This window comes from Sardina pilchardus, chromosome 14, assembly GCF_963854185.1.
Source record: "Sardina pilchardus chromosome 14, fSarPil1.1, whole genome shotgun sequence".
Lineage (NCBI taxonomy): Eukaryota > Metazoa > Chordata > Actinopteri > Clupeiformes > Clupeidae > Sardina > Sardina pilchardus.
The window spans coordinates 15,336,217-15,408,025 of NC_085007.1; the positions used below are offsets into that span (position 1 = coordinate 15,336,217).

Consider the following 71,809-nt stretch of genomic DNA (forward strand, 5'->3'; position numbering starts at 1 on the left):
GCACACAACAGTTTTTGTTCTTTTTTTATACGTTTTTTTTTTCTTTTTGAGTTCTCGATATGTACTTTTTAAGGGATTACTTCAAAAATGTTACGTGGCTGTTTGTGAAGCAGGTATTTGGAGTTTCATTTGGACCGTTTAGACCTACAGGTTGAAAACTCGGGAGGAGATCAACACGGCAACATGGCTGCCAGAAAGAGCAAGAGGAGGGGTGGAGTGTCGTTTTCATCAAAAGCTGTGCGCAGTTTTATTGTAGTATTCTAAATTAACATTAAAAAAGAAAGTCTGCCCAGGTCCTGGAACCATTATGAAAGTTAAACGCACAAATTCAATATACATCTCATTGTATTTTACATAGAGGAAAAGCGTATAGGCATGGAGGTGGCATGATTCAAATCACAAGGCTTAAAAAGAATCAAGAGTGAGACCAAAAAAGAAAAGAAACAAAATAATAACCAAATGAAAACTAAAAAAAAAAGAGAGAAAAATTCTGAATAAATAGAAGGTGCTATCTTTAGCAGAGTAAATTAGATCATTTCTTCTCAACGTGGGAGGGGGGAAAATAAAGATTATAGGCCAGCAATGTGGATAGTCTCAAACGCTCCTTCATCACCGACAAGAGACTTGGAGGCAGGTAGAAAAGAAGGGAAAAGTGGCTGAGCCGACAGACGTTGGGGCCTTGCGTACTAGAGATGAGAGGAGAGCTATGAGAATGAAGAACTGTTGCTGTACAGGTGCATATGTTAAACAGACTACATCTGGTGTTTCCTCAAACACAGCTTGTCACTAAAACATCGACATAACTAGGAGAAAAGAATGACAAGAGGTGTAATCTTTCTTTTTTCTTTTTTTTTTTTTGCTGATTCAAGTTTATAAGGTGTCTTCTTTAAGTCCTCAGGCAAGTAGAAAGACAGCCCCTCTACATTGCTAGCTTGATTTCGAAAGAAAATCACCTTAGTTGTTGTGATAAGGTTTACTTTTTTTTTTTGTCTTTTTTAGTTTTTGTTTTTGCTGAACTGGTTATATATTGAACAATGAGAGTAGTCATGCCCCTGTTACAAGACCACTCAAAAGATGGCGCCACAACGGGAGGGACAGATCTGGAGCTGGGAAACGAACACATTGCATCATTTTCTTATGAGAAGCTACTGCAGATTCCAATTGAACTTTTGTGTCCTTTATAAAAGCAAACCAAAAAAAAAAAAAAAAAAAAACTCCAAACAAAAAAACAAAGAAAAAATCAACAAACTAAAAAAAAAAAAAAAAAGTATTTCTCTTTAAAAATCTACATTATTTAACTCAAATTCTGTTCAAGTAACCCTTCAAAATGTTAAAGAAAGCTTTGGGATATTTTGTCCTTTTTCTTAATGACTACGTCATTAAAAAAAATCATGCACGCTGCAAAGAACATCATGCAGTAAGTTATGGTAAACCATCCAAGCACTTTTTATTCATTAATAGTCATAAATACACACAGCAGCTTCATAAGAGAAGGTCTCTGGTTTTTTTTTTCCTCTTCAGTTTTTGAATGTGAGATATTTATAAGGAGAGCCTTTTTGCATGGACACAGGAAGCCAAGGTCTGCCACAGCTACCTACGCTCACCTGCTAAAGGAAAAAAATTAGTTATGTGGAATTGATTATCAACTTATTATTATATATATATTTATATATATATATTTATTTATTTTCATCTCGTCTCTCGCGCTCGCTTTCATTCTGCAGCTTTTTCTCTTTCGCTCTCGTTCGCACGCACGCTTGTTCTCGCTTGCTTTGTTTGTATTTTTTTCCTTTTTCTGTTGTTGTATTTTCATCCCCCCCTCCCAGCACGCACACACACACGCACACACACTCACGCTCTCCATTATGGATTTATACAATGTAACAAAGGTGACAGACCTGAAATTACAATCACCGAAAAAAGAAAAGAAAAAACAAAAACAAACCCGAGAAGAAAAACAACGGAAAAAAAAACAAAACAAAAAAAGAAAAAATTAAAAAGCAAACAAAACAAGGGAGGGGGGGAGGGGGGCTGTTTTGTTGTTGTCATTTCTCTTTTTTGTTGTTGTTGTTGTTGTTGTTTATGTTGATGTCGTTGTCGTCGTCATTGTTGTTGTAGTATGCCGCCACCATCGTCATCATTGGCAGTTACAGCACAGAGGACATAGTCTGCGATGTGGTTGCTGTTGTTGCGGTGGTGGTGGGGCGTCATCAAAGAGGAGGGGGCGGAGGCTCCTTGCCCGCGGAGCTCCCGCTCTTCAGGTTGAGGCTCTCCAGAGCCACGTCCAGCGGCATGATGTCCACGCAGCCCATGGCCCCGAAGTCGGCGAAGTCTCGGCGCTCGTCCTCGTCCGAGGAGGAGCTCTCGTCCCGCATGAGCGTGGACAGCAGCAGCTCCTGCACAAACAGGCTGCGGTCGGCTCGCTCGCCCTCCAGCGCCTGCCGCTCCGCCTCGGTCATCTTGGGCTCGTTCAACCTGGAGGGGGGGGGAAGGGAGGGGAGGGGAGAGGGATGTGCACATGGGGGAGGAGGACAGTGTATAAGTGTATGGATAACCTTAACAAACAAAGCAAAACATACGCCACAGAATACAAAAAAAATTTGTGTGTGTGTGTGTGTGTGTGTGTGTGTGTGTGTGTGTGTGTGTGTGTGTGTGTGTGTGTGTGTGTGTGTGTGTGTGTGTGTGTGTGTGTGTGTGTGTGTGTGTGTGTGTGTGTTTCCTGATGAGGATAGGTTACAGGTATGTAACTGGGTGTTGGCTTTTGTGGATAACCATGCGCACTTGGGGTGAGGGTGTGTGCCTGTATTTGTCAGAATATCAAGAGACCTGTGTGTATGGGTGTGGTTAAGCCAGGGGAGGAGGGTTGGTGTTTACAGGAGTGTGTGTGTGTGTTGCAACTGTGTGGACTAAGTGAGCCAAATGCAAAAAGATAATCAAAGTACTGCCCCATTTCTGCCATAATAGGCAGTGTGTCCATTTGGAGATGATGATGTCATGTCTACCCATAACCTCCAGTGCAGAAAGAATGAATAGCACAAAGCATTGATCAGACCTGTCTAAACCACCAATGTGGGGATCTGTGATTCTTCCAGTGTTAAAGGGATATTCCGCCATTTTTGGAAATACGCTCATTTTCCACCTCCCCTCGAGCAAAACAATCGATATTTACCTTGTTCCCGTTCATCCAGCCATTCTGTGAGTCTGGCGATACAACTTTTAGCTTCAGCCTAGCATAGATCATTGAATCGGATTAGACCATTAGCTTCTCGCCTGCTAGCTTCATGTTTAAAAGTGACTAAGATTTCTGGTAATTTTCCCATTTAAAACGTGTCTACTCTCAAGTTAGAAAGTGCAATAAGACCAACTGAAAATGAAACCTGGCGTTTTTCTAGGCTGATTTGACATGGAACTACACTCTCATCTGGCGTAATAATCAAGGCAACTTGCAAACGTACCATAGGCGCAGTGATATCGTACGCAGCATCTGAAAATAGTCCCCATAGACAACAAGCAGTAGTAGTGCCAGTAGCTGCAAGTTGCCTTGATTATTACGCCAGATGAGAGTGTAGTTCCATGTCAAATCAGCCTAGGAAAATGCTAGGTTTCATTTTCAGTTGGTCTTATTGCACTTTCTAACTTGAGAGGAGACACGTTTTAAATGGGAAAATTACCAGAAATCTTAGTCACTTTTAAACATGAAGCTAGCAGGCAAGAAGCTAATGGTCTAATCCGATTCAATGATCTATGCTAGGCTGAAGCTAAAAGTTGTATCCCCAGACTCACAGAATGGCTGGATGAACGGGAACAAGGTAAATATCGATTGTTTTGCTCGAGGGAAGGTGGAAAATGAGCGTATTTCCAAAAATGGCGGAATATCCCTTTAAGATCCAAACAAAAGCATTAAAGTGTGTGTGTGTGTGTGTGTATAACTAGCTAAATACTGTTTTGTGTTCGCCATCATTGGGAGCCTTTATATCTGGAAATTATTATTTATACCCCTAATATCCCTTTCTACAACTGCAAAATGAGTGAGTGTTTTTGTGTAGCAGCACAGGCTCTCAACTGGTATAGAGAGATGCTAGGGTACTATAATCAGCATGAGCCTACAGGAATAAAGGGACGAGGGAAGATGAAACACTCAATACATCACGTGCATTTCCCTGTGTGTGTGTGTGTGTGTGTGTGTGTGTACTGTGGGGTGTGGATGGATGGATGGATAGATTAGGAGCGTGTGTGTGTGTGTGTGTGTGTGTGTGTGTGTGTGTGTGTGTGTGTGTACACTTGAACACAAGCCAGACTCGCTGTGTGAGCAGGAACTAGGAGGAAGGTTAGAGGGCTGCTCTCGAGTGGGCGTGTCTATTTTTACTCATGTGAGTGAGCGTGTAGGTGTGTGTGTGTGTGTGTGTGTGTGTGTGTTTCTGCTCTTGTAGTAGGTGTGTATGAGCTTAAGCGGAACAGGAAGATTTGCTGGGCATATAAAAGTGTGTCAAGTCTGTGTGTGTGTGTGTGTGTGGTGTACGCACTTGCGTGTATGCTTGTGTGCATGTACACTTGTGTAAACACACTGTGTGAACCGGAACTGGGAGCGATTCCTAAACTGCATGTGAGTGAGTGTGTGTGTATGTGTGTGTGTGCCACAGAAACCATACCTCACGTGATTTCAAACATGTGCTGTGGTCATGTGATATGTATGTGCTAACGAATGCAAATGACCTTGCGTTTTAAACTGTGTGTGTATTTTCATTGTCTGAGAGGATCTCTACACATGGTGTCTTGATATTCCCAAGACTCAAGATTTTGTGTGTGTGTGTGTGTGTGTGTGTGTGTATACTCGGCATGTGAGAAGAAAGTGAGTGCAGAGCTTGGTCACTGCAGGTGCAGTGTGTGGGCGTGGGAGTGTGTGTGTGGGCGTGGACACCCAGTGTGGGCTACTGTGAATGTGTGTATGTGCACATGCACTCAGGACTGGATAACTGTGTGTGTGTGTGTGTGGAAATACAAACTTACCATTGGACAATGTTCATGTGCATTTATACACACTTGAAATGAATGAATGAATCAGTGTGTGTGTGTGTGTGTGTGCGTGTGTGTGTGTATACACACATACATTCATGCATTAATAACTTGGTGTGTGTGTCTTGGTGTGTGTGCTAGCGTGACTACATGTAGACTCATGAATGAATGAGTGTGTGTGTGTGTGTGTGTAAGTGTGAGAGTGTGTGTGTGTGTGTGTGTGTGAGTGGCCTCCACTCACCGTGTGAGCAGGAACTGGGAGGTGTGCTGGGCCAGCGCGTTGCTCTCGGGCAGGCTGGCCGGGTTGTTGGCCGCGTTGGACGAGGGCGGGATGGCCGCGGCTCCGCTCCCGCCTCCCCCTCCCCCTCCTCCCCCTCCGCCGCTGATGTTGCCGGGGTTGCCGCGCCGCGTGGCGTTGCGCGCCGTCTCCAGCTGCTGCCGCGCCGCCTGCGCCTGCTGGCGCTCCAGCTGGAGCTGCATCTGCAGCTGCTGCAGCTGCGAGGCCGACGGGCCCGACGAGTTGAGCTGGCCGCCCGCCGAGCGCCGCACGCCCGACAGCTGGGACAACAACTCTGAGAGACGGAGAGAGGGAGAGAGAGAAAGGGAGAAAGGTGAGGGACGGAGAGAGAGAGAGAGAGGGGGAGAGAGAAAGGTGAGGGACGGAGAGAGAGAGAGGGGGGGAGAGAGAGAGGTGAGGGACGGAGAGAAAGAGAGAGAGAGAGAGAGAAAGGTGAGGGACGGAGAGAAAGAGAGAGAGAGAGAGAAAGGTGAGGGACGGAGAGAAAGAGAGAGAGAGAGAAAGGTGAGGGATGGAGAGAAAGAGAGAGAGAGAGAGAGAGAAAGGTGAGGGACAGAGAGAGAGGGACAAAAGAAGGTGAGAGATAGTGAGAGGGACAGAGAAGGTGAAAGACAAAGAGAGATTGATGAGGGGTAAAGAGAGGAAGAGACAAGAAGAGGTAGAGAGAGGGGGGTTGAGATAGGTGAGTGGAGTACAGGGAGAGAGAGAGAGAGAGAGAGAGAGAGAGAGAAGTGAGGGACCGAAAGAGAGGGACAAAAAGAAGGTGAGAGACAGAGAGAGGGGACAGAGAGAGAGATTGGTGAGGGGTAAAGAGAGGAAGAGACAAGAAGAGGTAGAGAGAGGGGGGCGAGTGGAGTAGAGAGAGAAAAGATAAAAAGACAGAGCGAGAGAAAGAAAGAGAGAGCGAATGAAAGAGGGCGGAAGAAAGAAAGCAATGGATAAGATCAAGATATGATGGAAAGTCAAGTGGGGGGAAAAAATGAAGGGCGAGACGTGACAAGAGCATGACAGACAAAAAGAAAACAAAAACAAAGAGACAAACAGGGAATGACAATAAGAGGGGGATGGGCAATAAGGAAAAGGACAAACAATACAGGGAATGGGTGAGAAACGGACAGACAAGTAAACAAGGGACATTAAGAGAAGGAGAGAGCAAGAGAAAAAAGGTAGATGGAGACAACGTGCAACAAGGCCGAGGGAGAAGGCAGTGTAGGGACAGTGAAAGAGGATAAGAAAAAAGGGTGAGTGAGAGATGGAGGGGAGGAGACACATTAATGCCACCCAGATGGGTCGAGGATGGCTTTGTTTTCCTTCCATCACCAGTTCAAACACCGCGCCCGTTGCCAAAACTACCAGGTGGGGATTTTAATGGCCAGGGGAAACTTCATGCCCGGTTCCACATGCCTCTCCATTGTCTGACGCCCGTGCCAGGGCGGAAATGGGCCCAGCAGAACGCGCCGGCTCTTGGCTGCGCTCTCGTTTCGCCAAAGGGGAAGCCATAGTGTGTGTTTGTGTGTGTGTGTGTGTGTGTTTATGCACACACAGGCAACAGCCACCAGGCTAATGCAATTCACTTGCATTAACACACACACACACACACACATTTGTTGGCTGTCTCTTTATTTAACCACGCTAACAGAACCTCAAGCCTTTTGGTCACGTGACGCCACTAAACAAACTACATGAGCGCTCTCTCTCTCTCTCTCTAAAAATACACCAATATGAAATTGATGGTTGCCAACAGCAACGCACGCAACAAAACGGGGACAATTAATTCCCGTCGCAAAAAGTAGCGGACAGAGAGACAATGAGGCTTTAATGAGCCTGGGTGGTCTGGGGGACGCCAGCGCCCATTCTCGGCGGGTACTGTAGTGGAAATGTTTCACTGGGCACACAAGCGCGGCGCCGTCGGCAGGGTTGAGCGAGAGGATTTAGTGAAAGCTGTTTCTGGACACGCTCTGAGCGCAGTCCATCAAATTCAACGAGGCAACTGATCCAATAGTTCAGAGACGAGAGGAAAAGAGGAGAAACTAAAAATATGTATATTAAAAATGTATATGAAAAGTTATCAGGTCAGGTTATCACTACAGGAGTTCATACAGAAGCATAAATACTGTACGTTAATCTGAACCTTCAAAAACATCAAATCGCACACCTCAACTACAGCACACCTACGCCATCCCAAGGTGATCTTTAAAATTCTTAGACTGTGAATTAAAATAAAGAAGATGCCACTCCAGGTTTTATTTAGTCTGGCCCAGAAAGAGAGCTGGGACAGTCTGGTCAGATAATACACACCTTCCTGCTTCCCTGAGAGCTGATCTGCTGGCAGATCTCTAGCCCTGAACTCCATTAACACTAAGCTTTAGTCAGCAGCACCCCAGGGGAGGGACCCAGGAGCCTCAGATGTTTGGACTGGAGCGAGAGCGAAGACACCTGGGACCTTCACTATGAAGCAAGCTCAACCCACCGAGCTCACCTTTTTAGATTACCTCTGCCAAGGATGCCATTTTTTCAATCGGGTTTGCTTGTTTAAATGTTTGTTTGTCTGTTTGTTCGCAAGATAACTCAACAAGTTATGGATGGATTTCGATGAAATTTTCAAGGAAGGTCTTAAATGACCCACGGAAGAAACAATTAGATTTTGGGAGTGATCCGTATCACCATCTGGATCCAGGAGGTGGTTATGTTTTCACTTGGCAGAGGAGTGGAGTGCTTGGAGTGCTTTTCTAGAAAGTTTTGCTACCAAAAAAACAGCAGCTACGCATAAGCACAAAGATGTCATTACTGTGATGACTTGTGAAGTCAATTCAGGTTTCAAAATCAAGCTAAGAGCACGTTCACATGCTCAGGGTGGTATTGACATTGTTGGCACCAATCCGACATATGGAGATTTAATTAGGAGAAACAAACTATTTATTTCAATTAAGAGATACGATAACGATATTAGCTTCATGTGATCCCCTGCACCGCTGTTAAATTCGTCCACAGTACCAAGCATTTTTAGATAGGCACCACCAGAGCCCACATTTAAGCTAAAACACCAGAGGGGTGTTCATATCAAGCAGGTAGCTCTCGAACAGGTGCACAGAGTGAGTGTAAGCCCAGATGAACTCCTAGAACAAAACAGCCAACTAGTAGCCTATAAACTCTGACCGACTTCTTGTGAAGCATTCACTGTTTAAGTCTTGTCTGAACAACTGACAATCTATCAGGAAGATTCGGTTTCTGAGCACTGCTGTAATTTTTTTGTATCAAGTCGCTCATCTGGTTCCTTGACTTGGCATGCTACTGTCAACTACTTAAGGCAAGGACGAATACACAATATCTGGTTGTCATGGACACTGCTGACAAACCTGCTCAATCTGAAACTATTTACTATACTACTTCACGACAAAAATCTCAAGTAAGGTCACATGGTTTTGAGGATACCACATCCCCCTCCCCCATTTCAGTCATGTTTTAAGAGAGCAGTTTTCTTTTCAAATGGCTGCTGGATAAATACAAAAAAAAAAAAAAGATCTGTACTTGTTGACTGGTCTCCTTGGCAACAGATCCAGCTGAGGTTTCTCTCTCCGAGCCTCAAACAATCAACACAAGAGACAGGGGCTTGGGTGGGGTGAGGCGAAGAGATACAGTAGCAATGGAGGAAATCATTCACAGAGTCGGACAGTGTCACACCCAATCAGACGGACCGGACACCAACGGACCCAAACAAGCCACTCAGATGAGCCCAGGTTTAGGGCAGATACATGGTCATAGAAATGTGCTGTTGATGTGTTGCTTTGTGTTATTAAACTGTACAATCTGGCATAGGTATGTTGTCGCTAATGATCAGCGTTATCAGTGCTGTTCATGTGTTGTTTTGTGTTATTAAACTGTACAATCTGGCATAGTTATGTTGTCGCTAATGATCAGCGTTATCAGTGCTGTTCATGTGTTGTTTTGTGTTATTAAACTGTACAATCTGGCATAGTGATGTTGTCGCTAATTATCAGCGTTATCAGTGCTATAACAAAGTTCACTAGCATGAATGAGGAGATATCGTAATATAGGTCCAGCAAGCTGTAGCATGTTCTCACACTCTGACTCATCAAAAGATTTAATCGGGTCGAGTGATCGGTCATGAATGTAATCAGAGACCAGATAAGTCGTCCTGCCATGCCGAGTAAGTCTGGCCTCTCATCAGAAATTCACTGGAGAGCGGAGTACGCCAAATCAACAACACTTTAGACATCTCCACAGAGGATCTAGATGCTCTCCCAAACTGCTTTCCTTAAGAGGCATTAAAAGTCTCCACATGTGAGGAAAGAAGAAGTCATCACTCACTATGTGTTTTTTTGGGGTGTGATGTGGCCAATGTATAAATCAAGGAGAGAAACCAGGATGGCAAAAAAAAAAATATAATAAAAAAAACTTGTGTGAAGCAGAGAGCAAAAGGGGGGGGGGGGAGAGTCACTGACAGAGAGAGACAGATGCAGAAAGAGGGGGAGCCAGGGAGTAAGATAACACTTGACAGCATGGGAGAAACAAGGAGATGAGGGAAGACACGAGGAGACGAGTGGGCAAAACAAGGAGACGAGAAAGACACACTCCTCCCTACACATAGACAAGTTAAGACAGATAGAGACAGATACAGGGATGAAGGGGGAGAGAGACATCAGCAGAGGAAAGACGACGAGAAGTAAAAAAAAAAAAAACTGCCTGACCCAGACAGAGAAAGATGGAGAGTGAAGAGTGAGAGAATGAGAGAGTGATGGAGAGACACAGAAACACAGACAGAAAAAGAAAGACATCCAGGGAGAGGGAAAGAGGGGGGGGGGGGGGGGGGGGGGGGGAGTGTCACAGACAGGGACAATCAGCTGTGTGCACATACCTGCTATGGGGTCCATGGCTTCCCTATTGCTTGGAGAGTAGGAGGAGCTCTGTGAGGAGGAGAGCCCCCCGGTGGAGCTGCTGGTAAAGTGCATGTTGGTCCGGCGGGCCCGCGGACCCCCCAGCCCACGGCCGGGGTGGAACATCCGGCGCACGTGCCGCACGCCGCTGGTCTCATCGTGGGGGTGAACATTAAGGAACACGCAGAACACAACACGCATAGCGCACAGGAACATTCAGGACACAAACATACGCACAGCGCACAGACAGCACAGGGGTCAGTCATATGCATCCATGCATACCTACACACACACACACACACACACACGGAATAATACATGCCCGAATACACACTAGCAATACCAACGCATCCAATTCATATATAGTTAGATCGACATCCAAACCATCTAGGGGTGAGCGCCTTAAAGCAACTCTGCAAACGCCATTAAGACAAATGATGTACACACTCCTAATTGCCAAGTAATAAATTATTTCTCATGGTGGACTGCACGCATTAGGCACACAAAGATGCAATCTCTACAGTTAGAAGTGAAAATTATTCCTGATTCAGAGCAAGCCTGAGCACAAATACAAAATCAGAATAATGTTGCATTATATTTGGAAATATGAAGATATATGATAGAAATGTTCTGACACACCCCCATGACGCGCACACACGCAGTCTTGTTCTGGTGGTGCTACTCACACCTGACCTTCCTGACAGGTCCTGGTGCTGGCCAGACCCGCTCTTCATCTAGTCAATTTTTTTGCCACACACACACACACACACACACACACACGAAGAACATATCTACACGTACGTGGCGGGGTGCATTAAGCTGGACACAGATATGGAGCACACCCAGTACAGAGTTCACTGCACACTCTGCCATCGCTGAACTGGTGAATGAACAGAGAGCACAGCAGAGCTACAGTAGTAAAACCTAGTACCAACATCTCTCTCTCTCTCTCAAACACACACACACAGGACAAAGGTCAACTCACACCTCAAGCACAGAAAGCTTGCCAAGTAAGACAGTCAAGACACACACACACACACACAGACACACACACACACACACACACACACACACACACACACACACACACACCTTCTTGCTCACTCAACTCACCCACACAAAGCAAACGGAGGTCAGCTTGCCAAACTGAAATGCAAAACTAGTGCAATTCAAACCCATGCAAATACACACCAATACACACATACACCAACAGAAACAAAAACACACACACACACACACACACACACACACACACAGGCGTGAGCTACGTCATGAACACCAAAGCCATTAAGAACCAATGGACAGAGCGCCGTCTGTAGGGGGTGGGCAATAGTTGAGCAACTGGCCAGTGAAAGGATATTAAATCTCTAGGTGCTCTGTGTTCAAGTGTGAGGTGAGCGGCAAAGTCGTCGGTCACATGATTGGGGTCGCCTCCGGGCAAGGCAGCGCAGATGGGGCAGATCTGAAAGAGACAAGGGCAGGTTGGGGGGGTAAGAGAAGTGAGCAGGGAAAACTAAGGCCTTTTTTTTTTTTTTACCCCTCCTGAATAAAGAGACCACCTCCTCTGCTCCCAAGCTAGAGAGGACCTCCTGATATCAGATCAGATGTGTCGTCCTTATCATTTCATTATGTTGTTATTTGTCCTGACAAGAAACTTGAGGTATCCAATATTTCTGTGTGTATGTCAAAAGTAAAAGAATGACTGGCCGCAGCTTAATCTCCCTTATAATCTTAAAATATAATTTAGATTGTTGGGTTACAAATACAATCCTCAAGAACTCCTGCAAGACTGCATGAAGAATATAAACAGATCATCAGTGTATAACCCTCCTCCTGAGGAGCCCATTAACATTATTGCCGAGAGCCTGACTGCATCTGATCATGTTTTGCACCGGCACCTGCAAAATGACCAGATGCCAACATAAAACAAACTTTTTTGAGGCTTATCGTAGCCTGATCTGTTGAGAAGGGTGGGCTGAGGAAACCAAGGCCATGAGGTCATATCCTCAGATCAAAGGGATTCTGAAGAAAATTGTTTTGGATGGTCAAGGGGAGAGGACGAAAATTCTACAGGGGGACAAAGAACTTGTGAGGGGGGAATTGAGGAGGAGGAAGAGGAGAAGGAGGAGGAGGAGGAGGAGGAGGAGGAGGTTGGCTGAGGTACTCACCACCTCTGTGGAGGTCTCGGCGTGCTCCGAGGTAACGTGCTCCTGCAGGGAGGTCTCTGTGTAGCCCATCTTGCCACAGTAGGGACACGTGAACGACTGGGGCTGTTCTACTGAAAAGGCCTCCCCGCCATAGTACAGATCTGCCGGAGGGACAAAAAGCACCAACATTCAGAAGCAGGGCAATTCAGTGATCACCCAAAGCTCATCTCATCACATGAAAGGCTCATCTCCCAGCGCCTTCATGCTGGTCTAAGAGGGTCCTTGATATGAGGGACATTTCTTAAAAAGAATGTTAGATCTCTGAATTAAAATTGAAGGGAGAACAGCGAGAGTGAACATGGACACGTTTGCCACAACTTTCAACTGGATTTCCCTTACACATTCCATTGGTGCATTGTCATAGGCCAAGGCCAACCAAGCATTCCCTTAAGGGCCAATTCAAAGGGAGAAAAAAAGCATCTCAACTACTACTTCGTGTCCATTGAAATACCAGATATGTACTTGAGCCAATTACACCCAACTGAATGTGTCTGGACAGTGACACATAGAAAGAAGTCTTTTAGTATTGAGAGAAAGTGCATGTGTGTGTGTGTGTGTGTGTGTGTGTGCCTGTGCGAGAGAGTGAGTGAGTATGCATGAGTGAGTGAGTATGCATGTGTGTGTGTGTGTGTGTGTGCCTGCCTGTAGATACTCCGATCAACTACCCTGTTCTAGGTGGTGAGAGAAGTAAGCATGTTAGGTAGCATTCTCTGTGTCTGTGAGTGTGTGTGTGTGTGTGTGTGTACTTACCAAAGTCTACCCTGGTTAGTATGCACTGCATGGGATGTTCCGTGGTGTGTCTGGTGGTGGTGGCCCCCGTCTCGTAGCACGAGGCGCACAGGTCGTAGTCGTAGCAGATTAAACACTTGTAGCGGCGCCCTCTGAAGTTCCCTTTTAAACACGCGTCACAGCTCACACCTACCGACACAGGAAAGAGGAAAGAGAGAGAGGGGAGATATAGAGGGGGAAGAAGAGAGAGAGAGAGAGAGAGAGAGAGAGAGAGAGATGGTGATGCCAACATTCACACCTGGGTACGCTGTCCACTCATGGGAACGGAAAGACGACATTGGGGGCTGCCATGCCAACTCTAACAGGACTGACTGGAGTGAGTGAGTGAGTGAGTGAGTGTGTGTGTGTGTGTGTGGTGGGGGGGTACAACAGAGCCTCCATTGAGTGTCTTTGTGCAGAGGTGGGGGTTGTCACATTCCAAGCCTGGCCACCATTTGGCCGTGGGTATTGGGTATTAGGTGGGCCTCTGCATTTGCTGTTAGCTGACACTGGCACGGCTCTGCTAGAGGTTAAGGGCCACCAGGACATGACGGGGCAGTCTAGCCATCAGCAGATACAGAGGAGGCTTCCGCTTCTCCCAGCGTGGAGGCTCGGATGAGGTCCAACACATACGACTGATGGACCATGAGGGGCGCAGCAGCGGTGACGTCACACAACTTACTGACAATCTGTCAACAACCGTACAATTCCCACCCGTTACAAGTCTAAGACATTTTGGAAAAGAACAGCAAATATCAACTCTGAATGTAAATTCTGTGAAATCTCTGAATGCCAACCTAAACTGAGGACACATAGAAGTTTGCACATTGACAACTAAAATACACAAGCTCACTTGAAATATAGGCTAGAACGGTATTATTATTGGATAGGACTACTTCAAATCTTTTTTTTTATTATTCATTTTTTAGAGGTTACCCTTTCACTTAACTTCTGAGATTCAAGCATTTAAAAACAATGAGTCAAGTCACAGCGAGGAAGTGCGCTTAGCGGACAAACGCCACTGGGGGACTAACAAGTGGTCATTCTGCAATCTGCTCATTAGCTTTGAAGAAAACTTCCCAAATTAGAAATTCAAGAAGAGTTTCGAAGTCTTTGCGGTGACATTTGAAATGTGCCACTCTGCCAACACAAAACGGGGCTTCCTCAGTAGCTTGGTAGCACAGTGCACACTTGATATCATTCCAGACCTCACACACTGAACATACCACACACACACACACACACACATACACACATACACTATCCTATATCACATTATGAAATCGCCTGTCTTCACAGACACAAAAAGCAATGGCAAATAAAGTTTCAGGTTGGATTTCTGATTTAATTTTAGATTAAAACAGGAAAACTAAATGATAAAAAAAAATAATGTGAGGATGGAAAAAATACTGAACGGGTGAAAAAAGTGACCCAGAGAAGACACTTCCACAACAGTTATCTCTTGGACACTATGTTCCTTAATAAATGCAATACATGGAAAATGCATGTTCCCTGGCTCTACCAGTGGAGGTCCAAGCAATCAGATGATAAGACAGAGGGGTAATCTGTGTGTGCTCATGTATCATGTATGTGTGGTGTGTGTGTGTGTGTGTGTGTGAGAGAGAGAGAGAGAGTGGGTACCCAATCACATTAAAACTTCTCCCAACATTAAGAAGGATGGAAAGGAAGCTTTGCTAGGCAAACCGATGGACCCTGAATGTGCTGGCCTTGCACGAAAACAATGAGGGTAGCCTCAGAGGAGCGAAAGAGAACAACAACAAAAAGGAGCACCACTCAAGCCACTAATCAATAGTTCTAGCTCACAAATGAGAGTTCAGAGTCTTATCTTTGGTTTGGTTTGACATAGTTACCTAGCTACTGTAACCTAGTGATGGCTTAATTGGCAGGGTTAACCAACTGATTATCCTTGTTTTAATAATGGCAGTGACGGACGTGTATGACTGGACATATATCTGCACTGCTCATGACCTCTGCGTAATTCTGACAGGGTAGGGAACTCCCCAACATCTGGCCAAGACCCAGAGGGATAGTTGTATTGTAAGGAGTATGACCACAAACATTCAACAGGACAGGCATTCTGAATAACTGTGGCCCCTTGCCATCACCTTCACCTTGATTATGCGGTAGGTGACCTGTCAACAGCTGTGCAGATGAACTGCAGATGAAGGAGGGGCACTTGTTGAGAGATCTGATACCATTGGATCTGCTGCAAAGTCTTGTAGATAAATGTAATCACATGCAACTAGTTTGAAGTATTTTAAGGTTTCTAAAGTCAACTAATGTAAGCAAGTATGCCACCACATTACTGGAAAGAACTCAACTCAAACTTCCTAAAGACACCCAAAAGATTCCTGCATAAACAACGGACAAGATCATGTCATTTTGAAATCAAACAAATGCAAAATTCTGGAGAATGATGACTGCCTTTAGACTTGCAACTTAAATAGCTTGAATAACAAAATGTCTTCCATGAAATATTACTATTATCGCTAATATACATAGGGCACTGCTCCAAGTGAACTACAACGTCCACCTTACGCACCTTATACATCCACCTTGACACGCCGGTAATATTCAAGATTTCTAACATTAGACTGCATGTTTTGATTGGCTTCACCTGATAGTGTACCTTTGCTAACGTAAATACTGTCAGAGAACTCTTTCTATTGAAATATAGTGTTTAGTAGTCTGCAATATCATAACACTAACTGTACAGACAACTATATATATTTAGTTCATGGCCATTACATATCATTTGTGGTACATAATAATCGATCTCAAAATAATGATTGACCAAAACAGGCTATTCGCCTTAACTAGCGAACCAACACAGCTAGCCAAGTTAGCCAACTACATAGCTACCTCGGTAATCAATCGAGCTTGCGAAGTTAGCTAGCAAACTGACTAGCTTCTTATCTACTCACATTGGACATAATCTTGATAGTTTGTCAAAATAGTAAACCAGATATCATCATCTGGTATGCACTGTGAGATAAGTGACATGTTTGTGTAACGCTATTGCAAGGCATAGTGACCATTACAGTTGAACGTTAGCTAATTAGCCCGTGAGACAAGTCGTGCAAGTCATTCGCTTTTGGTAGGCAGCTAGCGGTATGTACAACATAGCTGCATCATGACTCAAGCACAAAGCTAGCGGGCTAGGTGGCTACATTATTAGCTCGTTTATGCAGAAGAGAGTGCACAGAGCAGGCTAACTAGCCAAGTTGGCTAACTATATGAGAATCAATCAAACCAGCAAGCTAACGTTAGTTTGAGACAGCAATTTCGGCGATAGCTTGTTCAATTGAAGTAGGCCCGACAAGGCCTTGACCTATCAATAGCTACCTCCATGACAGTGCATTCACCCCTCAACACGTCGGGGGACTGATACGGCACAGAATAGTTAAAAAAAAATTCAATCCCGTGGCAAGTACTCTATTCGCCCTTTGCTACAGGCCAACGCATAGGGTGCTTGCTAGCCAGCTAGCCAACTAGCTTACCGACGTCCTATCAACCCGGCCGCGAGTACAAAACAGATAATCGACATAACTTCAGTTGAAAGCCGACTACATGTCCTACGGCAGATTTTGTTTATTACGGACATCAGTTCTCGTATTTGAATAGACGAGCTAATAAGAAACAGGGGAGGTTGGAGAAAGGTTGCAAAATTCATGGCGGCCGCCATCATGAGTCTTTTCCAATGCATTTCAATACAAAACATGGCAACCCACGGCTCAAGACTAGCCAGTATAGAATTCTCACCCAACGACGCACTAGATCGAGTAATTTTCACCTACCTTCATGTCGGGACATCCTACAGACAGTGACACAGCCCCCTCCTCGGGCTCCCTAACACGGATCACACGGAAAGATGCCGCTAAAAAGAAGTAAAACTGGGACGCGGTCTCTCTTTCCAATTTTCTCTTGAAGATGGATCCGGGGCTTACAGTTCTTCGCTTCCCCCTCCCCGTCTGTCATGAAGCAGTTGTGATAGAGCATTTGCGGACTATGGAGAAAACGCTAGGGGGCGTACTTGTCAATTTATGTCTTCTTCTTTGGTGGTATGACGGCGGCAAATTCTCAAGCCTCTCAAGTTATGAAGAGTATGACTATATATCGCCACCTACTGAATATAAGATTACGAGTCAGTACAACATGTTTAGAAAAAGGCGTGTCCCATATGGACCCATGCAAGGATTTGACCTCCGTTGCTCAAATATGCCATCCTGCCCTGCCCACAGTTAGGCTGTCAAAATTGAACTGAATGCAACAAAAAACACTTTGCAGATCTATGGAATTTTACACGATTTATTTCTGTGACTAATTTCATGATTTAACAGATTCTTCAGAATGACATAGAAACAAGCAGTTTTAACAAATTGTGACACAATAGTGTCAACATGTCTCAAGTCCTAACATCCTATCATAAAACATAGAATACATGTTATTTGTCAGTAAAATACAGTGCATTTTCAAAGACAATTGCAGCACTTAAGTTCAACATTCCTACATGCAAAACAAGAACCCTTGTTGAACAACACATTCCTCGGGTGTCTTTTATCAACTATACTTTTGATCAACAGCATTCCCTGATACTGTAAGTTAAAGCATGCTATGAGTACATTTCAAAAGGTAAAAACATTGCAGGTGGCAATTTTCTTTCTTTGATAGGCCTACATGCCATTAGAGTCCATACGCTCCTGCTTTATGATGGTGGCACACCACAGTTCTGAAAATCAACAAAACTAAAGATTTTGCTGATTGCAGTGACAATCCATATGGCAGAGATGGAGAAAAACTAATTAGGCAACCCATAGAGTGGGATGTCATTTTTTTTTAAAATCTTTTTTGGCACTGACTTGGATTGTTTGAATGATGCTTACAGTGTGTACTCCCAAGGCTACAGAATCAGAAAAAGCATTTTGTATTTGACATACTTAAAAATAACAAGAAGACCCTGACCCTCTTCTCTGTCTGTTCTACCCCATATGAAAACCGTTTTTTCTTCCAGCTCGGTTTCTCAAAACCTAATAAGTTAAGAAATACTTGTCACGACTTATGTGTAAAAACTAGTTAATATAAGATAAGGCATTCTCCTTCGACATTACAGTATAACATTTAACAATCACTCAGACATTGTAATATCTGAGTCTTAAAACAATTGAGTATTGCATATAAATCTAATCAAGTTCTGTAAATTTTAAAAAACACATTTTTTTTCTTACCAAAGCAGCAAAATACTAATTAACAATACAACTGAGGAAAAAGAGTGCTTAAAAGCACTTTAGCCTCTGACCATTGGTCACCAAAGGATGGTGCGAACCTTTGTGAACTCACATATAGGTCTCACATTGTACCTTTTTGGCTGCATAACATTCACAACTGCTTTAAGCTGCCCACTTTGGGCCATGACATGGATATTCACAGCCAAAGGAAAACAATGGACAAACAACCAAAAAGAGATAAAGAGAAAATCTCATTTGTAAGTCAAATACTTGTTGTTAATTTATGGCCATGTGCCCAGTTACACACTATTTTGATACATGAAACAGTCACATGCATTGAATCCAACCGAAGACTTCCTCCATATTTTCCGAACTTTGTGTGTTTGTGTGTGTGTGTGTGTGTGGGGGGGGGGGGGGTGGCTAAGGAAGTCTTTTGTTGGGTCAGCAACACGTTGCTCTCAGCCTCTCATGATGATGCCTTTTCTATGTTTAATTTGTAGTAGGGAAGGAAAAGAGATCCATGTGTAGGGGCTTACGAGCCCTCCTCCTGAATTGGGGTGTCTTTCTTCTGTGTGTCGCTCTCTCCCGCCCCCTCCTGACTGGACGAGTGATTGCAGTTGTTCTTGCTGCCGTCGTTGCTGTGGCTGCTGGCGCTGCCCAGTCGAGAAGACGCCACCACAGCTTTGACAGCCGCCTGTGAAATGAAAATGGAGCACAAATTAGCCGTCATCAAACAGCTATTTTTACTTCATCAGTGCTCAAAATATTAAATTAAAATGATGGGAAAAAAGAGCTGAAAAGTACATCATTCTGACATTTGTGACATTCATTTGGACAATCTTTGACTGTATACATTTAAACAATATTCACAGTAGATTTGGAGATGAATTTGTATGTACTACGTAGCATCCCCAAGCGGAATCTCTGAATCAGTAAATACTGTAAAACTACAGTAACTAGACCAGCATGTCTTTGCCATCCCTTGGCTGGCCTCCCCTGCCTACCTTGAGCTTGCGGCGTGCGTTGAACTCCTGGAGTTTCTTCTGAGCCGTGTCCATATGGGCGAAGTTAACTGCCTTCCCGGTCACCCAGGGGTGCTGCAATGCCTGCAGAGTGGTGAGGCGTTTCTTTGGATCCTGGACAATCAGCTTCTTCACCTGCCAGCCAACAACAATAACCACAATAATAATAATAATCGCCACCGTGTAACTGGGTCAGCCAGCAATGAATGAATTGCCCATCTCAGACCAATATCAATTACAGATAAAGTCAGGCCAGTGTGCGGTTTCAGACTGATAGAGTCATAGTACAAACTGTCCAGCGTTTTTGACAGATTCAGCTCCAGGCAATAATAAAAAGGGAGATACCAGATGGCCACTTCAGATATTATTTCTGAAGACCACGAGCCCCCCCTCCCCCCTACCCCCACCCCCACACACACCTTGCAAAAAATAAATAAAGGCAAGAGATTGAAACTGCACTGGGCTCTCATTAAAAAACCATGAGTGCTGGCCACCAAATCTTGACAGCATCCAGTCTCTGCTGACTAAGATGACTGCTTGGATGTCAGGATAGATAGACTTGATTAGTGTGCACTCTTGGTGTAACCAGAAGCCCAATCTGGTTACTGCAGAGAGACAAAAAAGGGCCTTACATGGCACAACTCCTATCGGTCCTTTGAGACACAGAAACACGCGCGCACACACACACACACACACACACACACACACACACACACACACACACACACACACACACACACACACACACACACACACACACACAAAGGCCTGCTATTGCAGACACTACAACACACACACACACACACACACACACACAAAGGCCTGCTATTGCAGACACTACAACACACACACACACACACACACACACACACACACACACACACACACACACACACGCACACACACACACACGCACACACACACACACGCACACACACACACACGCACACACACACACACACACACACACACACACACAGAAAAACACCCAGGCTGATCTTCTGATGCGTTTTCATTTCCCATTCCAAAATGAATACTCCTCTAATTTGCTTTATCACTGCCCATAGCACTCCTTATTTTTAATACAGTATCTTTAAATCAATATAGATGACCTTTTTGTGCTTTCAATCTAGAACACATTCCTGCTTTGTTAAGGTCAGGATCTTTCTGCACATCCCACTTTCAGAAACTCCTCTCGCCTTCTACTTCAACTACTACCCCGAGCTGTGGGTAAAACACAATCTGTTCTCAGCATATCCATGCAGATAGCACAGTCATCTTTTTTCTTGTTTGCTTTGTTTGTTGCGTGTTTGTTTTCAGTGATTACTCACAAGGTCCTTGGCGTTGAGTGACACATTGTCCCACCAGGGGGAGACAAACTCATATTCACAGTTGAGAATGCGCTTGAACATGTACTGGTCGCCTCTGTCGTCAAAGAACGGTTCAAAGCCACACAGCCTGCCACAGACGAGATGACCACAAGAGCCAAATAAATCAATAACTGGATGTGGTAAACAAATATTAGTCCTCGGAGAAGACAATATTCATCTATTACTCATTGTGAAATGTTTGGGGCAAATAATACCACACACACATTCTGCTTGAAAATGGTAACTCGGTGATGCTTGATATGACATTTACCAGAGGAGTTGGTAAATGTTAATATTAACTGTAAGTCAATGGCTTGTCATGTGTGAGGAACTACTTTTTTAATGTCAGGGCAAGGAAGGGCATGGCATGATGTAATCCTCCTGGTCGAAATAGAGTTTTTATAACATCTGATCTATGCTTTAAATGGCAACATTTATAATCAAACGTTGTTTATCATTAAGTCAAGAATGGCGAGAACACAATATACACTCCGTCAGTGGGTTGTGACCTTTCCACACTCCTGCAGGCAAGTGCTTTCTGTTTGCTCAATGAATTTAAAAGGTAGCTTAAAAATGTAACATATATCCATATAAATGTTTTCTTGAATAAGATCTGTCATCAGTAGGGACAATGGGGTGGAGGCTGTCCTCAGAACTCACAGGATGTATGTGATAACTCCCACAGACCACATGTCAACTTCAGGCCCATACGCACATCCCCGCAGTATCTCTGGAGCTGGACAAGACAAAGAGATTGAGAGAGAGAGAGAGAGAGAGAGAGAGAGAGAGAGAGAGAGAGAGATGGAGGGAAAGGAAGATGAGAAATAGCAAAGAGGGGCAGAGGCAGAGAGAGATAAAAACAAAAGGCTGTTTCAGACATGGGTACTCACACATCCTCAGTATATCCTGCAGAGACAACTAAAGCCATTTCTTCTTACTGTTTCAAATTGAAAGAGAAACCAAAACTGTGGGTTGAAAAACAAAAAAAGAATGACTGACACATACCACAATACCCAGGCGTCCCACACACAGTCTTCATTGTGACCTGATCGTCCACAATTTTTGACAGGCCAAAATCAGCTGGGAAAGGAAACAGGATGTCACTCTAAATGTCTTCTAAACTATCCCGCAGTCATATCTTCAAAGGAGACTTTAAGAACAAAGGCATAAACAAAATACAACAAAACAAAACTTGCATTTGTATTGTCAAACAAACAACTGGGCTGCCTGTGAACTATTGCTTTGCAGATAGCTGGATATCTTCAGTAAAGCTGGAGTAAATTAGCATGTACTGTATCATTCCAATTCACAACTGTCATTACAATGCTATTCACAATCCAGTTTGAAAGGAGGAGCCATCTAGCTGTTATAAGTATTGTATTAAACTATTAGTCTTTTTCCCAATAGGTGTCCCTGTAAACTGACAACTGTGTTCTCTTCATTAATTGCAAACCTACAAAATAGGCGTAGTAGAACAACAACAACAACATCTTGGGATTTCCATGTTTGAACAGGGAAGGGCAGGGGGCCCCAGAACAGAGCTTATACCGCCAAAATGTATTATGCAATAGTATAAAACTATTCTCTAGAGACTAAGTGGTCCTGGCTGAATTGAGAGTTGTGTATAGCATTAATGGGATGAGGTATGTTTGTATGTATGGTATGGTAGGACATGTTACATACTCTCTAGCTGATCAGGCATTACTAGTCGATCCCTGATCTCTGTGCCCAGGGTGGGCGAGTTCAGTTGAGTAACTCACCTATCTTGAGAGGGGCATCTGGGGCTGAGGTGGCATATAAGAGGTTCTCGGGTTTCAGGTCTCGGTGAACCACGCCGTTCTCATGGAGGTACTGTAGAGACAGGGGAGACAATCGCTCAGATCTTTTATTCATCTCTTGTTGAGGACCCTGGACCACTTGGATGTGATTTTATTTTTACAACAAAGGCTGAGTAGAGCTACTTTCAAAAGCACAGAGTAAGACTACTGTGGTAGATCTGATCTAGAAAACAAAGAATGTTTAAGGTGTTGTTCTGTCTGTCTCAAGCGCAATAAACCCAGTTGGAAATATAAATCAACAAAGTCGTAACAGGACAAGTGACCTGTGACCATTAGATGAATATGTACAGGCAGGCCAAGTAGGAGGACCCAAGTCTGATGGGCAAAACAGCTACCTGCTCACCACAGAACAAAAGCAAGTGAACGTGCTTCGTGTTTCTTTCCATGTCACATATCTTGGCTGACAAGGCTATGATTACATGTGTGAATCCTGCCAAGTGTGATGTTTTTTTTTTACAGAAGCATGGTGTGTAGAGTGGAGAATTCATGGTGCAGTTTTTCAATTGTAAAACACACATGCACACATGCACTTACATGCACGCACGCACGCACGCACGCACGCACACACGCACACACGCACACACACACACACGCACACACACACAATATCAAACTAGGATCTTCACACCCAGCATCTGCTGAAAGTGTAGTATAACGAGAGGGCTTGTGTTACCAAGCCCTCCTAACCCGCCCTACCTTACTGTAACAACACCCAGCATCATCTCCTCAAAATTAGACCAGAAGAATATCAACAGTATGTCACTGTAATCCCCTTTTGAGCACTTTGCTGTTTTTTCATCTACATTAGGAATAAGACAACTGTAAAACAAGTAAACCAACAGCTGAAATAAAGATCATGCCCCATTTTGGGTGGGTCACCTGGGACCCCCAGCCTTCACAGTCTCCTGTATTGGGTTATGTTTACTTGATTTATCTTTACTCAATCAAAGCAAAACAACTGCATTCTTATTGATTTTTTTTAAATACACAATTAAACAACATAACTTTTTAATGTTTAAGAAAATACATTTATAGCGTTTTGGAAAAGAGCTCTTCATATCTCTCCTGAGCTTTAATTGCATCATGTACCTTTTATTTTGACAGACAGCTCCAACGGGCCAGCTGATATGTCCTTTACAGGGGGACTCATTAAGGTGACGGACGCGGCTACTGTAGTTAAGGCAGGGCCCCTCTGCCAGAGCTGTTGCCTCACCTCTCAGTGGTGAACAAGATCCACACTCTCACTCTTTAATCAAATGGCAACTGTCTTAACCCCCTCAACACCTTCATTTCCTTTTACATGGTCGTGGTGATATTAATCTAGAGAAGGGCTAGAGAGAGAGAGTGGGTCGGGGGCAGGCAGTGAGTGTGTGTGTGTGTGTGTGTGTGTGTGTGTGTGTGTGTGTGTGTGTGTGTGTGTGTGTGTGTGTGTGTGTGTGTGTGTGTGTGTGTGTGTGTGTGTGTGTGTGTGTGTGTGTTTAACGGACTGACACACTTCCCACATTTCATCCACATACTCGCCCACAGCCCCCTAGCCTCCTATAGCACCCAGTGTTTCTCATCTGCTCCCTCTGTATAACATGTTTGATCATGGCCCACCCTCGTCATTGATTTAATGTCTTGGAGAATACTGCGCAGCTTGGAAACATCAAAGCAAAAGAAGCACATGTTGTTTTCCCCTTGTTGCCAAGTGTACGCTTTCACCCAGACCCACCCACATGAAATCAAAGTAGACACAAGCCTACTCGGTAGCCTACTGCCTCTAATGCATGGCGTTGTCCATTTATAATCAATTCCGACCTGCTAAATTAATATCCCTTTCAGGACAAAACAATGCCATCATTGGCTACTTCACAGGCATTAGTAGTGCAATGGATTCACAGGGACAAAGGAGATTGCGGAGAGATTAGCTTTATACAAACCAGTTGTGTTAGTCGTTAATCACGTGTTCCCATCTTTTTTATTATGAGCAGGTGCCTTGGTGGTAAGGTTACCATGGTAACTCCTTAAACAGAGCACTGTAAGCCATACAAGTCTGCCTGGTTACCGGGGGGAGTTGCAGAGTCACCTTTATCAAGACAGTTAATTTACGAGAGAGAAAGAAAGAGAGAGAGAGAGAGAGAGAGAGAGAGAGAGAGAGAGAAAGAGAGAGAGAGGGAGAGAGAGAGAGAGAGACAGACAGAAACCTAAGCAACCTCAGCTCAGATTCTTGATGGTAATGTCAGCCATTGGTTGAGATGAACATCACGTCCAAGCAGACCTTGTGAATTGTAGTTGTCTGTTTTGAAAATAGCATCAGTGGAGAATGCCTAAGCCTTGGACAACTCTCTTTTCAGACCTCCTGAATGCCATAAAGATAGCAGGACAGGATCACGCCATGTTTTCTCAACGAATATTGTAACCTGGTGAATCCTTTTTTATTTGTTTTGGTACATAACACTACAACTACATAGAGCTTGTACATCTGTTTTCCGGTGACACAACTCTCTAAGTGACCAGTCCAACTGTACACCAGCGGAAAGAAAACATGCCCTTGTTGGGGTTTTCAATAATTCAGTAGCACCATCAGCTGTTCCATTTGACACCCATAAATAAAAGTCTTAAAACACTGCTTCAAGTTTCCGTGCACGGCACTGCCAACCCCATGGTGGAATAAACCTCAGCCTGTGTTACATTCTTATAACAAAATATATACCTAAGCAGCAGGTCGTTTAGGTTAAAAGCTACTCCCTGGAGATGGCTCAATGTAAAATGCATGAGTACACCAAGACACCACGGGACGAGAGGAGACATTCGTTCGGGATCGGGAGAATGCGTTGACAAGAGCACACGGCAAATGGAGACGGATAACGGATGTTGGGTCGTTCGGAAATGCACACAGAGTGCAGGCGAACACCCGGCACATCCGCATCAGACTTTTGTCACTCAGTCACTCTGAGCACTGTGGGGATGGTGCGGTAGAAGAACATCTATTCCTTCCTTCTCCCGTTAATCTGAAGAGGAGAACAACACGTCCAGGCGACACCAGACAACATAACGCAACGCTGACCTCAATCCAAGATAGACAAAGTGGTTTACAGTGATGGGAAGTAGAATCCCGGGATAAATAATTGATACATGGAATACGGAATAATGCATATACATACACACACACACACACACACACACACACCATTCCACCCACATTCATAAATAGTACATTGCATAACTCCATTCAGGTGAGAATTACACAATGTGGAGCTTGCTCAAAACAACCAAGCAGGTCGTGTCCCCCGGGCAGTTCTGCTGGGAATATATCCTGGCCCGGAGTGCCTCTCACGGATCCGCGGGTCAACACACATACGCCTGCGGCGGCTGTGGCCGTGGCCGTCTCGCTGTCAGTATTTTCTTTTTTCTGTCGGGAGGTTTAAATGAGTCCCTGCTCTCTGCATCATGCTCTCCTCATCAATTACTGTGAGGGGGCCACCAGTCGTATCTTCCTCACCCGGGTCCTGAGGGGATTTCTCCCTTTCTGTATAAAGCTCGGTGGACCTGACACACATAAGGTGTCCTCTCCCACTCTCTCTCTCTCTCTCTCTCTCTCTCTCTCTCTCTCTCTCTCTCTCTCTCTCTCTCTCACTCTCCCTTTCTCCTCTCTCTTTTTCTGTCTAAACAAACGTAGGGGGGCTGCACTGTCAAACGTGGGTTGTGTGAAATCTACACGGACAAATAGGTTATGTTCAGTCACCTCCTGACCTGAATCTACTCACACAAATTCACTGTAGAGATGAAACATAACCTGCCAACCCCATTCAAGATCATTCAGTTGTACAGGCATCAAAACATTGTATTGCAAAATCCAGGAATTAGTAGAATGAACATCAGCAGCCCATTTTACATATGCTAATTATTTAGAAACGGCAAGTGATCCTTGAATGCCATTATTAAATAGAATCCCAAATGTCTCCTGAATTCTTTAGTAAACAATCTTGCGTCAATGTTGCGTCTGAGGAGGATGCTTTCTCCACACGGCACACGAAATGAGAAAGAATGACAAGAGAAAGAGAGAGGGGAAAAGAAATAACTTTGAAAAAAAAAACGTAACACTCTCTCTGCATGCCTACAGTGACTCAGACATCAAAGGGGCGTCCCGAAAACCCCGAGTGTGTTCGTTGCGCGCCAAGCCGCGTCGCGAGCGCGTCAAGCAGCGCCACGACCGCGCCGGCGATACGGATGGATGCGCGGCACCCACAGGGGCTCTTGGAAGAGTGGAGGCCGCCTCAGACGAGCTCTGGTGTTAAGGTGTGGGGGGCGAAGAGAGCCTGCCTCGCCTGCTCAGGGAGGAAGAGGCATGGCGCTCCAAGTCGTGCTGAGAGCGAAGACCACTCAGACACAAAGAAAAAGTCCACACAAAAAAAGAAAAAAGAAAAAAACCCAACATCTGAGCCGTCGACAAGAAAAAAAAGATTATGGTGTTTTTTTGAAAGCCTGTCTTTCCTTCTTTCTCCTTCTCTTTCTCTCTCTCTCTCTTTTCTCTGTTCGCCTCGACCCTGGTGGGAATAGAAGACCACGTTACATCACTAAGGACCGCCAACTCCAAGCTTCGTTCCATGCATGAAAAGTTGTCTTCGTCCTCCCCTTCGTCTTGATATCTTATCTCCTTGGCAACAGCAATCTTTGCAAAGCCAGGGGAGCTCTCGTTACAAAGGAAGACAAGCAAGGAAAAGGTAGACAAAGCACCTGTGAAAAAAGTTACCTCTCTGATTCAAAGCGAGACGCCTGCAAAAAAAAAAAAAAAAATGGGGGAGTTCCCCCATCACAAGATGCCAACTGTCACAACTCTCTTCTTACGAGTATGTGAAACTGAGAGTGTGTGCTTGCTTTTCAGTCGAAGCCAGAGGAGGGGAAAGTGAGAAAAAGAAGACTGATTAGCAAGATAGTGAATGAGTTTCCACTAGTCAACCTTCTCTAGCTGTGGTGAAGATGAGATCTGTGTGTGTGTGTGTGTGTGTGTTTGTGTGTGAGCAAATATGTAGGACAAACACTGGAGAAGAATTAGAGAAAGGAAGTAGAGAAAAAGAGACAGAGCAAGAGACAGAGCAAGAGAGAGAGAGAGAGAGAGAGACTGAGAGAGTGAAGACAGAGGGAGATAGGAGAAGGGGGGCCCCAAATAACATACTGTACAACCAGAGATGTACAGTTGTGCTTAAGTTGACTAAACTGAGGAAAAAAAGAAAAATCTTTTGGAATGTGATCTTAATGCCTGAATGAGGAAAAATCCAACCTTTAACTTAAGGACCACCAATTTTATTTTGTGTATGAATAATGTATCGTAAATAAATACATTTTCTTCCTTAAAATACAGGGAGCATAAGCACCCCAATGTTAAATTCCCATAGAGGCAGGCAGATTTTCATTTTCAAAGGCCAGTTACTTCATGAACCCAGGGCACTACGCATCCTGATACATCCCCTTGGCCTTTGGAATTCAAATAGCCCCACATCATCACATTACCCTTCACCGCATAGAGATTGGCATGGTTTTATTTCAGTAAGCCTAATAGCTGGTTCAATTTGCATTGAGAGGTGATCTTATGGAAAGTACCCCATTCCAATCTAGGTATGGTGAAAGAAAATAAAAGACCTGCTGGCTCTATCTGTGTGCTTGGCACAGGCGATGTCACTAACCAGCTGATCTACCTGGCTTACAGTAAGAGTTGTGCTAATTAAAATCAGCTGATTAAGTGAATGGTTGGAGCAAAAAATGTGGCCGGACTTTTACTTTCTCAAGCCAGACATCTACATCTCTGGATACGACAATGCTTTAGTTTGACACAGAGCTAAACCTGAGAGATACAGTAGTCTAAAATGCCCTTTACACGGAATACAAAGTGATGGCATTCACCGACATCATCACATGGTCAAGGGGCTGTGGGGTCCTGAATCAGATAGCTGAGATATCACCTATGGTGCCTCTCATTTGGTCTTCTATACCCTCTCCCTTCCTTCCTCGATCCTCGTCTTCACTGATCTAGATAAGGAATGATGGGGCCGCAACGATGGGATAGTCTATCCAGTGTTAGTTATAGATCAGTGGGAACGTACGGCCCTCGAGGATCGAGGAGAGATGTTGAGAGGCGGCCCTAGTAACAGGCTCAGCTCCATGCTCATGGACAGGAGGAGTGCTGAGGTGGACTCACCGCCACGGCCTCCAGGACCTGCTTGACCGCGTCCGCTGCATCCCGCTCGCTATAGTAACCCTTTTCCACCACCCTGCGGAACGCACGCACGCACACACATACACACACACACACACAAACAGACAGGAAGGGGCCACATTTCAGTATACCAAACTACGTGGCATCAGTTAATTCACTTTCTAATTTACGCTTCCTCATCACTCACAGCTGATTTAGTGTGAGATGAGAGGCAGCATATGAAGGGGTGTGTGTGTGTGTGTGGGTGTGTGTGTGTGTGTGTGTGCGTGCGTGCATGTGTGTGTGTGCGTAAGGGGGGGGGGGGGGGGGGGGGGGAAGAGCAGCAGCGGCAGCACTCGGCTTAAATGACTCATAACTAAGGCCACACACTGAGCACAGATTCATTCCGATAATAACACAGCTTTTCTGCCATGGCTTCGCTTCACTCAGATCTCAGATGGATCCCCCAGTCTAGGCTGGCAACTGTCTTTATCTCACATGAGCTTTGCCTTTGTCTTTCGTCCTATACTGTATCTGCTACACACCTGATAATGTACAATCTTGCACGTGCCAAATAAATCTGAATCTTAAATCTACGATAAAACAATCCTATTGTGTCGTGTGTAATGTCATGCCCATCTCCGATAAGGGAATGTATTGGGAATGCATTTGCTATGGCAGATGCAGGAGGATGTCTAATTATATAGGTGACACAAGAGTCAACAGAAACAGGAACAGGAACAGTCAAATTAATTCCTGTTTACCTGTTAAAATGCTAATAAATGTTATTTCTAAATGTGTTACAAAGACAGCCTCTGACATCGTATGTGTTATTTCTTCACTTTGTTCATTGGAGACACCGAATGAGTACTAATTTACCATGTGTGTCTACTGTTGCAGATAAAAGCTTGGTGACATTTAACTTGTATTCTGTGAAGTGTCACCCTCTACAAGAGCCTCTGTGTGTATTTGTGTGTGTGTGTGTGTGTGTGTGTGTGTGTGTGTGTGTGTGTGTGTGTGCGTTCGTGTGTGTGTATGTGTGAGAGAGTGTGTGTGTGTGTGTGTGTGTGTGTGTGTGCGTTCGTGTGTGTGTGTCACAACTCCATTGCGGGTTGAGGTGTAAACAAACCTGTCGAACAGCTCCCCACCAGTGACAAGTTCAAGAACTAGACTGATCTCTGCCGGGGTCTCAAAGATCTCTTTCAGCTTGATCTGCGAGGAGGGGAGAAACAGAAATCATAGGATCAAAGCTTTTTTTTGTTTTTTTTTGTTCCATGGCATTCACTGGGAGTGGGGAATACAGAACCCAGAGCCGTCATCTCGCTTTTGGGCACAGAAAATGCCCTTTGATATAGTTATGATGGATTTGACACGGCGCGAGACTAACAAGCTCATTCTAGCAACGTCTCTGAGGGCCCTTACAATGTTTGGGTGAGACAGCCGGAGCAGGACGCCAATCTCTGTCCGAACGATCTTCTTGTCCACCTGGGCGAGGGAGAAAAGAGACAGGGATGGTCAACTCATTTGTCCTTGAGGCTGGAGCCGCAACACAGAGATGGTTAGCATTGCACAGTTCACTCCTTGCTGACAAGGTACGAGGTGGCAGAGACGTTCGAAATAAAAGGGAAATGTAAACCCTGATCAGTGATGACAAGACATGGCAGGAGAACTGGCGAGCACGAACAAACACAGATGTTACGGAACGAGGGAGAGAGGGAGAGACAGACAGAAAGAAAGTCCTTAGTCATTCGAACATCAGACCACTGCTGTCATAACTCTGTCATATAAGATGGGAATGTCTCTCTCTCTCTCTCTTCATTTCTCTCTCTCTCTCTTTCTCTCTCTATCTCTCTCTCTCTCTCTCTCTCTCTCTCTCTTGCTGGAGGGGACTTACTGTCTTCTTCAGCAGTTTGACGGCGTAGGGCTTCTGTGTTCCCTTCTGTCTGCACCTGTACACCACCGATGTCGCTCCCCTGTTCAGAGAGGGAGACACACAAAAAAACGATCACACACAAATCACAGCTACCAAAAAAAGAGCAGCGGAAAAAAAACAACCACTCCACAGCTGCAGCTATCAGTGCCTGGATGAGTGTTAATTTCATAAGACTAAGACTGAATTTAAAAATAATTGGTATCAAAATGAACACTAGTCTGGGTCACCTCTCAGCCATGTCTCACTGAGTCAAGGAGCGATCGTCACACAATGTTCCAGTGGTGCTAGACATGACTCTCATGATCTATGTATAAACGAAAGCAAATGTAACACCAATAACACACTCTCATCCAGAGCCACACGGTTCTCCCTGGAGCAAGTCAGGGTCCAGTACCTTGTTCACAGGCACAATGATGGTGACTCCAGGGATCGAACTCACAATCACAACCACTAGACCACCACCACTAGTTATAACCAAGCAACGAGTAACCATTTTTCCTTGGACCACAATCCTGTAAGCCACGGTTGTCAGTGAAATCCCCAGGCAAAGTTTTATTTATCTTTTAAGTATAGACCTAAAGCTTAATCATAGCACACGTCAAACTCAACGAAAGAATTCACCACAGCTAAACTGTGAAGGTGAACGAATCAGGCTTGAGACAGTTTTGATGCGCATTTCTGAATCCTCCGGCAGGAAGTCTAAATGAAAGTAGGCCAGTGACTCCCTCACCTGAGCCGAGCCGTCCGTGTTAATTAGCTGAGATTTTCGCACTTAATTACAGCCCCCAGGCTACTCTAGGCGAAGCTTAACAGGCGATCCCCCATCCCCTCAACTCTCTTTAATGTCCGGCCTCGCAGACCTTGGCGTGGTGCATGAGATCGTGCCCACAGCATGAGTGGGCATCACTGGCGCCAGCGGCAGACAGGTGAAAATCAGCTGTGATTCACAGTCATATCGGTGCAGTTGGTATGACGGGTATTACAGCACAAGGGAAGTGGGGACTGAAGGAGAGTATGGAGTTGTAATGTCACACTTGAGGTGGGGAGGTTTATTGGCTGGGGGTTGATATGGTGTGTGCGCGTGTGTGTGTGTGTGTGTGTGTGTGTGTGTGTGTGCTGGGGGGGGGGGGGGGGGGGGGGGGTATATCTATATCTAAATGTGCAAATGAAGAAAAATCGGGTTAGACAGCTTGGCTAATGCAATTAAGAAGGCTGGGAGGGGGAGGATCCCAGTGCTCTGAGACTAGCATCTGGACTCCCATAGGACAACCAGGCAGGGACAGATTCTCAGCATTACGGAACCAGACCTCCTCTCTCTCTCACTCCATCTCTCTCTCTCTCTCTCTCACTCTCTCTCTTATAATCCTCTCCCTCTTCCCAATCTCCCTCTCTATGCATCCCTCTCTCTGCCGGTGTATCTGCATTTCATCCCTTTCTTGCTTTTCTTTCCCTATCCCTCCCTTTTCCTCTGTTTACGCAACACTACAGAGTATTAAGGAATTAGACAGCACTACGTCCCTAACCCCCCTCCAACCTGGTCTCTCTCTCTCTCTCTCTCTCTCCCTCTCTCTCTCTCTCTCTCTCTCTCTCTCTCTCTCTGCTATACCATCATGGCCAGCACATGAACATGTTTCGGGACTCCATGATGCTTATGGCCTCAATCTGCTCCGTATAATTACCAAGAGAGGAAGGGATGAAAAATAAAAAAAAACACTGACAACCAGATTTCACCATATTTAACAACCCCCCCCCCCCCCCCCCCCCTTCTTCCCCCTCTTCCCTCCACGTGTAAAGTTACATAACTCAGCTTAGAGTGCATTTGGGGGATCAAAATATCAAATGAATATTATCGGCAGGAAATGGACCAGAATCAAGAAAAGTAAATTTGATGTGGCAACACCGCGCCCCTCCCTCCTCCCCCCTCTCTCTTTCACCCTTTCACTATCACTCCATCTATCTCATGCTTGGGCCCATCCCAGTAAATCTTACAATGCCTCATTTCATTAGGTCATTAAATCTTAATGCCGGCCTGCGCGGAAGGATCTAGATTAATGGGGGGATCTTTGCTCTTTCTGTGATGTATGAGAACAAACGTAATGGCCATGTTCCATCTGACAAGAACTGGACTCCCCAGAGAAGAATGTCTCAACATGAGACAAGCTGTCGGCTTACTGGCAAGATGGCGTCAAATAAAGACACAACACACAGCAAAACAACACATCACGTCACAAGCACAGCACAAGGACAGCACACAACAGGAACTAGCTTGTGTTTACCAAAAAAAAAAAAGAATTACGTCTGTCTTTCATTGAAATGACATCAAGATGTGTGCGTCAGTGCATTCGTTTAAGAGCAAAAAGAGTATTAATTTCAACTAGCGTCAGCTGCTCAAAAGCTACCCGAGGGATATTTTCTCCACTGGTGGAGATCCCAATGAATAAGACAGCGTCATGAATATTATGAAAATAAAAGCCGGTGGGGAAATCAATAAGAGGCCCTACTGTTGACTCATAATCACGATTCCACCATTCATACCTGATGATTCCCCCTCACCTCACTATCCACATGAAGTAATGGGTTTTTGAAGTTAGAAGAAGCTGAATGTCCCTCTCTCTGGTTCACTTCTGTCTTTGGATATTTCTCCCACTGTAGTGATTCAGTAGAGGCCAGGGAGGGATTTGTAGTGCTTCATTCATTTCTGATGTGAATGCAACTAGCTGATTTTAGCGGATGATGGGCCTTCTTTTAGAGAGTCTACTTTAATGTGTGTGTCACTGTCCAACATGCAAGCTAAGTTGCTCTGACTTGCCGTGTCATTTGCCAAGATTCAGAACCCACCCACCCACACACACACACACACACACACACACACACACAGGAGGGAGATGAAACTCTGTGATCGAAAGTGAAAGGATGCAACGAAGAGGAGAGGAGTGTGAACACTAGAATGAGAAGACAAGATTGGGGGGGGGGGGGGGGGACAGGAGGAGAGCGGAAAGCAAATCTGAAAAGAAAGCGAGGAAGAGGAAAGAGACCCGCAGGTACATGATGAGGTGAAAGGTCAAGGGGAGAAAAGAGGCGATGGACAGAGGTAGCCCTGGGGAGGGGACGACAGAAGAACAGAAAGCTTTCAGACCCTGATGGAGAGGGCAGGAGGGAGACGAGAGATGAGAGACGAGAGGAGAGCAAAACAGGACTCGAAGAAAGGGGATACCTAAAGGGAATTAGGAGAGGACAGGAAAACAACAGAGAGGGAAAAGAGAGGAGAGGAAGAGAGGAGAGGAAGAGAGGAGAGGAAGAGGGGAGAGGAGAGGAGAGGAGAGAGAGAGAGCTTTCCGCTTCTAGTAATGATTTAACAGGACAGACGGAAAGCCATCAAGCAGCAGACCAGACCAGCCCAGACCACAGTCTTTGATCATGAGCAACGGTTCCCGCCACTAATGACTGGAGGCCAATCGAAATTCATCACGGTAACGACATTAGCCACCATACGAGGGGCAACCGCTGCAAGCTGACCCCGGCGCTGAAAGCATGTGGGTGGAAAGAGGCCCCTAAAGTAAAAAGGACGTTAGGTCTATGAGCGAACACAGTGTTGGAGACTGGACATTAGGCTCCTAAAAAAAGAATGATTCCTTAAACCTCTTAAACCTCAATCAAGTGGTTCAGAGAGAAGGGGAAAAAAAACAGTAAAATGGTTTGAGCTATTATACCGTTTATTGATTTCTAGCTTCATATTCAGTTTCACTAAATACCATTCATGGGTAAATAGCAGTGACATCATCATTCTATTAGACTCAGGGCCAGATGTACTAAGACAGCGCTAATAGCGAGTTTTTGTATGCGCAGAGTGCGAACGCTGTGCCTTGCTATATTGCGTGGAATTTACTAAGCCATCACTTCATTACGTTAACTGCGTTCAGTGCCGCCCGTTCCCGCCCCCTTTACCACGCCAATTGCGCGCATGCAGAGCTGAACAACGAGCGCAGTTGAATATTGCAACATTAAAAAGAATCAAAGTTTAGCGATCATACATGATACAAAGAGATGTCAAAGAGCATCGACAGACAGAGTAGGCCTAGTAGTTATTCAAATCCACTTAAAAAATACTTGAACTACTGCACGTAGACTTGGGATATGACTTAATGCCTAGTCTAACAGATTGGGAAGTGTAGGCTATGTCATGAAAGAGAAAATACGTTTTTAGAGAGGCAAACAAAAGTTAAGGTTGCTTTTGACATAGTACAATGAAGAAAACGGATGCTCTGAATATTGATTCAGCTGTCTCTAAAAGTTTTTCTAATAGACGCATTTAACCGCAATCTCGATTAGGCTACACCTGCTTTCAGAAGGCGGAAGTTTTTCAACGCAAAATAGACGTGCGCTGTTTTCATACATCTGGCGGAATACTTAATCAATCGCTATTAGCACCTCTCCTCCCCTGTACTTGCGCGTTACACCCATTTTCACCTGATCCGCCCAGGAATTAATATGCATGACACGGAAAAGCGCAAATAGCCATTTTCAGCTCCCACTGCAGGCAGTCTGCGCGTTTCCCTCATTGCGGCTTGTTTGTACATATCCTCCCCATGTTTATATGCGCACGTTACGCCTGAAATGGGCGCAAAACGTTAGTACATCTGGCCCTCAGAGGTATTTTAGTTTTTTTTAAATTGTATTTTCTTTAATAAATTCTTTTTGATTGAAATACATGTTCCACAAAGTGATAACATGGATTTACAAATGAGGCTTTAAAAATCTTTCACGCTACGCTGGAGAGACTTCCCATCAGCTGGTCTAGACATGCTTCTCTGTGCGTGAGGGTGATGCAACACAGGATCCATGTGTGAAAGTCTGTCTTTAGGACCTCTCGTGAAACACTGTGGACATGTACAGTAGAAGAGGTTCTGTGTCTGCGTGTCTGGCTGTATGGACTCTTCTGGAAGCGCGTACTGTAGATGTGCAAGACAGGGTTCTTGTCTGACCTTGACACATGAACTACAACTCAGCTGGTCGTGTCTGGATGCGCAAGACATCTGCAACACCTGAACTTCCTGCCTATAATCCATCCAGATGTCAGTGTACAGAAATATGAGGAAGGTGTCGTGTTAAGGTGAGCGGCTATACGGAATTGGTGCTAAAAGCTCATGTTGTGTCACTTGTACTGACTTCAAAACTGCATTTGTCCAGTCATTTGTTCTCCTTTGTGGGCACAGTCCATGGTGTCAAGTGTTCACTGTGGATGCTCACAAATTACAAAAAAAGACATATTCTGGCTCTTCAGGTAGCCTATTTTAAAACACCCACTAACCCATTGCATGTATGTAATTTAGGTGGGTCTTGAGAGTTCTTGCTAGTGGTTCTTGTTATTGGTGTTGACTGTGAGCCAGTGAAACCTCAGTGCAACAACCACATCCTGTTCTCAAACTGTAGAGCAGGCAACACTCAATAGAATAGGGTGCAATACAGGATATAGGCTATAAATGCATAACGATTGTCACAGAGATTGTGTGGGTCTATTCACAGAGTTGAACTCTCTATCTCCACCGTGGTCGAATGTTTTCATAATGGCCATCAAAGATAAACCCATTTGCTGTCAACTTGTCTAAATAACAAGATTGATTTCAAACCCCTGATGAGAAAATTTAAAGATTACAGTACTATAAAGACAGATTACGATAGACATATAAGTACACTTGACAAGAACTAAGACTAAACAACAACCAGATAGATTTCAAACCACTGATGGGACAATAGCAGGATTACAGTAATCACTCTCAAGGACTTCGCACTCTCCACCTCAAATTACCTCACCAGAAGCCATCTACATGACAGCAGCACAAATTGAGGCGCTAACACCTACTCGGAGAAGTCAATGGACTACAAATCCCACATTACCTCAGCTGAATGATCGAACTGATCTATGATTACAGCACTGCGGATAAAGAGGAGATAAGCCAGAGGAGTCTTTAAGGTGATGTTTTATAACAGAGTCAATTAGATCCCTGTAGATAAAGAGGCTGCCAAAGTAGCGAGAGCAGGCAGTGGGTGGTCGAACACAAAATCATTCAAACAAATCTAGCCTGAAGAGACCAGGCTTTGAGGAAAGTATTTAAACATACTGTCAGAATATGGTTAAGTAAAGTAAAAAAGATAGATATCAATTCATTGTAGAGATTTAAATAGATATACTTTTCAGAATGGATAGGTGCTAGGAGACCAATATGAAACTGATCAGGGAAACAATATGAACCATCTAGTATGATAAATGGGCAAGTTCTATAGCCAAATTCTAGTCCCCAAAATATCCATCCTAATAACTGAAAGTCAGCTTATGGTTTCAGCACTGTTCGATCAGAAATGACCTGATTTATCTGTGTTGCATAACCAAAATAGGAAATCCTCTTACTTCTTACTTTTTTTTCTGACAGGTGACCTCATTGCTGCATTACCAGGGAGATGATGACATTTATTTCAATGTTTTGTCAACCTGGAGGCAAAGTCTTTGAGATAAAAAAGAAAAAAAGACAAAACTGCAAAATAGCAGCGCATCCAAGCACCTATGCTATAAGGTAAGCGCGAGGAGGACACAAAGGCATATGGCAGCAGCATATAGGTAAACTGTAACTGGATTTTGTTGCTGTGGCGCGGCTATTCATAATGCAGCCCGGCAGCGATGACAATCGGCCCGAGTGTGATTTCATAATGAAGCCCGCCTCAGCCGAACTCAAAGTGAGGGTTGTCGGCTGAAGGCAGCGGTAATGCCATAGCCTTGGCAGCCGGCACTTGAGGCGAGAGGAGGGGAGAGAAAGCGGGCGGATGCAGGCATTTGTACATTACACAAGCTGCTCCTGTTTCAGGCCTTTCTACATGCCCAGAATTACATAATCACAGCGGAGCAGAGGGGGGATGGAGAGAGAGAGAGACAGAATGAGAGAGATGGAGAGATGGAGAGATGGACAGAGTGAGAGATCAAGAGAGATCAAGAGAGAGAGAGAGAGAGATGAAGAGAGGAGCGAGAAATTGAGAGAGAGAGTTGTGACTTTTTCCCTCTCAGGAGCTCAGCTCAGCATCTTCTTCATTATGCATGCAGACCAGCCTGGGCTTCCTCGGGACCTGAGAGCTCGGCCCGCCTCTGGATTTAGAAAGCGCGCAGAAACTGGCCCGGAGACCCAGGGGTCTTTACAGAGCAAGCCGAGGAACTCGACACTTCTCCGGCCTCAAACGAGACCCGCTGACATCCAGCGGATTCCGTCAGAGAAAGAACAAAGATTTCTCTGATGGTTCCTGAGCTAACTAGCTACAACTTTTCAACTGAGGTCTTTTCTGTGAATTATAACAAACTTCACTGTGACAAATATGTCAGCTATAATTACAAACTCAAAACTTCCAAAAAGTTGTTTGCCAAAGAACTCTGTTGTTCATCGATCCCCTCAAAATGTATGTGTACCATTTCCAGTTTTACTTTCTAGCCCAGATTGAACAGTTTGCATAAACATTCATCACAAGGAACATCATATGGCCGATTGAGACTATTTGTATGTGAGAGGGGCTGTAGCTGAGACTACATCTTAGTTCATCCCTGTTGTTTTACTTTTTGTTGAATGCAAAGACATGCCTACTCAATATGGTACACTCTCAATAAGCATTATTAGTCACTGTTATGAGTATTACACTCCACTAGAACAATGGGTCTTCCTCAGAACTCTTAATACTAACTTGCTGCTGCTGTCCTCCTGTCATGACTGAATAAAAAACGGACCTGTAGGCATCTAACAGACCCGACACTATGTCTAGACTTGAAAGTCAACCTGGGAAGCAGAGCGAGATGGGGGGCCATCCGTGACAGGCCCAGGTGCAAGTTATAGAGGTGTGAGATGCAGAGGTCATCATTTTGGGGGGAGAGAGTGAGGGAGAATAAGAGAGGGGGGGTGGGGGGTGCAGTAATAAATTCGCAACCTCTGCCAAGAGCAGATCGATTGATGGCCCTTTCCACCCACTTTCCACCTACCGGGGATTTCGGAGCTGGAATGGCTCCAGCAAGTGCCTGCAACAGTAGACGCAGGAGGCAATTCATCAGGCCAGTCAGAAGAGTACACAACTCGGGTACGCAGCCCAGAGGCCCACATTCAAACAACAGCCACCGTCCACGGCTTTGCTATTCATTACTGATAGAGCATTACTTTGACAAATGAACATGCCATTAAAAAAAAAGTCTAAAGTGGAAAATCAATATCCCTTGATGGAGATGGGGCATCAGCATATTGTGACCACAAAGGTCAAAAGACGTGATTCATTGTTGGAAAGTTGCTGGGGTTAGGAGAGGATAGAAATATTGCAAGCTATCCAGAGAATTAGGGATTAGTTTTTATTGACTGTTTAGCATGGCTAGCGACCCTTAGGCCAGCTTAGCTTGGGAACTCAAAGCAAAGTGAGGATACAGACCAGAGGGAGGGAGACAAAATTACTCCTGGTCAGCATTCTCACTTCACAGTTGAACTCTTCTTCCAAGACCATTATGAGATGCAAAGACCTACACGACTGGTGGAGACTCTACATCACATATTTGTGTTTCAAAACAAAGAAACCAAACCCCTCAAAAGCCACAGATTTATAGCACCCACTTATAATACTCCACACAGCTTTACAAAAACCACATCAGCAAATGCACTTGCCTTGTCTCAGTTTGGCGACAATTAGAGAAAAGCACTTCCACTCAGGCCCCAGACGGCAGCAGCATGAATTTAACTATTAGTGGATATGCCATTCCCTGTCAGCAAGCACTTCCATTCTGACCTGAGTATCATTGTTGCACTGGCAAAAGCCCCTGGGGCTGATCTGTCAGGCCATATCACATGCAGCAAATGCATTTGCACCGACCACATAGGCTACACACAAACACTTTAAGAACCTCATCGCCCACGTATGGCAAGAGCACTGAGGAACAATGAGCAGCCTTCCCATCCCACAATAATAAAATGTGAATAGGCCTACTTCTCAAGGTATACTCCTGTTCTTATGCAGACAATGGGCCTCTAAAACCCTCTGTTTATGAGAGAAACCGCCTTAAAAATGTTCCATCAAATCATTTTAATGCACACATTTGTAGTGAGGCTATAATATGTCTGGATTCAACCCTACCAAACTATTCACATGCTATGGCTGTTGTTGACAATCAGGAAAACAATGGCGGCTCTAAGTGCACTGTTGCCATAGAAAACAACTGAAAGTCTTGGTCAAGTCACACAGAGGCACTGCCTGGCGACAATTGATGGGAAGAAACATAAACACTGCCACCATTAGTCAGAGTGATTCACCGATGACTGGAAGTCAAGAGAATATTCTTCATCTTGGACTGAGACTCTGACAGTAAGTATGGGAGGTCAGATTGAGATGAGTTGCCAGTCTTGGCAGCTGCCTACTGGTGATAAATACAATGCAGCGTGACAGAGAAAGTCAGAACATGTCCTATATGTTAGATTTACACACGAGAACGAATGCAATGCATGCATTTTTGTTGCTATAAAAATGCAAATGGAATCTCTATGACATGTGTGAGTGCGTGTGTTTCTCCTTAATGCAAACAAATTGCACGGACAATTAGTGTACAAATACTAGTGGTAATGTGTGCGTGCAATTAACGTTTTAGACCAGCTGTCTTAATGTTGATTTTATGAGTGTGTGTGTGTGTGTGTGTGTGTGTGTGTGTGTGTGTGTGTGTGTGTGTGTGTGTGTCGCTTAAAAGGAGCGCGGAGGTTTACTGTAAAGCAATACAGCATTGCAATACATGTCTATAAGAACCATTATTCTGCTGTGGGCTGTTACACTCTACTATCCTGCCCGGCCGATGAAAGCAAAGCGATATCAACGGCGCTTGTAAGGCAACTGATACTCACAACACAGAACGGTGTTAACGGCACTCACCGTCCCAATTCGGACTCCAGCTCATAGTAGTCTGCCAGTGTCTCCTTCTTCGAGTCATCTATCCAGTACTCCGGAGTTGCCCCTGGTCTAGACGAGGGCATAGTGAGTCCCCAACGCAAATACAAGTAGCCTGTCCTTCTTGGCGTTTCCCCTGCGGCGATTCACAGCTTGGTTCAGTTTCAAGGGATGTGGTAGAGAATGAATGAGTTAGCCACCTATAAGGTATGATCGGAATGAAGAGGGAGACAGATTTCCGTCTTCTTACAGCGTAAAATAAAATTTCGTCCAAACAGAGAATGCGACCTACTTGAAATGGGTAGGCTGTCTGGGAAGGTACACAGAGTGTGGGCAGACCTAACTGAGCGCAATTGTCAGCCGCCTGCTCTGCGCCCTAACCATATCGCGCTCCCTGAAATGCAAGGCGAGCGGGTGTGAGAGGAGGTAGGGTAGCCCGCCTGTGTTTCTGCTTGGTTTCCACCGGGTCTTACTGTCGCCTCTGTAACGCGGAGACACTTCTAGGCTACCTGGAATCACCGCACGTCACAATAACATAATTACATAATATCCATCATGCTCCGGGGAGTTTTCGTTGCCTCTGGCGTGAACGTATCCTTTCACTGATTGCCCAAATGTGATCTTTAATAATGTTTTAGTGGGGATTTCATTCTAATCTCTTTGAAATACAAATGATGAAGGCTTATATTTCCAGATAAATAGGCTATGTAAATAACATGCAGCTGCATGGCGAATGTTGGAAATCATTCATATCCTAAAGCCACGAGTCTATAAGTGGGTTAGTTTATTACAGGGAAGAATTTGTTTTGATTGGTTTCTGTCATAATTATAGCCTACTCAATAAAAAAAATATATGTGATTCTTAACGCAAAAGAGCATTCATAAGATATTCCATCTTAATAAAAGAATATCCTCAAGATTCACTCACCTTTAAACAAATCTATCGTGCTAGTATATGGATAAGACTGAATATTCTTGCAATGTTTAAATAGGCTAAAGAGAGAATGTGGAGATACTTGGAAAACAAGTATATATATTTTTTTATTATTCAAAATATAATGGCACAGGACAAACCAAAAAGGCCAATCCCCCTCTTGGGCACAGGCCCACTCCACAGTAGCCTGCATGGCTGGCCGTCCTTTAAGATTCAAGCCAGGCATGGCTGCATGAGCCACCACACAGAGAGGCCATCTGCTCATGGCTACCTGCTCTGTGCAAAATTCAGACCAATGTGAAAAATAACAAACCTCTCAGTTTCTCTCTCAAGTCCACTTACAGTAGAGACATGATGACACAGGTCAGGAATTACATTATATTCAGGCGTGAGGGACAGTGTCCCTTACATTTGTGATTCAGTTGAGCTTTTCATTTTTTAACGTTTTAAAGGCTAACCTTGTAATTGTGGACATTTCTGGTCTCTTCACTTCAGTAGACTGTAAAATGGATTCACTCAGATCACCCAGATCTCTCACTCTAATGGGCACTGACTAACAAATACATTTGGGTGAAAGTTGTCTTCACGCACCCATCCATTCAGATGGCCCTGTCATCCAGACACACACGCGCATGCACACACACACACTCACACACAGGCGTTGTTAGTCAGACTCAGGCTTCATCTCGCCGCGTTCTCGGGCCGGCGGCGTTCTGGCGGAACAGCTGTGTCGGGGACACGCTGGCCCCGTTCTGATCCAGCTCGCACTGATTCATCTGGCGAGTTCCTCGGTGTGTCCTGCCCCAGAATCACGCTGGTCTCATTCTGCTCTCCCGAGGCCCACACAGCACTCCACACACACACACACACACACACACACACACACACACACACACACACACACACACACACACACACACACACACACACACACACACACACACACACACACACACACACACACACACACACACACACACACCGCAACTCAACGCACCAGACCGCATTCAAGTAGGTTAAGCCTGTACATTTAGATGTCGTGCTATATCTGTGTAAGGTTCCTGCTGCTGGTACACTCAGTGTTGAAGCAAGGTAATGTGTTTGATTAAGACTTAGCCTGCCTTGGCATGATGTAGATTAGTTCAGTTTCCAAATGCATCAGCATGAAGGAAGCCTGCAAGCATCATTATGGGTCTGAATAAATGTGCATTTAACAACTTCTATGACAGTGTTGCAGTTGTACACACACACACACACACACACACACACACACACACACACACACACACACACACACACACACACACACACACACACACACACACACACACACACACACACACACACACACACACACACACACACACACACACACACACACACACGTTATGGAGTACTGTTCTCTATTCATCATGACTGTTACCATGGTTTTAGGTAACTCAAAGTTTTTAAAGTGACACAACAGCAAAAAATGTGCAGGATTTTTAGCTGGGAACTCCTTGGACTCTACAGCACAATGCCCAATCATTCCGACTCTTATTATTCTTTAGTGTGCTGCCTTGACTCCTGGAGGATTCAGCCCACACAGTGGACTACTGTAGATGCATCAGCAGCACCACCAGCGAATTTGAGAATCTAGCACCAGGACTGAATGAACCCATCCTCAGCACTATGCTAAAATCTATCCGTCATTGCAATTACACATGCTGACAGCGTGCCTGAAAAGCTGGATGCTCAGGAGCTAACATGAAAGAGTGTGACTATCACTGTGACAGTAAGCACCCAGATATGACACTTTCTGTCTTTGACATACTATCATTACTGCCAGCATAAAACCACATAAACTATGCCACCCAATGGCATAATTAATACTAAGAAGGGGGGGGGGGACTGTTTTGACAGAAAAGCCCCACATGGATGAAATAGGAAAATGATATGAAAAAAAAATGACATCATACCCACGATTACCATTCAATATTTATATTTATATTACACATTTAGCACAATATAAAACGCGGCAATACAAAAACGGGGACTGCGAGCAAGCACCTCTTGCAGTGGCAACGCAGGGAGCATATGTGAGGGGGCAGGGGTGATAGCGGGGTGTGTGAGTGTTGTGTGTGTATGTGTGTGTGTATGTGTGTGAGAGAGAGCATATGTGTGAATGTGAGTATCTCCCTGTATGTGTGTGTGTGTGTGTGTGTGTGTGTGTGTGTGTGTGTGTCCGTGTGCATGTGTTTAGAGTAAGGCGCTCTTCATGTACTGCAGTAAGCACAGGCTCTGGTTGAGCTGCGTCTGCGTGTGGCTCCAGGTCTCCTCCAGCCTCCGCGAGACCTGCGCCGCCTCCTGCAGCAGCGTGGGCTCCGTCGACAGCAGGCGGAGGTGCAGCTGAACAACAACAACAACACAAACAAACAAACAACAACAACAAAAAAAAACACATTGTGAGCTGCCGTCGCTGCCGTAATAAACTGTGAGCTATGAGTCATATCACATTCATTCGCTGGAGTCCTGACTTTTGTGTGGAGACCCTGAATCAGGGAGGGTGTGTGTGTGTGTGTGTGTGTGTGTGCGTGTGTGTGTGTGTGTGGGGGCACAAAAGACAGCAGAAGAGAAGCAGACAGGTTGCTCATCCACTCTCAACAGGCTCTTTATTTTTATTAACGGGGGAAAAAAAGAAAAGAAAAGCATTCCTGTGTTCCAGCTACAGACATGAGTCACCCTGAATTAAAATCACCTGTAACACTGACAGGAACTGCAGCCCACACTCAGGGAATTATATTTTACATTTAGAAAGCATTATAAGCATATTGAATGCATTTTCTTAACTATGTAAATAAATGACTAAAGGTAAAGATAAATGTCTGCTATTTTTTATCACTTTGTTATACGTGGGACATTATTACTTTTTAACTGTAAGATTGATTCCCAGAACTTCCACAACAGTGGGTGATTGGCAAAAATGACACGTTACACAATTCACTTCAAAATCCGACCATACGGTTGTCTCTGCTGCCACCTGTTGGACACTGCTGTCATAGCAGGAGCTTTGGGGTGTTTGACTAAGGGAGGGGAAGTCACATAGGACCTCCCAACTGAGTGAACTTCCACATGCTGCAATTTGGTGAAATCATGGGAGTTCGACTGGCAACTGAGCAATAAGCAGAAAGAATTAGCAACCTCAGAGAAGCACTCTGAAAGCAAATGATCAATGAAGTTGAAAGTTCAATTAGGTTGAAGATCAATGATCATCGGAGTCAATGAATATTTGAGACAAAGATAACATAAGGTCACACCTTCCTGACGAAAATATTTTTTTATGCCAAAATCGTCATCGTTCAGTCTTTGGTTGACTTTTCTGTGTTTGAAAAACCTGACAAAAATGACTTACGGCATTATTTTAGCCAAGTTAGGATAACTAAAAGCATTGATTTCTGATATTTTGCAATTAGATGCAAAAATAGCAATACTTTGAGGAATCAACCCCTACCCCTCACTGAAACATAACTCTCTCTGTTTCATAATTGCGCCAGAGCTATTTGCTCAGAGGAATGGACCTTTTCATAGCGGCTATTTTTGACACAGGTGTTACTAATGACATTAATTAACACACACACACACACACACACAGATTTTACTAAACTTAAACTGAGAAGAGACTTCATTAAGGTATGTAAGGAACACCTGTGCTTGCCCTACTCTTTCATGTCAAAGTAGGTGGATTTACATGGACAGCTTCTTTGTCATTCCGATTTAACTATTCCGATTGAAGCATTTGTGCCATCTGTTTACATGGGGTACGTTCTACTCCGATCAAGCGCTTTAGAGTCTTTGATCGAAATAGCCATTGTTGCCTCCTTTTCCTTGAGAAGATACAGCAGGCAATCTGATTGACCGTATACATGGCTGTTCAATCGGAATAGGCACAGAATAAACTAAAATTCTGATTGGATTAGGCATTTTTATTCCGATCAAGGTGTTTATATGAGACTTTTTCCCCCCGATCGAGCCGTTATTCCATTTCTAATTGGATTAAAAGTGTCCATGTAAACATGGCTAATGGCTGGCGCGAAAAAATTTTTTTCAGTGTGTTACCTTTAGGAAGAGGGCCAGTGTGTTGTTACCTTTAGGAAGAGGGCCAGTGTGTTGTTACCTTTAGGAAGAGGGCCAGGTAGGCCTGGGCGAGATCAAAGTCCCTCCTGGAGTCCAGCATGCTGCCGATCAACCTCAGGAAGGCCGTCAGAGTGTCCACGTCTCCGCCCATGTCAGGGGCCAGGCTGCGCAGCTCGGTGTCGATGGCTGAAGGGCCCATCTCCTTCAGCAGATTCAAGGGCCCGTCGTCTGGGAGACGGAATAAAAAAAAGAAAAAAAAAAGTCTTATTCATTACGCGTAATGTTCATTACAACGGAAGGAGAAATGGATGGAGAAAATGACTTGTCCTCATTGGGCATTTAGCCCTCAGTGAACCTGCCATCTGTTCTTAACTGATTAACACATTCCCACACACATAAAATGTACTTACAATTTATCAGTTCAAGCCATTGTTAGCACTCAACTTTTACATGGTGATTTACTCTTACAGGCTATACACCGGGCACATAACAGCAGTCTAGTCTATTTTCTTTGAACATACATGCCGCTATCACGTCTGATGTAGCCAGTTCCACTGATCATAGTGGATGCAGACGCAAGGCAAAGGGAACGCTTCAGTTACACACCCGGTCAACAATGGACGTCGTCAAAACACTTCAGTACTCAGAAATCTGGTTATCCATTGCAGCATTGTATTGGTTTTAATGTGATGGACAGTGCCTGACAGTAAGCTAATTGTTTTTTTCTGTCAGTCATATATCATATAGAATATCTAGCCTGGGTGTTCCCATGCTGCTTAGTGCGCAATTTCATTCACACTGCAAAGGCAGCCTGGAAACTACCACCCTATTTTTTGCCTGAGATGGGGGACCAATCACAGAACAGGGGGGAAAGCAAGACCATGATGAGCTATGCACTGGCGCATCTGATAGACATCCGTGGCGCCAAATGAACGGATCTGGGCATTTTTTCAAATACGAGAAAATGAATGTATGGTTGCCAGACCACGTCTCATTGAGATGCTATAGCCAGGCTATAGAATATCCATATTGAGCACAGAATTGTCACAAATAAGGTGGCTACACTGGTAGCCAAACAAAATGTTATATACTCATAGATCATAGACTTATATACACATAGTTCAAATACAAGCTGTGACAATCTTATGACAAGCTTCTGACAAATCCAGCTTGATGATGGTGGGTTTAAGTACTGCCACAGTAATGTAGTGAAGACCCTTGGTGACAGAACAGTGATGAAACGATAATGGAACAGTCAGTGACCTGGCTTGGAGTTTGACTTACAGTTGTTGCTAACCAAAGCCTTCTCCAACTGCATGTGGAATGGGGACTTTTGGGCCAAAACTCCAAAATTAAAGACCTTGGACTGAAAAGAGAATCGTAATATTAGCATATCATGCACAATAAACATAAAGCCCAAATAAATTCACTTAGTAACACAAGTCATTTTTACACAGCTACTGATAAAAGTTGTACTTCACAGTTTGAGTGCCTGTTTTAAATATACTTTGTCCAAGCACTACACACGTTAACTTGTTAATGTGTCCATGTTGAGAGAATGTTTGTGTGTCAGTGTTGAGCGTGTGTCTGTGTTTAGTGTGTGTGTGTGTGTGTGTGTGTGTGAGGGGGGGGGGGGGGATTTTGTCTCACCTGATCTGCCTGGGGGGTCTCCGGGAGAGCAAACTGGGGCACCAGGCCAGGGAGGGTGGGAATGAAGAAGGGTGCTGCCTTAGGCACTTTGGGAGGCTCCTTGGGCTTGTTCCTTTTCTGGGATGATATTATTAACCACACACACACACAAACACACACACATTAGTTCATTCATCTAGTTGAGAATATCATTTAAAACACTTACTGAAAAGAGGAGAGGCCGTTTCACAGAGAAAACGAACCATAATAAAAATGCAGAGATAAAGACTAAAGGCTGTTTTATGCTTCTGCGTCGAATCAATGCTGAACAGCCCCGCATAAACACTAAAGGCTGGGGAAGCTATCCATTCCATATCCTTATTGTCAGGAAGGACTGCAAACACACTTACTGTAAGAAAGGATATGCCACTATAGGGCTGGGCTGAGACCTGTGTGCATTTGTATGATAAGAGGAAAGTTTGCTTTGTAGTTCACTGAGAGGTATTTGATGGTTTTCCTTCAGTTTGACAAGGACAATTTGGGCTAGTTGGTGCTAATACCGGATGTGTAAAAAAAAAAAAAAGAGTGAGAGAGAGAGAAAGGGAGAGACTGACAGGAGATGGAGAATCATCTTCATCTGACACCTTCTGTTTTTCAGCACAAGTGTGATCACACGACACAAAATACGCACACGGCTGGAACCTCATTTTGCACCTGCTCACAGATGCCACACACAGAGCAGCACGATTTGGGGAAAATGTTGCGATTTTTCTGACAGATATTGCGATTGCGATTTGCGATATGATTTTTGAATGCCAATGAACTGACTCAGTTCAATATTACAAACGTCTCTTTAATTTGTGCCAGCCATGACACTACGCACACCCATCAACCAGAAGTGCCATAGTCAATGAGGATGACATTAATTTAAAAGTCAGAAATGTGACCAAATAAACTGTGCTTATTAGTGTTATTTGTAGGTTTGATATTGGGTAATTGTGTTGATTCATATCATATAATTCAGTTCAATAATATACTGTGTATCATTGAATCTCTAACACAAACGCGGGCACACACACACACACACACACACACACACACACACACACACACACACACACACACACACACACACACACACACACACACACACACACACACACACACACACACACACACACACACACACACACACACACACACACACACACACACACACACACACCTTGATGATGTCGAGATGGAGCAGGTTCTTCCAGCGTGAATCGGGTAGCAAGGAGAGGGTGATGAGATGTTGGTCGAGCTGCGCTGGAGAGATGTAGTCGACCAGCTCGGAGCTGTCCATGTCCTCCTCTTCCTCATCTTCATCATCTACCAAACAAAACACACGAAAATATGACTACGCTGAAGCTAGCTAGTAACGGCACATGATAAAAAAACAGGTGAACGTGGATTAAAAAATTCACAACTCTGCTAAAAAGCTGACTCAATATGAACCGCACACTGCTTAAAATGGAATCTTTCCAATATATTTCTGCACAGAACCGCTTGCATGAAACAGAAAAAATAGGCATCACTTCTATTTTCTAGTTGTGGTTCAAGCCGCTATTCATATGAGAGTATGGACAACATCCAATATGCAATTTTCCTTTCCAATCACACAAAATATCGCATTGTTCAATGTTGTTAGCAATAAAAAAAACAATTGATGAGAATTGTTCCATATGCTAAATATTAGAGTACAGTTTTGCATTGTGTTGAACAAATATCGGACAATATATGGTTTATTGGGGTTTTTTTTAATCCTCAAATATCAAAACTGGAATTGGTCCCATTATTGGTTGGGCTCTATTCAGGATGATTCAGGGATGTTGGAATGATGTTGGCCAATCGTGAAACGGAGAGATGCGCAAGACTGCCTATATTAAAAAACGACTTCTGCCACATTTATGAGTGATAACGTAATCTAGGGTGGTCATTTTTAGTGTCTAACCTATGACATAAAAAAATCGATGGTCTTCAAATATTTGATTGTGTGCACGCGTGCATAGTAGTATTGTTAAATGCTCCAACGAGATCCAAAAAATTTTTGCAGAGGCGGAGCGGCCCCTGTAAGATATATGACAGAATCTCACACGTGAGATAACTTCATTTTTCAAGACACCTGATTGGTCGTTAGGTAGTCAGTGGGATTGGTCAGAGGGTGGTAGTTTTTACACGATTCAAGCTTTAACTTAGCACATAACCTGCTCCCGACCAGGTTTGGTTGGCAGCATAAGACACCATGGTGATACAGAGACACTAAAACAGAGCCACTTTAGTATGACAGCATACCCTGTCTTTGTGCGCAACATACCTCGCTAACGCACTAATCGAGCTTCGTAGGACACCCCACACATTTTTTTTGTAGGCAAACCTCAGAGGTCTATTTTGTTCATCATGCATCATGTATGCTTTCTAGTGACCTACCGTGACTGGGGAATGTCCCAGGCAGCATGACAACTGCAGGCTCGTAGTCTGTAGGTAGGGGGCGCAGTGACACCACACTGCACAAGGTACTGTTTGACCTGGATTAAAATGAAACAATAGAACATGTCAAAATGTGTTTATCAATCCCCACTTTTAATTTAGTACTGTGACAGGTAACTTAACATTTTAATTAAGGCTTAAAATGACCATTAATCATGTACAGTAGATTTCGTCCAGCACAAACCAACGTAATGCAACTTAATTACTGAGAAATACAAATAAAAAATTCCACACAACACCATCCTCAACACCAACACAGGTGGGTCAGAGCATGAGGAAGTTCAGATGAGGAAGTCCACAGTACATGAATTCCCTCAGTCGCTCAATTTCGTGAAAATCATAGATGGCCAACTTTCATTTAAAGTCAACTTCCAATCATGTTCTTGAAGATGCTAAAGAAAGAGCTAGAAATGACTCAGCCGATTCCTGCTTCGTCGCACCCAGCATTGCACCCGGCATCACAATAACCGCAGCTTCCGCAACACTGTCATCCTCCGAAGTGTGTGTTCCAGATTCAAATTCTCTTTCTTTTAATCATATTTTCATCTTTTCTTTGTCTTCATCTGTTAACTCAGCTTTTATTCAATGATCAGCTTTAGTATGAAATGTGTTATAAACACAGCATAATAACTGGCCTTGCCTTTTTATTGAAATTCTTCTTCTTGAGTGTCAGTTTGAAAGTTGAGGGTTCAATCTTAGGCTCAGCCTGCATTGACCCCTGTTCTCTCCCCTGCAATGATGAGTTCTTACCATAAGAAGATGCCCAGGTTGTCAACGTGAGAGGACGCCAGGAAATTTCCTGTGGGGGACATCGTGAGGCTTACTGCTGCAGCGTCCACCAGAAAGCAGTCCACTAAACTGAAAAGAGACGAGATGGAGGATGGAGGAGAGAGGAGACAAAGAAAGTGTGTTTATTATTATTTTTACTCCTTTGTTTGTTGGTTTTTATAACCTATTTCATTTTATTTATTTCTCTATCTTGTATGTTTAGACTTTGTATGTTCATGACTGCTTTAGCAATGTTGAAATACAGTGTTACCAATGAAACGCATTTGAATTTGAAATTGACGAGAGTTAAATAAAAGAAAGAAAAGAAAAAAATAGAGAAACTGACAACGTGAGCAGACAGGAGAGCTGAAAGTATACACACAGAGATAAGCAAAGATTTAACCACAGGTTGGTCTTGGCTCAATGGGCCCGACTGGGGGATTCCGCAGTCAGACAGTGACCGCGCAAGAGAACTCCCTGATGCCGTTGATAAGAAAGCCCTTAATCATAAGTGATGTCACCCTACTCGCTGAGTCTGAATGTTGGTCAATTTAACAAGAAAGGTCATCAGATAACGTAGGAAAACCGTGTGCAATCTGAAAAACAACATCAAAAGCACGGGGCGGCTGGCTATATAGCTAATATGGTCAGGAAATTACAGCACCGTCGACCTCCGGATGAGAAAACCACATCACAGACGAATTTAAGAATAAGATAAAATCATTTTCATTGACAACCTTTCCAAAAACATTTCTGTGACACAGACTGAGCCTAATAACTGATTGATAATTCAATGACGGCCTTTTTCATTTGGATTGCGAGATGATGTCAAGTCAAGTGGAAATTATAGCATGTTGCAGAAATTCACGTAAGGAAATATTATCTGTGGAAGAATACAAGTACATAATCGATTCCATTCCACCTACATACACTTGTCGTAAGAGAGCCCACCGGGAGGCAGAGAGAAGAATTTTGGTCGGAAGACTACTGTAATTTCCCGACTTTTAGCCACGGTTTGTACATTGATTTTGCTGAATTTCTTCAGCTATGAGGTTAATACAGGGGGGCAGTTCATATGGTGTTTAGCTTCTTTTAATAGGAAACACTGTCCTGCGGCTTATAGACAATGCGGCTTATATGCGGGAAAATACTGTACTGCTGTTTGTCCTGACCAAAACGTGTATAACGCAGCTGCGACTTACCTCAGTGTTTATCTATGGTCATTGCAGTGCACTATAGAGCGGTCTCCCTTCACCTTACATTTAAATGATGAAAGTAAGTCTTGGTCGTCGTAAAGACTTTAACAATGCAAGATCCATATATTAGGAAAGTGGCCTCATTTAACTGGCCTCAAACGCATTATAACAGAGAGGAAGACTGGAAGAAAAGACAGAAGGAAAGAAGGAAGGTAGAATGGGGAGAGCTGGACAGAGACAGTCACACCCAAGGTCCAGTCTGAGGTCATTTCTTGGCCCCACACCCCATCTCTCGTCCACCTAACCCTTCTCATGAACTCCACTGTCCCATCAATACAGGCTCAAGAAAACCCCCAAGATAAATGCTACAACCTGCTCATCAGCAAGTGCAACCACAGGTTCATAAGGCTGCACTACAATCGCAGCCAACACACTAAAGGGTTGGCACCTGCCCTCCTCTGGTTCAGTGCACCATTCCTGCGATGAACTCAGATTGTACCGATATCAAGACAGTGAAAATTCATTCGAACTACACCGAGGGAGAAAATGAGAGATATACATATACACACACAGGCACAACTTACCAGCCAGAGGGGAGGTCCCAGGTGCGAATGGTGCAGTCCATGGAAGCCGTTATCAACCAGCGGCCATCTGGGCTATACGTCTACCAGGAGTGATAAGAAACAGGGAAAGTCCTTAGTGTCCAAGAGAAGTCATCAGTGAGACAGAAACAGAGAAAGAATGAGAGAGACAGATAGAGATAAAAAAATGAGTGAGCAAGTGGAAGACAGAGTGGGAGCTACCAAGTCATTGATCTGCCCACGATGTCCTGAGAACTTGCGGACGATTCGTTTGGTCTCGATGTCCAGCACGTTGACGGTGAAGTCGTCCAAAGCAATGGCTAGCATTCCACTGGGCAGAGTAGCAGGACAGAACAAGATCGTAAAGGCACAGTCAGCATTTCTGTGCCTCACAGCCAATCATATCAATCATATCAATTCAATCGAACTTGCTGATTTGCCGGAATTGCCTGTACAAGTCACTTTTTTGTTTGTTTCATTGTGTAAGTATACAAACAACACAGGTTTTTTTATTAGCTTGCATACACACACAACGGATGGCTAGAGAACCATGAGGAGTAAATCGCTGAATTTGACGCCACTATTCGTTTCTAAAATCTGAACCACATGAAAAAAAGTTACTGCAGATGCCATCTTTAAATAAAAGCAGCACTGCTTAATCTACTCGAGAACATTTTCAGGACCTGTTCTATCAAAAAGTGAGATAAATGTTCAATTTCAGTGCCTTTATGACACATAATAATATGACAAAGTCAGATTAAATGAACACAAAAAACAACAACTACTTGCATTTATATGGTGCTTTAGCATGGCACTCAAAGTGCTTTACAGTGACGGGGGAACCCCATTTATCATATCATCACCATTGTGTAGTAAGTAAACAAGCACACCGCGGCACAAAAAACACACAAAAGTCCACCTCGAGTCCACCCTACCTCTCCCTGTGCAGCAACGTCGTGGCTGGCGAGGACTCTAAGCTCAGTGTGTGGAGAAGCTCGTGGCTCTTGAACTTCCAGATCTTGAGGAGATGGTCAGCTCCGGCACTGATGGTCAGCTGGTTGAGCCCGTCGATAGCCACGCCACGCACCGGGCCGGCATGAGCTGGAGGAGGGCGAGGAGGTAAAGGGCCATTTACACCGGGAACGATAACTGGAAAGATAACTTTGACAATAACGATACTAGCGTCCTCACTAACAGACGAGACGTAAATGCTCTCTTTGTGCTGACCGTGCTTTAGAATGCGACCAATTTGATCGCACAAGTGATCAAAATTGTTAAGGGTTTTTCCTTGGGCGTACTGGTGCGCCTAACGTCAAAAAGGCAGTGCCGAGACTTTATTCGCATCTGCTGGTCCTTCATTGGAGATGGCATCCGACTCAGAGACAGAAATAGAGCATACAGAGTCTGAGCTAGAGCCTGAAACTCAAACTAAAAGGCAAAAATATATACATTTCGGGAAAAAAACTGGTTAGACCAGTGTCCCTGGCTAAGGTATAACAAAATGGAGAACACAACACACTGTACTGCAAAGAGTGCGGTCAAAGCATGAACGGTAACATCTCAGTAGCTATATCTACACAGTATATATAATTGTGCATCAAATAAAGACAAGCAATTACCTCATTGAATGTATATTGAGAATGAATATGGAGAGCGATAAAAAGATGACCTTAAATTGTGGTGACAATTTGAACAATTGAAATAATTGGGTGCGCTGAAAAATTGTGCCAGTGCACCTAACTTAAAAAAGAAATACGTGGACCAGTGAAACCGATTGAAGAAGTTTTCCAGGAGCCCTGAGTTGATAAATGTGATGAATTTGATGGATTCTGATTGGCGGGCAGATTTTTACTGTTTTCAAAATCCCTGTCATCTGTGCCACTGACACTGTCAAAGTGATCCCCAACAACATCATTCGTCATGGATGTTATCATTCATCTCTTTTGTCGTTATCACTATCATCCTTGGCGGGAACGGCTGGAGTGAACTGTGCCTGTTTTAAGGTAGGCATAGGAGCTGACCTTTGTCTTTCCCATATTGACCTCTGTGGAGGCCAGACTGCAGGTTGTACACGTCAATGTGCCCGGTAGAGACAGCCACCACCACAAAGTTCCCACATGAGGAAATATCTACAGCCTGCAGAGAAAGAGGAGGGAGAGAGCGCGAGCAAGACAGAGAGAGAGAGAGAGAGAGAGAGAGAGAGAGAGAGAGAGAGAGAGAGAGAGAGAGAGAGAGAGAGAGAGAGAGAGAGAGAGAGAGACATTGGGACAGATACAGATGGTCAGATACGGACATGAATCCGAACTCCAGTACTTTGACAATGTGAAACTATGACGACATTATCTTAAGATTAAAACTATGACGATGTAAAACTAAGATTGTAATTTCACTCATGCTGATGTGACAATGGCAATAAAAATGGCAAATGTAAAGCTGACACAGGCTCATACTGCCTTGTGTACCCCACACCAGGTAGAGAATAGAGAAGTGAGGTGTTACACCCCGAAAAACTTGGGGTTTGAAACATCTAGTTAACCTCAGTCAAGATCACCCATCAAAACGTGCTATCCTGTTGCTTGCAGAGGGAAATTGAAAGACAACCATTTATCCTGTCCCTCGGATTGAGCTCTGCCAGTGGTGTGTGTGTGTGTGTGTGTGTGTGTGTGTGTGTAAATAGAGTATACAGTAGTATAGTATATTGCCATGCAGCAGATATTTATTTTGGGTCCACAGACCAGCCCAGAAGCCAGGGAGTGTATACTGACCGTGGCGTGCACATTCAGGGCCCGGTCGTGGTTGAAGCGCTTCGGCTCCAGCTTGTGCGCGCCCATCGAGCCCTTCTGGTGGTTCCAGGTTGTGGCGACGAGGTGGCCGCGGTGGCATGCCACGATGCCATCCCAGTCGCTCTGCCGAGCGCACTCTGCAACAGTTCACAGACAACATGAACCACTACCTTCTTCCCCATCCTATAGATCCTTCTCCCTTTCCTGACTTAAACCAGAGAGGGTTAATGCGGAGCGAGAGGCGCCTACGTTGTGTCCCCTGTGTTCGCAAAGGGGAGGGGGGCCAAATACCCCTTTAAGCAGACCTAGAAAGTAACGTTACATTTGAACTGAACTGCTTGCCAATCTGACAGAGATCGATATCCCATTATGACGTCTTTGCGACACGCCTCTTTAAGCAGACAAGAAATGTTCGAATTTTGCTTCCATAGAGATGCATTATGTTGCTCTATCTTGCCAGTAATGAAGGATCTTTGCTTAAACTGTCATTCTGTTCTACGTGACTAGTACTTACTGTGTGGCTGCACTAACAATTTCCTTGTGGCACTGTACCTTTATAGTACCTTACCTTCACTGTTATAAGTCGCTTTAGCATCTGCTAAATATAAAAATGATCCAGCAGGGAAGAAACAGGCTACACTTATTACTCTACCATAGTAGTTACACACAATCTCTAACAAACTCTAAATACCTAGACTATGTCAATACTTTGTGTGAAAGTAAGAAATGGCCATGTTTACATCCAAAAGGTGTTGGTTCAAAAATGTTGTACCTGAAGCAAACGATGTGATGGCTGGCAGCTTTGCGGTGTCATATTTCAAGCCATTCTTTTTGGCTTTCTTCTTGTTGAGAGTACCTATTGAAAAAATAAAGTCAATATGCAAAACTATGTGTGCCTTTTCACGTTCCCAAAGACCAGTCATGAATCCAGGTATTTGGTTAGGGCCATCTCATCAATGATGTCCTTTTTATTCAACTGAAAACACAATGTCCAGAATTCTTACCATGGCCCAAACTCTTATTGAATCGCTCATGAACAACAGAAAAGGACTGCAGCGTGCCATCTTGACCTTGAGGAAAGAAATAAAAAACATTAACGCATTCACACAGCTAATAATACTGTGGCAAATCAAACACATTGTTTATAAACATGTTATAAAAGAGGACTTCATGGAGCTGTCAGCCGCAAAACCAACCTGCGCTGAGAATCGTTTGCCCGTTGTTGCCGTGGTGAAGAATCTTGGTGGGCGGGGCACTGTGTCCAAGGCGACAGCGGAGCAGGCGGCCCTCGGCTCCCGGAGTGTCAAAAATCCACACCTGCAAATGTTACAGATGACACTTCATCTCCTGAGCACTAGCGAGCCAAGCAACTTGCACTAACTGACAATGGCTTCCCATATGGCACAGTTGGCATGGATTAAAAACGTTGCAATTAGCCATCTGATGCATTTCAGACATCTAAGGTGTATTTGGCAAAATAGTGCTGTTATAAAAACAAGCTACTTACAAAAACATCTGTGAAAAAAAAGTAATTTATTTCACCAATTTATTCAGGTCAAAATGATGACATTTCATCATTGATATGAGATTAATAGTAAATTAACAGTAAATTGCTCTTGAGGCAACGTCTTGATAGTTCAAACTGTATACTAGTATGTCAACATAAGTCATTTTGTTTCTTTTCCATTTACAGAACCTTGTGCAAGACTCTGAGTGGAAGACACCAACCCTGATGGCATTGTCGGCGCCATTGGTGATGAGGAGGGGTTCATTGAGGAGGAAGGTCAAACCAGCAATAGCTGTGGCATGGGTATCTCTCATCTGTCCAATCAGCTTCTTTTCCTCCAGATCCCACAATCCAATGTGACCAACTGGACTTCCGGCGGCCATTATTGGATGCCCATCTACCAGACATAATAATATGGCTTATGTCAAATAATTATTATAATAATGGTAAATAACTATACAGTATGTGACTGTCTTATAGACTATTTACAAATGCACAGGTACAACAGTTAACTGTAAAACTGTATGTTTTTGTCATTAAGAACAGTCTCCAAGATCTCTTACTCTACTGTAGAAACATCTATCCTGTCACAAAATATACATGACCATACCTGTCCTAAAGCTCAGGGACGTGATTGGTCCCCAGTCCTGTTGGAACTTCATCAGTGTCTCATCAAACTTGATGTTATGAATGATCACCTGTCCAGATGCCAAGCCCACACCTACAACGTCTACAGCAGGTGTCTGAGAAGTGCAAACAAGAGCATTTCACATACATATAAACTACACTACAGATTAACTGTAAATCATGCTGTAAAATAAAATATGCATTAAACAATATGGTAGGATCAGACGCAGATCAGGATCTACTGCGTATGCAATGCATTTAATGGCCATATTTATCAGTAACACTCTGAAAGAATACTGGCACCAAAGATGAAAGGCAACATAGTAGATCTTTAGACAGGCAGTCTATTACTACAAGTTGTTCATGTATGAGAAACATTACAACACTATACCCAGAGAGTGCTCATCCATTCATCTCACCTGCTGAAGAACTGTTACTGCCGAGGTCCATCCAGGGAATGTGTAAAGAAGCTTACTGGAAAAAAAATGCTGATTAAAACTTGGGACGCTTCCTTAAAACAACCGATTTCAACAGCACATAAGGCCCTTGTTTAGATTACGGGAAAAGTGCAAAGCCTTCAGTCTTGAATTTCCCCTTGGGGATCAATAAAGTATCTATCTATCTATCTATCTATCTATCTAGTCTAACTCTGAATTGAATGAATATAATAAATTCTGGTTTTACATAACCCAGCACCTCATCAGACTACAACAGACATGATTCGCTTCTCAGAAAAATTTGCAGTCTTCCATCTCTCATCTTTACTGCTGAACGACTTACTTGGATTTAATGTTCCAAAGCTGAAGTCCTCCCTGGCTGCTGCCAAACAGGATTTTATTCAGGTAGGTACTGGGGTGCATCACAGCAGACACATCAAATGAGACTTTATCAAATGATATCCGCAAATACTCCTCTGATAATGATCATTTTAAAAAAAGAAAGAAATAAAAAGGTTAGTGACACACTTGGATTGTTAAAAGTATAAACAATGACATAAACACTACCAAGCACCAATAATGACTACTACCTTGGCATTATTACCTCAGCCAAGGAGGTTATGTTTTCATAAGGGATTGTCTGTTTGTTAGCAAGATAACTCAAAAGAGTTATGGATGGATTTCAATGAAATTTTCAGGAAAGGTCTGAAACGACCCAAGGAAGAAACTATTACATTTTGGGAGTAATTCGTATCACCGTCTGGATCTTTTCGCTTGGCGTAGATCTGCGTTTTCGGCGTGCTTTCTAGTTTTAATTTTGTGGCGTGAACTTGAAATTGAAATGGCCTGCCTTGCTGTACTGGGCCAGGGGGGCTTATAGCAGCACCACAAGCACCTTCTCCTAAAGCTCTATGGTCAAAAGATGTGCAACTTGCCTTCAGCCTCCACCTCCCAGATGATGACAGTATTCTCCCTGTCCACAGAGATGAAATGGTCTCCAAAAGGTAGGAGAAGGTGAACATCATCTCTATGGCCAGAATATGTGTGCACAACCTGTCGAGAGCACAAAAATCTGAATCAATAGGAGTCAAATATAACAAGTGTTACAAGAGGATTTTTTTTTTCCTTTATCAGAATCATTACAAATGTGTGTCAGAGCCTATCACCTCTTTGTTCCTGGCAAAGGCCACAACAGTTTTGCCATGTGCAGCGAACACCAGCATCCGGTCAGCAGCCAGACAAGATATATCATCGGGAAGGGCATTACCTGATTAAAAAGACACCGATCTTCAATAAAGCATCAAGAAAAATGGCTTCAGAAATGCTTAAATATGGCATGATGTGACAAGGAATAGCCTACTGTGGAGTTTACTTACTGACTGCAACTATGCCAAGTTTCTTAACCTGAAAGAGTTAGGTTTGAGAGTTAGTGAGATAAATTAAGCATGTATGGGCAAAGAACTCATGGTCAGTACAGTAGCCTACTTTAGATAGTTTGGTAACTGGATATGATATACAGTAGCAAAGCATTATTAAGAATGTCAGAGCGCTGTTCAGATCCGCAGGTGATAAACAGTGAGGAGTTTTCAAAATAGGATCAAACGTGTGTAGAACTATGCCAGGCTTTTCTTCATTCGTATCTAAAATAGACTCTAAAGTTATGCTGCAATGATGAAGAGTTTATTGACTTGCTCACGGAGCAATTGCCGATGCCATAAGCTGATCGCACTGTTTACAAATCCTACAGAGGACTGTACTAGTGTCTGTTAGTGGTTACAGGCTTCTCCATCCATTACCTTTCCAGTCTGAGTTTGTAGTAACATGGGGCTATACTCAGGCCAGGTTGTTAGCAACCAGTCATCATGGATAACTTTTGATGTGCTGTCACTAAAAGTCACTATTCTCACGGACTACAGAAAGCTGAAATAGAACATATAATTGTCCACTTACGTTGTATGTGTGAAAACATTTCCCGACAGCTGTAACAACGTAGAACTCCCGATGCTTCTTGTGGTAGCGTACCACGTGTGGAAGGTGGTTTGAATACAGTCCAAGAGCCCTGAATCCAGCAAATATTGTGCTTGTTTTTTTACTACCGGCAGACATTTCGTATTTCTTGCGGCTGATATTCAGTGAAAGACTCTTTAATGGGTTATAAGTTCAGAATACACATGAGCAAACTAACTATCACATCTCCACACACAGTAGCCTACAACGCTGTGTACAAAACTGTGTGTAACATTGAAATCTGTCCGGGGAGATACAGCGTTTGGTAGTGGTTCCAGTTTAGCAGAAAATCCATAGGCTACCTATGTATGCTGGCCAGTGTAGAAATATAGTGTCGTGAGGAAGAACCACCTAAAATGTGCGTTTTGTGATAAAAGCATGACAGCTGTGTTAGTGCGTGAAATTATGTGTTTAGGGTTAGGGTTAGGTTTATTTCTAGATGTGAAGGTAAACCAGATGTCACCTCTGAAGTCTCACTGCCTTGACTCACAAAGGTATGTTTACAATGTAGGCTACAAATATTGTAATATTGTAATGATAATATTATATTATATAACAATAATGATGTAGTAATATTGTAATTATTGCAATGTTTAGCCTATCCCACACTGTGTTTCCAATTGACATTCAGCCAATACAGAGGTTATGAAAGAAGGGTCTAGTAGGCTACAGTCTATTCTACAGAATGCAGTAGTTGGGGACACATATGCCTATGTTGATTTAGTAGGCCTATAGGTTGCAAGTTTCCCTTCACTGTTGCATGGACTGTTGCATCCCATAATACGTAGGCTATGCCTATGCATCTGCATGCCGATCCTGTTTAGTTGCACTAGTTTGTCAAATTGGTTGGCGTTGGTTTGTCACAAACTGCTGTAGACAAATCCTAAAATACAACTTTCCCCCTCTTCAACATAAACCCTCTTCATCAACATAATCATGGCAAAACGTCATATGCCAATAAAACTATGACCATACATACAGTATACGCAATCCAAATTAGTCCCACTGCAACTGCTACTGACGTTAGCCTGGGATCATTCAGACCCTCACAATTCTTCAATTGGGAATGAGTCTGGAAAAGGTTCATTGATTTTCAACTTCCAGCAGGAGTGTAACTAACTAGCAGTGAAATTAAACTTAAATTGGTTCATTACACTCTTACCAAAGTGTAGCAATCTTTAAGCAAAGTTTTTTAATTATTATTAAATTGTTTATTAAAAGTTCCGAACTTTCTGAGGTGTGCCATGGGGCATAGTGGCTTATGCTTGACATATTAACCTTTTGCGTGAGGTTGGGGCCCCATGCATGTTGTGATAGGTGCCCTCTGTTTTTTTCGCCCCTGTCCTTCAAGAAGTCTGAGCCTGCCACTGTGTGATGACATTAGAAAAAGGCAAAACAATGGCAATAACTCATGCAACCACATGGTTTGGCCTACTTGCTCAACCACACTTGTGGTAAAGCTCTGAAACAACGTTGACTGTAATGTGTATGGGTCCTCTAAAGCTGATGATAGGCATCACAAGGCCCCTTTCTGAGCAATGATCCTGAGTATTGTTGTGGGTTAGGTTGGGTTGCAGCATTGTTCTGGCCATTTTTTTTTGGGGGGGGGGGGGGGGGGCAGCTCAGTCTTCTTGAGAACTTGAATCATCAGTTGCCAATTGAACATGATCATCCGGTGGGAACATATGGAACTGGTTGTGGTTGCCCTTGACGTATAGCCATATTCAGTTCTATACAGAAAGTCAGAGACAGCTCATCAGTCCACATCTAAACATCTTGCTTCTCTAGCGACACTGTAGGCCTAAACAAAATCAACCAAAGCAAGCTCAGTTGACATGAACAGTGGCACTGTGCAATTTGGCCCCTATGACAAACAATTATTCTGAATCCTAACCAAATTCCCCCACCTCAAATTTCATGAGCTGGTTTTTAAAAGGAACTATGCAGGTGTGGCCATTTCTTCACTGTTTTCTTGCAAGTGTGTTATTTCCGCTCACAGGAGTTAGAAGCGAGACAGCCATCATTCAACTCGACATACGTCTAATAACCATTCCAATGACTCCGAAGCTAATCAGTTAAGGCAAATGAAGCTAAAAAATGTCATAGGTCACCTTTAAATTCGGGCTGCTTCCAGACTATGGTTGCCCTGCAATATTGCTCACAGAGTTGCCTCATTACCTAAAGCGACACTGCCCGATATGCCAGTGATTTCGCCCAGCTCAGGCTGGAAACCTGCATATCGCTCCTGCTTTCATTACAAATTTGCAGGGACCAATGACAAACTGGCTTATTCACCTGATGCACCCGGGTTGTTGTTCTGATTGGTTGAGGAACCAAGCATAAAGAGTCATTTGAACTATGCCCATTGATTGGGGGATGATTTGTATATGTTTCTCATTGAATTAACTGTTTTAGTATAACTTACAGTGAAGTCTAGTACCGCATGACCACCTGTGACAGCTAACCCCCTCTATAGGAATGTGATATCTGATGGTGACCCTATGGGTCCCTGGGTACCCTGACACAAACATGGCTTAGGTTGAGGTGTTTGTAAACATTCTTATCTCTGTTAAATGCCAGTTGGTTAAAGAATCAGGAAGTGCATTTTGTAATTTTTCATGTGTGTGCGTGTGTGTGTGTGTGTGTGTGTGTGTGTTAAGGAGCTGGCTTCACCCACAGATGTCTGGGCTTGTTTGACTTTCATGTGAGTAACATGCTCCCGGTATTGTGAATAAAGCTGAAGTCTCACACTTGTCTCAGGGTAATTTTGACCATCATGCCTCTTGTGCAGTGCCAATACAGCGCAGACCCCCCAGACAAATTCTCAAAACATTAAAGGGATAGTTCGGATTTTAAGACACGAAGTTATAACCGGCTGGATCTCGGCTCACAGGACGCTGTTGCGGGGTAAGTCAGTGCTGATGCACAACGTTGCTGACGGGGAACCCATATAACTTCGTGTCTTAAAACCCGAACTATCCCTTTAAGCTTGGTCTGGTGATAGACAGGCTAATAAATACCATCACTTGGTGCTTATGGTACCCTGTTAACACAACTAAAAGGGTGATGATACCTGATGAATATGGACATGCATTGACAATGTCAGAGATTATGTCAGTGTATACCATGAGTTTGAAACGTTATATTAAAGGGTAAATATTAAGCGTAACTTAATACCATACTTATTCCCCATAAAACCATGCTGAAACGCAGCAAGCCACAGGTGAAAACAGTGTGGTTTGACAATAAAATTGAAAAACGCAAAGGGTGTATACTTTGCACATATTGGAATGTTTTTAACAACCCAGACATTGAGATGATGATCACATCTTCACACACATGATCACACACATCACACACAACTTTTGGACAGTGTTCCTAAAAAAGGAAATCGCTCTTGGTGAATGGCCCTTTCATGAAATAAAAGTGGAATGCAATTCAGATGACAGAATTTTATTTTAATGACACAAGATAAAAAATAACTTAATTATCACATAAAATCAACTCACATTTACGTGCGCACACACGCAGGCTGCGCATAGGCTACACACATGCAGGCGCACACACATTCTCACGCATCACTCACACACGAGCACTGCCCCTTTACTGAGGCAGATGTCAGATAGGCTACGTTGTAAGTCGTTCAGACCTCTTGAAGCGCTATCATTAAGGGACAGCCGTGATACTTCTAGCATTAGGCTATTCAGGACAGTTAAATTTCTTTGAAATGAATATGCACCAACAATCAACAAATTTCTTGACTCGGCGTCGGCGTCTGCGTGGACTTTGCTTTGCCTTGTGATTCGTGAGCATGACATTCTGACATGCATCTTGGCTCTGTAAAGTTGGAAATGTTTAGTGGCATTTGTTACATTTATTCGTTTCTGTTAATTAGTTGGCTGCATATCATAGCCTATATGTCTAGCCCTCACACCATGTCCTAATAGGATCCGGGCGAGCGACTGTCTTGTAGCCTATGTCTGTCTACACTGAATCGATCAAATACCTATGCCCTATTGCCTCATCTTTCTTATTAAAAAATAGCAGAGCAAAGCGAGCGACAGAAGAAATAGAAACGGGGCTTCCGACAAAGGTGCTCTCAAAATGTTGGGAACAATTAGCCTACATTATCGTTAAGTTCAGGTCGCATTGGTTAGGACATGTTACTCATTTATATAAACAATTTAACAAAACATGTCGTAATAGACTAAAAGTCATGACTGGCCTACCTCCTTTATCGTATGGAGTTGCTCCAGTATAGTGTTCAGGTCCTTCTGATGCGTAGAATTTGCAGACCATGGGCCTACATCCCTATCCATAATGTGATGGAAAATGCAGGTATCATTCATCTCCCGGTTGTCGTCACATTTAAGCTGATGTTTCGTCGCAAAGTTCTGAATGCCATCGATAACAGAATTGCACACAAATAAGTTAATATGCAATTGTGCAAGTTGCAATCGTGAGTAGCCTATACAGAATATATATGTTAATGTTAAGGAGCAACAAATCAATTTAAAAAGTATCACTCACATCCACGTGAACGCGGGTTATATGATGCGCAGGAGTTTGCATGGCCGTCAGGCACCGACAATCATCTCTTTTCAAGTTTGTGGAAGCGTTCGTTGGTGATGTACAATAAAACGCCACGAGCAGGCTGAGGTAACCTGAAACAGTCCCAGTTAAAAGGAGTCACAAGAAGTCCAATGGTTATTTCAGCCAGGAAAATTTTATTTCCCCCATGACAAATCAAGACCGCTCAGTTGAATAATTGTTGTTACCTGTAAAGTGTAGGAAGGCCATCTTGCAGTATACCCCATTTTGACATCAAGCATCTTATATAGGCAACTGTCCGCTCATTCATAATTTGACAATTCAATGGGACTTTGAAGATGACAATCTTCGCATTTGATTAGGTCACTTCAAAGACACGCACACAGAATTAGCGATGACTCAAATAACTCAGTCTCCCACGCATTCCACTTTTCAGGTATAGGCCTAGTAAAATGATGACAAGGTAGTTTTCCATGAAACTTCACTGACAAGATGTATTAAGATTGTATAGCCTCTCCATTAACCATTCTGGTTAAGGCAGTATTGTAAATATCACCGCCATATATTAAGTGAAAGACGGAGCAGAATGAGACGACTTTCACGCCGTCGATTGACATACAGTGCCCCCTATGGAACACATGCCAAAGTTGACAGCAACAGTGTGCGGGTCTTCCTGACCAGCTTTGGTCGAAACGTTGTCAATAAATCACTTCGGGAGCAGCAGTAACAGTGCGGGTACTTTTTAATTATTTTTTTGTTTCCATTTTACCCTGCACCTATAAAAAGTTTGATGTGCGTGCACTCTCTGCAACTTAATTCGTTCTCGTTGAGCTCAATGCCAATTAAACCAACTAACTGAAATAAAATCATGTCAATAGTCAACTTTAGCATGTACCAATACTTATGGAGGTATAAGCAGCCGTCAGGCTGTAGGCCTACATCAAGATTTACAGGCCGGGTGGCTGACTTTTACCCTTGTGTTTGGGTATGTGCACTCTTAAAATGAATGTGTTGAAAACACATCTCTGTGTCCAGATAGGGACAACACAATTTGGATTGTTTTCAACGCATTTGTTATAAGAGTGTGGGACCTGTTTTCAATGTTTGCTAAAAGAAAAATGTTGCTCTGTTTTGTTCTAACTCAGAACTCAGGCCTAATACAGGCTCATTTTTTTACCATAGGTCCCAAATTAGTGCATGATCTCACAAATCAGGAAAAAAAGTTTACCATTATCATGACCCATCTCTGTCCGTATGGGGGGTGCTATAATAGTCACATAGGCTAGGCCTATATGTTTTTGCTCACATCTCCAGGACCATATAATATTTCCCCCCAAAATCTTCATCTTTTTCCTTCAGAGCTCCTGCATCAAATGAAGTTAGCCACACCAATTTGACCAACGACAATTTTTCCACAGTTTTCAAAAAAATGTATCCATCTCCTTCTAGATCATTGTTCCAATTTCCACAGAATTCAATAGGCTATAAAGTGCTACATCCTCAGATTGTAACAATAGTCAAATTGAAAATAGATTAAATGAATAATGTTGTGTTAAAATGGCCAAAAAGTGACTGTAGAACATAAAATAACAGCCTTTGCCTCGCACCACTTTATGAAAGCATGAAACACATTCGCTCTCAAAAAACAAAAAGGGCACTCTTGACCCACAACAGGATTCAACACTGAGACAAAGGCATTACAGTTTTTCTCAGACGCTTGTAGGTATAAGTCACACCTTAGTGTATGTGGGAGTTTGATTGCAAGAGACTGGACAAGATTCACATTTACACTTTTTACTGTAATTTGTTAACAGATCATGTCATTACGATACAGGAAGGAAAAGAGCAGTGCATAAAAAAGGGTAAAAAAAATGTGACCATAAAATCTCCTCACCGTACATGCAGTGCTGTGGGAATTACAGAGCATTCATCCTTCCCTATGTTTTGGGCCACAAATTCTCATATGATAACTTGTTCAACCATTTTGCATAAAGACTTATGCTGACTAATGGCTAATGTTGTGGGGGTAAGACTATTTAGCAGAGAATTGATTAATGATTTGCGTGGACCAAAACATTTGTAACTTGTTGAGAAATTATGTGTTTTGATGTGCAAGTGACACAATGATGTGAAGATTGAACAGGTATAGTTTTGAGAATGTCAATTCTGATCTGAGAAATGTAATGTGACTGAAAAACAAAGGCAAAGTTATCATTGTGTTTTTTGAATCTCAAAACTCTGATCATTTGGCAGAACAAACACACCATAGCTCACTTGCAAAAGCCTGTCTCCCAAAACTCATGCTTCAAAATGAGAGAGCCACAAAATTGCAAAAATCCTTCTCAATTGCTTTGGTTCATTTCTTGAAACAGACCAGACATTCTCAACACTCTTGGTGCTTTTGCCAAAATAACCTGGATGGTTCAGCACAACACCATGGTTCACCTTCAAAAGCTCATATGTCTCCCAAAATAGTTCACTGTTCACAGTCAAAACTAAATTTCTTTCACATATAGTCAGTGCCAAAAATGCATCGTCCCTTTCGCATTGCGTAAGCACTGCAAGTCAAAATGTTTAAATGTTTTGTCACTATGGCAGAGGACCATGGAAATAGGCCTATCCCTCCAATATGTCCACCTATCTTAGCCCTCTCAGTCTTAGCCCAGTCCTTCATTGATAATAATGGTATAGTTTTTTTGTCTAGCTAACAGAATACAAATGTGTATAAAACTAAAAAAAAAGGCTTGACATCATATTGCACTCATAATGCCAAGGAAATCAACCATTATTATTCACACACATAAAGTAACCTCCATACAGTAAAATCAAATGTATATAATATACTGTAATAAACACATGAACAAAAAAACAAGGAAATGTACAGTGCTGTAAATAAAGCTGGAGTTTCAACTAACACTTCTTCACTGGTCGCTGTCCTCACCATCCCTGTTCTAGTCACCATCCTCAACCTTTGTTCATTTATTTGGCTTGGTGCCTCCATGTTCAAGCGCTATATAGTATGTTCAGCATTCACAATCACGGACAGAACCTGTCAGGTAAATAAACCTACTGGTCATCTGAGAAAAAAAAAATCTAGTTTCAACTGACTGTCAATACTGTACTCAATTTATCAAATGTTCCAAGAGATTCGTATTCATTCATGATGTCATGTTCTTGATTGATTCTGCATTTGATGACACAATGACATGATGCTGACATGTTTTGCAGAGAACAACCATTAGACTGAGAATCAACATCAGTTTAGATCAACAAGATCTATTCACTTGGAAATTGCTAAATGTATCTGTACTTAATCATTTCCAAAGATGTACTATTGAGACATGTACTAAGACAATTGCAATTTGATGAAATTAATGAGAAATGCAAATCTGTTGTGGACAATTGGCAAGTGGTTTGGAGATTTGTCCATGTTAGTTTGAGAGTGTAATTTCTGTTTCAAGAAATGAGCCAAACCCATGCATGGATTTAATTTAACAATATCACCTTAAAAAAGCCTGATATTACATGATAAACATGATATTACATTTTACAAGACTTAGACTGTATGGAGAAGTAAACGTTTGCTCTAGTGTGAGCTGATATGGCACACGAACTTGGTACAATAACCTTATTGTTTATTCACCATGTACTGTATTTAGGGCTTACCACATGGTGGCCTTACCTGCTGCTGTTGCCCACTTTTTTTAATCCAAATTCTCTGTTTTGTATGTACCCATGTGAGGTTTGAGCACAGCTTCTGTCATGTACATTGCTGTTGAATATGTTGAGAAATGTGTGATGCAGTGTCTTGAAGTACATCATTTAAGTATGATTTATATTGTGTGTGCGATTGGAGAACAAAGTGAATTTCCCTTTGTGTAGGATAAAGTATCTAAACCTTGACCAAATACATTGGTACAGAATACACTAGGCTACTCACTGGCACTACAGTGCGAACAGATTAGTTACAATGAGGAACACCAGATACTGTTAGCCTGCTCCAAGATAGTGAAACTGGTCATGTTCCAGTTATCAACGACTTTGTTGAATGGTGTGAGGCATCCCACAACCAATGTATGACAAAAACATCAGATCCAGTGAACCGAGAAGGAAAATGTAACACGGAAAATAATATTTTAATGTCACCATTTTGCTGGGATGATGGGCCCAGGTGGGGGTTGAAAATTCCCTACCTCCAAAGTTTGAGAACCACGGTGACCCACTGTACATCTTATTCAGAGGAATTCAAGGACTATGTGTCAATGTCAGCTGAAGCCATTCAGGAGATATTGATATATCAGTTGCAGTGCCTATTTTCACCAAATTTGGTGTGCGTCCAAAGAATCTTGGTGATAAGAAATCTTATGTGAAGTTTGAACCTTTACATCAAGATAATGCCACAGGCATACATTGACATCATTTTGATTAGGTGATGCTTTTGACTGAGTGGGCTATCCCACAAATTAGTTATAAGCTGGATCTTAAAAAAAAAATGTCTGGCAGATACATTTCATTGTGAATACTTCACTTCAAGGGAATTAAGAAGAAATGCAGCTATGTGGGCTATAGTTTAAATGTTTTAAACTTATACTTACATTTAATATCTCACCAACAAAAAATAACATATTTGTTGCGGGTTCTCTAAAATGCACTTTGACAAATGATGTAAGTTTTTATGAAGCATTAGACTGATAAGCAGTTTGCTATTGGTCTGAGGGGAAATTATTTGACACATATCTGAAGTTCCAGCATGACATTCATAGACCGATAACAACTGCACAAAGGACCCAGACAGCTAATCAAAGTTACACATAATTTTTTGGCCATGTTTTTTGTAACCGCATGCTTAGGTTGGTATAAGATTGCTTAAAGAAAGTGCACAGGTGTGTGAGTTGAATGTTAAAACCATGTGAATCACTGATGCATGCAGATAGCAGAACAAATTTCTATAAGTGTAAGAGAGAGGATGTATCGCAAGACAATTATTTTGAAAGATCATCAAAGAAAACATCAGAGAAAAAAATAAAGAAAGTTAGATTAACAGCTTCAGAAGTGTCAGAAGCAACCAGCAAATCTGAGGCATTTGATTCACTGACTTTTGGTGTTGTACAGCACACTGATCAGTAAGTAACATGGTAGTCTGATAATTACCCTGAAATCATACACGAGTCCTATAATGACTTGTACTTCAAGTCTCCATAGACACCTGTAGGTAAGCTGGAGAGGATATGCATTTGTTGGAGCGATATATAAAAGATAAGTGGTTTGTTATATGTGGGCCCTAGGGGAAATCATTGGCACATATCTGAAGTTCCAGCTAGACATTTATAGAGCACTAATGGTTGCACTAATCACAAAAAGTGTTGACCAACCTGGCACTTCCTAAAGCCATGTTGGGCAATGATCAGTACACAGGATATTAAGAGTTGCATGTTTAGGGCTGGTATAATATGACTGAGTAAGAGGTGAAATGAATAAGACGTCGAGAAGAGGTCATCGTCTGCTGATGATCACTGAACACTGCTACAGACTGACGGGCGTAATGTATCTGCTAAGTCAGAGAAAGGGGCTGTCTCATAAGCCATCGATTTCCAAGTTAACTAGATAAAGGTATAATGTAGAAATCCCCAGCATTTGTAAAGCCAGATCTACACTAAGAGGAGAGTTGAAACCTCCCACAGGTGTTACCTCTCAGTTTCTAGAGGAAGACAGAAAGATAACAGGATCAAGATATGAAGTGGATATGGCATGAAACAAGAAAGGAAAAAAGAAACAAACTCATGAAAACAAAACACTGACAATGAAATTATGCAACACTGGTTAGCTAAAACAAAGCTCCTTCATCACTGACAAGACAGAGCAACATAATGCATCTCTATGGAAGCAAAATTCAAACAGTTCCTGTCTGCTTAAAAGAGGCGTGTCGCTAAGACGTCATAGTGGGATATCGATCTCTGTCAGATTGGCAAGCAGTTCAGTTCGAATGTAACGTTACTTTCTAGGTCTGCTTAAAGGGGGATTTCGCACCCCCCTCCCCCTTGCGAACACAGAATGCGGAAATGGGCAACGTTTGCGCCTCTCGCTCCGCTTTAACCCTCTCTGGCTACAACAAGCTCTTCCTCACTGAAAGAGGGGATGTGCAGTGTCTCACTTTTTGAAAAAGTTGATAAAGCACAACACTGATGCTTTTATAGAACCACCGCTTTATTGGCTGACGTTTCAGTGTTAGGCCTTCATCAGTGTCTCACTATATCACAGTGTCTCACTTCTAAATCACAGTATGCCAAACCCATCTCTAAGAAGTGCATTAGTTTGCTTTATTCCATCCTTGAATGTTATACATTTTTAAATGACGCAAGTACGTCTGACATAAATCCTTGTGGATGCAAACACAATTAGACAACTTGACATATCACACATTTCCACTTAGGTGCAAATAATAATTTAAAGACATTTACACTATTTGTATATATTTTTTTTCTGTACAATCTGTATACAAATCTATCTAGGGCAAATTGGCACAGTCCATTCTCAAGTGTTCACGCGCATCTAACCCAAAAGCAACATTCACTCCAAACAGGTCAAAGAGGAGAGGAAGATATTGCTGAAAAGATCGGATGATTAGAAAGCATGTGTGTGTGGTCAGAGTTGAAAGACAATTTACAGAGCACTATATGTCTGAGAAGGTCAGGAGAACCAAGGCTATACATTGAGAGCACAACACATATATTCCAATTTTGGTGAACGTGTAAGGTTTTAGATTTGCCATATTACTACACACAGATATTTGGACAGGAGAGGTCATGCATTGAGCCAGTGCCTTTGGAATCAGAGCCATTGTTACAGATACAAAGCATCATCTAAACTTCCTACAAGTGCATGTGGATAAGTTTAACCTTAATTTTCTGAAAATCTCTTTCTTACATGTATGCACAAACAAAGAATTCACATCAAGAGTCTCATCTGGAATGAACCCATCACCAATCAAAGCCAAGACGAAAAAAAAAAAAAAAAAAAACGACAACAACAAAAATAAAAAAAAAAACACACCCCCTTCACACAAAGGAATCACGCTCAGACAGTGTCTTTGTGTTTAAGAAGGTAAACCTTGGAGGCCTCATCTGCATATCCTCTGTGTGTGCCAAAGTGTGTGGGTGTGTACCGCACGTGTGTCTATCTGACACCTTCTCATTCTCCCCCCTCTCTCTCTCTCTCCCTCTCTCTCTCTCTCTCTCTGTCGCCTCCGTCATCCATCAGTCCGGTTCTCACGCGTTCTGCAGCAGGGTGGAGTAGATCATCTTGGTGATCTGGAGCACGGCGGCGTGCAGCGAGTACTGCACCAGCACGGCGCCGAAGCCCTTGTAGAACCCCAGCGTGCCCTCGTCGCGGCGGATGGCGCCCACGCACTCGCGCAGGCTCTCGTACTGCGTGTTGATGGGCAGCACC

The 71,809-nt window shown here is 43.4% G+C and overlaps 4 protein-coding genes across 7 annotated transcripts in view; all 4 read right to left on the minus strand.

Moving 5' to 3' along the window:
* Positions 1-1,857: 1,857 nt before the first annotated feature.
* Positions 1,858-17,225, minus strand: kcmf1 (potassium channel modulatory factor 1). Of its 2 annotated transcripts, none has more exons than XM_062554441.1 (7): positions 17,000-17,225; positions 13,164-13,331; positions 12,375-12,514; positions 11,567-11,668; positions 10,188-10,371; positions 5,255-5,585; positions 1,858-2,475 (listed from the first exon to the last, which is right to left on the minus strand). In XM_062554441.1, the coding sequence occupies exons 1-7, from the start codon at positions 17,013-17,015 to the stop codon at positions 2,211-2,213; spliced, it is 1,206 nt and encodes a 401-aa protein (XP_062410425.1). In that variant the 5' UTR covers positions 17,016-17,225; the 3' UTR covers positions 1,858-2,210. The 2 variants fall into 2 exon arrangements, with proteins under 2 accessions (XP_062410425.1, XP_062410426.1); XM_062554442.1 differs by having other exon boundaries at positions 10,188-10,365; positions 17,000-17,224.
* A 269-nt stretch (positions 17,226-17,494) lies between these two features.
* Positions 17,495-41,181, minus strand: camk4 (calcium/calmodulin-dependent protein kinase IV). 3 transcript variants are annotated; one of them, XM_062555174.1, is made up of 12 exons: positions 40,994-41,180; positions 40,687-40,901; positions 30,727-30,805; positions 30,255-30,317; positions 29,962-30,044; positions 28,836-28,908; positions 22,580-22,670; positions 21,825-21,899; positions 21,480-21,555; positions 20,781-20,907; positions 19,432-19,584; positions 17,495-19,121 (listed from the first exon to the last, which is right to left on the minus strand). In XM_062555174.1, exons 2-12 carry the CDS (start codon positions 40,785-40,787, stop codon positions 18,960-18,962), a joined length of 1,083 nt encoding a protein of 360 aa, XP_062411158.1. In that variant the 5' UTR covers positions 40,788-40,901; positions 40,994-41,180; the 3' UTR covers positions 17,495-18,959. The 3 variants fall into 3 exon arrangements, with proteins under 3 accessions (XP_062411158.1, XP_062411157.1, XP_062411160.1); XM_062555173.1 differs by having other exon boundaries at positions 40,687-41,180; XM_062555176.1 differs by lacking the exon at positions 30,255-30,317 and having other exon boundaries at positions 40,687-41,181.
* A 2,418-nt stretch (positions 41,182-43,599) lies between these two features.
* Positions 43,600-60,031, minus strand: wdr36 (WD repeat domain 36). The gene is made up of 23 exons (XM_062554858.1): positions 59,756-60,031; positions 59,182-59,209; positions 58,972-59,072; positions 58,741-58,858; positions 58,149-58,281; positions 57,788-57,842; positions 57,352-57,484; positions 56,963-57,138; positions 56,431-56,551; positions 56,239-56,304; positions 56,007-56,090; positions 55,217-55,371; positions 54,473-54,587; positions 53,387-53,552; positions 52,674-52,782; positions 52,455-52,534; positions 50,657-50,764; positions 49,847-49,944; positions 48,603-48,748; positions 47,399-47,515; positions 47,033-47,114; positions 45,789-45,976; positions 43,600-44,023 (listed from the first exon to the last, which is right to left on the minus strand). Exons 1-23 carry the CDS (start codon positions 59,909-59,911, stop codon positions 43,874-43,876), a joined length of 2,685 nt encoding a protein of 894 aa, XP_062410842.1. The 5' UTR covers positions 59,912-60,031; the 3' UTR covers positions 43,600-43,873.
* Positions 60,032-70,657: 10,626 nt separating this feature from the next.
* slc25a46 (solute carrier family 25 member 46) overlaps positions 70,658-71,809 on the minus strand; it is a 10,137-nt gene continuing 8,985 nt past the window's right edge. The window contains exon 8 of the mRNA XM_062554440.1: positions 70,658-71,809. This exon is cut by the window's right edge and continues 485 nt beyond it. Within this exon, the coding sequence (XP_062410424.1) occupies positions 71,629-71,809 (181 nt within the window). The 3' untranslated portion in view covers positions 70,658-71,628.

Bases quoted from the DNA above. Each gene is read 5' to 3' on its own strand.
- camk4 (XM_062555174.1), bottom strand. From the start codon at position 40,787: ATGCCCTCGTCTAGACCAGGGGCAACTCCGGAGTACTGGATAGATGAC. The intron at 30,318-30,726 runs GTAAGTCCCCTC...TCCCTCGCCCAG, and splicing joins TCAAACTGCTGAAGAAGACA to GTGGACAAGAAGATCGTTCG. The intron at 20,908-21,479 runs GTGAGTTCTGAG...CGTCTGTGGCAG, and splicing joins GGAGTTATCACATACATCCT to GCTGTGTGGCTTTGAACCGT.
- kcmf1 (XM_062554441.1), bottom strand. The intron at 10,372-11,566 runs ATATCCTTTCAC...CTTAATGTTCAC, and splicing joins ACAGAGCACCTAGAGATTTA to CCCCACGATGAGACCAGCGG. The intron at 5,586-10,187 runs GTATGTGCACAC...TCCGTCTCTCAG, and splicing joins AGCCATGGACCCCATAGCAG to AGTTGTTGTCCCAGCTGTCG.
- wdr36 (XM_062554858.1), bottom strand. From the start codon at position 59,911: ATGTCTGCCGGTAGTAAAAAAACAAGCACAATATTTGCTGGATTCAGG. The intron at 53,553-54,472 runs GTCAGCTCCTAT...GCCCTCCTCCAG, and splicing joins TCAATATGGGAAAGACAAAG to CTCATGCCGGCCCGGTGCGT. The intron at 44,024-45,788 runs GTAACAACACAC...GTTGTTGTTCAG, and splicing joins ACCTGGCCCTCTTCCTAAAG to CTGCACCTCCGCCTGCTGTC.